This window comes from Eupeodes corollae, chromosome 1 (genome assembly GCF_945859685.1).
Source record: "Eupeodes corollae chromosome 1, idEupCoro1.1, whole genome shotgun sequence".
In the NCBI taxonomy this organism is placed as follows: Eukaryota; Metazoa; Arthropoda; class Insecta; order Diptera; family Syrphidae; genus Eupeodes; species Eupeodes corollae.
Genome location: NC_079147.1, coordinates 140,672,628 through 140,743,771, shown reverse-complemented (window position 1 = coordinate 140,743,771; position 71,144 = coordinate 140,672,628). Strand labels below are relative to the sequence as shown.

General features: G+C 31.8%; 1 protein-coding gene across 2 annotated transcripts; it reads left to right on the top strand.

Annotated features, from left to right (window-relative positions):
- The first annotated feature begins 26,380 nt into the window (after nucleotides 1–26,380).
- LOC129938871 (transcriptional regulator ovo-like) lies at nucleotides 26,381–50,490 on the top strand. 2 transcript variants are annotated; one of them, XM_056046687.1, is made up of 4 exons: nucleotides 26,381–26,806; nucleotides 37,365–38,162; nucleotides 45,154–45,276; nucleotides 45,757–50,490. In XM_056046687.1, the coding sequence occupies exons 2-4, from the start codon at nucleotides 37,397–37,399 to the stop codon at nucleotides 46,980–46,982; spliced, it is 2,115 nt and encodes a 704-aa protein (XP_055902662.1). In that variant the 5' UTR covers nucleotides 26,381–26,806; nucleotides 37,365–37,396; the 3' UTR covers nucleotides 46,983–50,490. The 2 variants fall into 2 exon arrangements, with proteins under 2 accessions (XP_055902662.1, XP_055902661.1); XM_056046686.1 differs by having other exon boundaries at nucleotides 45,154–50,490.
- Nucleotides 50,491–71,144: the final 20,654 nt, after the last annotated feature.

Genomic DNA, 71,144 nt, shown 5'->3' with positions numbered 1-71,144 from the left:
AAGCGAAGTAAATGAATTTATGATGATATTATCATCTATCAATTTAAATATTCACCGCTCCATGCTTTCCAAGAGGCATATGTAAGTTGCAGGAGCACCAGCCCAGAAATGGGAGTTATACTCAAGCTTTGGACGTATGTAAGTCTTGTGGATAACAGCCAGATCAGAAGGGGTATATTTCTTACATCGCCTAAGGAAACCGACATCGCGTATGTGATCATTAAACAAGAGGTGGTTGGTGACACACATACCGAGAATATCGAGGTGTTCAGTTTCATTGATGCAAGTGCCATCCATGGATAATGGCAAAAGGGGGTATATCTCGCTTTAACGATACAAGACAGCATTGGGTTTTCGAAACATTAAATTCTACGCGGTTTTTTAATCCCCATTTAACATTGCTGTTTAGGTCGGAATTTAATGAGGTTATAATATTTTCTCGTTGCAATTCCACATCCGAAGAAGAGGGATTTGAGTCTGAAAACGAATATGAAAAGCTAAGAGTACTATCGTCAGCGAAATAGTGTATTGGATTAGTTGTTGCAGACAGGAGATCATAAATAAAAATGAGAAAGAGTGTTGGAGGTAAAACAGAGCCCTGGGGCACATAAGTATTTATTTTATGGTTTCAGATTTCAATCCATCCAATACAACTTGTATTGAACGATTCGAAAGGTAATTACTAATATAATGAAGGAGGGATTCATGAAAACCGAAAGCACGCATTTTCGATAAGAGAGCCTGATGCCAAACCCTATCAAATGCTTTTGAAATATCAAGTGCAATAATCTTACTTTCTCCAAAACGATGTAAATATTTGATCCACTGTTCGGTGAGATGAACCATGAGATCACCAGTGGACCTATTGCTACGAAAGCCGTATTGGCGGTCATTAAGAAGCTTTCGATCTTCAAGATATTTCTTGATCTGATAATTAATCAGCGTTTCCATGACCTTGGAAAGAAGGGACGTAAGTGCAATCGGTCGGTAGTTAGAGGGTGAGGAAGATTCGCCTTTTTGGAAATAGGCTGGACAAATGCGGTTTTCCATCCGTTCGGAACGAGACCTGAGGAGTAGGACAGATGAAAAAGCTTACGCAGTGGTTTTGCCAGGGTTGAAGAACACCTCTTCAGAACAATAGCGGGGATACCATCCGCACCGGCGGATTTATGTGTGTTTAGATCTCTTAGGACTCTTGCCACAGCGAAAAAAGATTGGTCCCAGAGAATCACTAACTCGCTCGAGTACAGGCGGAGTCATAACACTCACTGGTAGCGTAGAATTGGCGGCAAACTGCCTAGCAAAGAGATTAGCTTTCTCTAAAGAGCTAAACAAATGGAGGGTCATTGACAATGAGTTTAGGAACCGAAGAAGAGGAAGGATTCTTCATGTTTTTACAAATGACCAAACATTTTTACTGCCGTTGGGACGTTGCAGCATTCTTTGTCGTAACTTTTGGCCATGTAAAAATTTGGTCCGTCGAATATTGGCGTTTGCAGGTCTTCCTAGCTTGTTTGAACTTTTTCCGGCTTTCCTCAGTACGGTTAGCTTTGTAGCAACTGAAATTTATCTCTTTGGGCCTAATAACCTCTTTACAGCTCGCATCAAACCAAGCGTTTTCTTTGGGTCTGATACTTTTAACCCTGTTCGGTATAAAAGTTCTCATTCCCAGGAGAATTAAACTTGTGATCATATCAGTGCTGGCGTCAACGTCATTATCGAGGAAGCATAGTGATCAGTTAAAGATCCTGAAGTAATTATTGAGACCGTCCCAGATGGTACAAATAAACATAAAAACTCAGGGCTTTGTTAATATGGCTTTTATGAGTATTAAGACGGAGGTGGTAAAATGGGTTTAGTGGTAAATAAGGTCAAAACAAAGTATATGATGTCATCAAGAACGGGCCTATATTACCGACGCACGTCTCGGTCAAAACATCACCATCGACAGAAGTAACATTAACCTATAGTCTAGATTAGCTCCGCTATGATGGTAATCAAGCTATAACCGATCTATATGCAGAAGTTTTTTGGGAAAGGCAATAATTCACACAGGACTGTACCGCCATCCTTAAATAAGAACGCTCTTGTCAACGTATCTTAAAAATGCCTCAGCTATTTTTTGGTATTTCTTTCTTGAAAATAAACCATCAAAATAAGATCGCTCACATAACTGCGTCTGATGTCTAAGCTGAACACTAAAATGTCATTTCAGCTGACATACTGAACTCCCACTATGGAAAAATATACCATCATAGAGGGGATCAACTTATATGAGGGAGTTACACTGGTATTTTAATGTTTTTTCCGTGTACCAAGCACATCACCCTGCCACACAATTTGCAATCACATCTTAATTATTCCAAGATTCACGCGCGACATACACCAAAAACAAATGCATACTCTATCAACCTGCCGCATGCTACAAGATGATTTCGGAGTGAAAACTCCCATAAATATATAGGTACACAGATATGGTACTCGTTACGTCCGCGTCCCGTCGTACCCGTTGCATAGCAGAAATAGGATCGTCAGCAGCTGCTGCTACACTGCCAAAGTGACACTCTTTTAAAATTCCATGTAGGTACTCTAAGTAAGGGGTTTCCTTGATCTGATGCTCTAAATACGTTTATATTTTTTAATAGCCGTGCATAGCTGATGTACGAGCATAGTTGAATATTGTGCAATTAAATGCCTGCGGGACAGCGCGGCGGGCGCGCGCTGCAAGTCCATCCCGACGTGAGCTTCTTGTTCGGACAGCGATGGTGCTGCGTTCATGTTTGTAGAAATCGCTTTTAATAACGCACAAGGCGAAACTTTAAGCGAAACCAATCTTAGGTGCAACCTAATAGCCTGGAACAAGCTTAGGTGATCACCTACTCCGCGTCCGAGCATACTTGAGGCCTAAACGAAGATGAGCTGGTGTAATCTTCGTGCAAAAACAAGTGCTCTTAACACGATGGACATAAGTCAACACGGTCGAACATCGTTTTGAGCGGGGGTATTGGTTCGGCTGCTGCTACTTTTCACAGCAGCTATATAACACCACCCGGCAGAGCCAAGCCTTGTCAAGCGGGCGGAAAGCGGCTGGTTTGAGATCCATAAAACTTGACTGCAAATAGTGTGATTCGCATGTGGACACTGTACACTGCCGGCATCAGCAGTTGATGACCCCACTGCGTGTGTGCTTCGATGGACAAGAGGGTTCGGTTTTCGGAGCTGGTGCTTTTCAGAGTAAATCTATTTCTCGTATATACTGACGGACGTCTAATGCTGCACAGACCAGTCCAACAAAATGGTACAGAGTGAATTTTGTGTCCTTTTGCTTGTGAAATGTGGTGTCGCATAAGGAGTCATAGCACAATCATCGCGTCTTTATGGGACTCGTTGTGGAGTGCTGCGATTCTATTATACCAAAGAGTTCCATCATGTTTTTGGGGTCTAGCTCTGGCTATAGCACCAGCATCTTAGCACCACCAGCTACATCACCATCTTTTGGCTTGGCTCAACTGTGTCCTATACCATGAGACCTCATGCGGCGAACGAAATGTTTTCATGACATCATAATTCGCCAGTTTATCATTTGTGAGGATGCGTATAAGCATGTGACGCCTACGTCCGCGTCGCTGTAGCCGTCGCCGTCACCGTCACCGTTGCCATCGCCGTCACTGCAATCAAATGATGGACTACCTAAACGGCATCACAGAAATGCTCCACTAAATCACTGCCAAACGAGACAACGGGCGACACCGGCGGACGGACGCAACGAATTTTCATGTTTTCCAACAGAAGAAAATTGTTCAGGAAAAGTTTTTAAACTTTTTTCTTACTTTTATTAATTTTATTTTTCATGTTTTTGTTGCTGTTTTTTTCTTTTCTTTTAATTCATTTTGGCCATCAACCGATCATCTGATCATGCAGAAGGACAGGGTAAGAGGATTTCACCAAGATTAATGCTAGTTTTTTTGTCATTTGTCATTAAGAAAGACATATACATAGTCGTAACGTACGACTATGCAACAATATGCCTATGAAAGACTGTCTTCATAGCTGCGTATAGACCCAGTGTAAGATGTAAGAACACTCACGATTAAGTGAGATTATGCGCGTGCAATTAGAAGTATCTGTTAGACGGTATTTGATGGGGGGATGATGTATATTTCTGTGTTTTGCAGTGTAATCCGCACTTTTATGAGGCATTGACATTAACATCGGAGGCGCCAGGGTTATTAATCAAGCTTAGGTATTTAAGAAAAGGAATATAGTACTACTTGCAATAGCGAACTGAGAAGAAAATCGCGGTAATAATAATTTTTAGTACTTGCAACTTTTGTACCATTGATTTTTCATTGGGTTTTATACACGACACGTTATGATGAGGGGAATTAAGAGTAATCAGTTTTTGAAATCAAATTATGTTTTAAAAACAAAGCAAATGCTTCGAAGGCTTTGTTCAGAAATGGATGAGCTCTTTGTCTGCAAACAAAATTAACATTCTTAACTTAAAACTTAATCAAATTTTGAACTATTCAAATAGACTTTAGATGGGATGCGAACCCCACTAATGCATAACTTCAAATCCGTGCCCGTCTCTCGATTTTTGTTAAACTTCAACAAAATATGTATAGATACATAATAATAATATTTTTTGTTCGATATAAAAATTTGAAGTCCATATATTTCTATATTCTTCTAATACTTGACTCAAAAACCATTTTTTATCAGTTTTTTAAATGTTTTTCTATAGGCAGTACCCGTGGGGTGATGGTTAGACCGTGGAACTGATGTATAGTGTTTTTTTTACAGTGACTGCCTCTTGCGAGGAATTGACAAATCCTCCAAGAGTAATTCTTGTGCTTTCTCAAATCAGCCGTTCGGATTCGGCTCAAAACTGTAGGTCTTCTCCATTTCTGACAACATTACTCACACAAAAAATGGTTGAGAGTTGTAAGTCCTGTAAGGCCCTTGTTTTCAACTGACTGTTGCTCTCATGTATAGGTTTTTCTGTTTTGTAAATTAAGTTGTTAGTTATTTTTTTAAGTCAAAATTTAGGAACAAAATTTTGCATAAAGGATCTGTAGGTATAGCTCTCCTCGTTCTTGAAATATGGACGGAGAAAAAAGCTCCAAAATCTTCGGACGGACGTACAAGTACATATGTACATTAAAAAAATCTTTGATTTAGATTTCGTGGCCCTTAAAACGTCGATAAATGTCAAAATTTTGAATTAGACTTATCTGCACTCACATCTGCACCAACATCTCTAAATGTAGAGAGTTCGCTTTAGGAGTTAATTCATTTATTGTTTTCTATCAGAATAATTAACTCAAAACTGGGCAACTCTTCTGGTAGACGATTCGTTAGTGGAGGGAGACCGCAAGGTGGTGTTCTATCCCCTCTCCTCTGGAACCTAGTGGTGAATGAAATCCTAACTAGTCTGGATGCGGAGGTCTTCAGAGTAATAGCCTATGCGGACGACGTTGCTATAGCAGTTTCAGAAAAGCATCTTAACATCCTAAAAGAAAAAAGAAAGTAAAGATTTGGTCTTATTTTCGAGGAGATACAAAATTCCATTTGTCAACCCTCCCTATATTAAGGGAATACAATTAAAATTTTCAACATGCCTATGCATAAGCGGATCGCTTCGCTCGACCCCATCTGCGGCACTGGACACCTTACTCTACCTAACACCTCTTGACATATTAAGCAAATAAATAGCTGCAAGCCTGCAAGCTCTGCAATTCGCCTCAATGCTTCGTCGCAGTGGACTAACAACAACATTGGCCACTCTGTAATTCTTAGGTATTTAGAATCAATTCAGCACACAGACTTTGTGGGAGGATAGGACTTTCTTGGAGGATCAGTCAATCCATTTTTACACAGATGGGTCAAAAACAAAAGAAGGGGTGGGTGGTGGTGTGTACTCTGAACGACTGAAATTAAGTATCTTATTCCGCCTTCCGAATCATTGTAGCGTGTTCCAGGCGGAACTTTTGGCGATAAAAGAAGTCTTGTCCTGGCTTTAAGAAAACGTGATATCAACATTTGATGTCCGTATTTTCTCATATAGCCAGGAGAAAAACTCTATAACAGTCCATAACTGACGATCATCTCTAATGGGTATGGCACAACAGTTTATTATTCACCTTTGCTGGGTGCCGGGCCATAGAGACATTCCAGGTAACTGTAAGGCAGATGAACTCGCCAAGAACGGTACAGTACAGCCCATCCTACCACGTTTGGCAAGTACTGGCATACCAATCGCTACTTGTAAACTGTTGCTAATGCAAGACGCTGCGAGGAGGGCAGGCACCATGTGGAACAACATCACCACGTGTCAAGCCACAAAAAACATCTGGCCAACACTGGATTTAAAACGTTCAAGGTGGGTGCTTGCTCTCCCTAAGCAGATCGCGTATAAGCTCGATAATAGGTGTCATCACCGGACACTGTCTAATAGTAAAGAACGCCACGAGACTAGGCGTATTCTCAAATGACTTTTGCAGCAGCTGTATGCACATGCCCTGCTCTGCCTCGAAAACGCCAGAATTACTTAGGAGAATTCTTCTTTAACGATCTAAACGATCTAAATCATATCGGTATAATCAGCCTCTTACGTTTCGTAAGGGATTCAAACTGGTTCCATTGAGCTTAGGAGGAAGCCTCAAGATTCATGTGGTATCACAATGGCCCATTAAACTGTCCTAAGTGTATCCGTTTCCATCTTGGACAGCCACTATAACCTAACCATAACCTAATCTATCGGACCAATTACGCGAAGTTGAAAAAGTAAACATTTTACCTTACCCCAAATATCACATTTACCAGTAGCGCTAAAGACTTCAATTAAATTTAATATAACATAAAATCACGTGATTCCAAATAAGTATGATTTTGAAACAAATATCTATTTAGTTTTTTATTTTTATAAATCAAATAAACTGGGCAAAAATATTTGTCACCATATTTTTCTAACAAGAAATGATATTGCTTCCAGAATTATTTAATATACCCAACAAAAAATAATGTTTTCAATGTGTGGTAACATTTTTAGAAAAGTTGAATTGTTTATTTTTATTTTCAAAATATAAACCCCTACGAAAATAGTATTAAAAATTGGTAAAAATTGATTTTCGAAAATAGACTTTCTACACCTTATACATACCTAATGTTGTTATAAATGTTTTGTAAAGCTTAATGTTATCAATTCAAAAAAAAATTAAACCCTGACAAAAAAATAGTAAAAAGTTAAAAAATTAAATCTTGAGAATAACAGAAGGTGCTGACTTTCAAATTGTTTCATGCTATACAAATATTGTTTTTAATGGTTTTTATTATTTAAAAATAATGTTCTGGAACAAATTTATATTTTTAACTCCTCTCTACATCACACAGAAAACAACTTAAACTTTAATTTTTGATTGTTTTTAATAATGAAATTTACTTGTTATGGAAAAACCCATTTTAAATGTGGAAAGATATCAATCTGGGTCGCATCCAAGCCTCTTTTTTTGCTCAAAACCTAAAAAATGGCAGATCCAGTATTCCTTTGTATGACATTATATTTATATTTGTTTAGACAAGTTCAAATCAGTATCACTTAGTAGCCATTCGTAATTGTTGATACTTCTAATTTTGTCAATTTTACCAGAATTTAATGTCTTTGAAAATAATTTAGAACTATTTTAATTTACAAGATGTTAAAAATATCAATCTTTGTAGGTAAAATTTATTTAGACAAAAATATCAATTTTGGCTGTTGAAAATTTGAGGCTAAGAAACAATATTTGTCAGTAGGTTAACACGCACAAAAAGACATTTCTCTAAATTTGTCCGTTCTTCCGTCCAACGTGAAGTTTAAAATGTCTGTATTATTTCTGTTATGATTATTCACAGTCAATAATTTGTTTAAATTTTGTTATTTTTAAACGCCTCTGCATCTTGATTGAGTATTTTTTCCAAAATATATCAATATATAAATTATACAATATAAACAAAAAGCCAACTTATAGAACAATCAATACAATACGTACCGTAATTTACATAACTTGACGATTGGTCTTAAATGAAGAGGAAGTTGCTCTAGAGTCTAGAGAATGTAAGAAAATTAAAGAAATTTTGTGTTAACAAAAGTCCAACTATTCAACACATTAAATAAAATATTTTATTTTATTATGTGTAGAAAAAGAAGATGTCATTTACATCTGACCACAATACTTATTCAAAAGCACATCCAAAACCCAAATTAGGTAAAATAGCAATTCATATTGCTTTTAAGAAGATTGTCACCAGTCAATAAAGTCTAGAAGCCTGAGCTGTTAAAGAATAACGTGTGCCTTTTAATTATAGGGAATGACGAAAGTTTTTCTGGTGTTTGTTAAGTTAGTTGTTTGTTTAAAGTTTAATTCGAAGTTTGTCAATGTGATATTAATAATTTGCATAAATGTCATATTATCAGCTATTTTTTGTGATGATATTAAAGAAAATAATGAAAATATTTAATGGAGAAAAAAACAAACTGTTATTTAATAATTTGAAACCTTAATTAATTGGTATTAAAATAATATTTAATATTTTCGTCTACCACTTTTTTTGTTCGAAATATGGCAGTTGAATGTTTGTTTTTGAATTTTCCCATAGAAATACAGATGTATAGGGTTATTCACATCGTGCTTTCAAATTGATGGCGCTGATAGTTGACACCAAATTGTCGTTTGAGGTGCATATTTGCATTTAAATTTTCTATTATAAAAAGCGATAATTACGTTCAATCAGAGATTGCCAAGAAAATACCATTAACAGAAGTTTGATTTCTAATGTTTAAAAGTAGATGAATTGAAAAATGTTAAAAATTAGTGAAATACGTACAAAATCCACGCGAAATTTTGTAAGATAATAACAAATCGTTGTATTTGTTTAATTTACATTAACTTTCAAATCGAAAAATGAACTACCTCATAACGAACTTTCCACAACTAAAGTCCCCGTCGTTGTTTTGGTCTACAAAAGTATTATTTTGTTCGATTGAATGACACAACCTGAAAATTTGAATTTGTAAAAATGTGTATTTTTGAAAAAATATAAAAAAGCTACGTGTTGGGTTAAAAAATTTCACTTTATAAAATTACTTCTAAAAGTGTACATCTATCCGAATCGATTCGAATCAATGGTCAAATTGTTTCTTGAAATTTTAAATTATTGAGAAAATTTTCAAGGAAATTTATTGTAATCGGTCCGATGTGACAAATTGAAATTTTTGAAATTTCTAGACGTTTCAAGGTCCCTAGAAGATTCTTAATCAAAGATTTTTAGAGAGATGTCTATGTGTACATTAGTATGTTTGAACTTTCATTAAGCTTTTTAGGTAGTCCAAATCTTCAGCGGAGATATCGACTTCATATAAATTTTGTTTTAGAGAATAAAACAGAAAGATGCAGAAAGGACGTTTAAAAAACTTGAGTGTGTTTTTTATTTTCACTGTAGCAATGATAATAAAAAAATTAAATCTAAGTTAACCCCAAATACTTCACGAACCAATATCGTTAGCTACTTGAATTAAATTTTCTATAGGGTGCATAATCTGACGTGATAAAAAATTATTGTAATTTTTAAAAAACCATTCAATGATTTAACGGTTTCTTTTAAATAATATTTTACGAACAAGAACGAATTTTACCTCCAAAATAATTGTATGAAACAAAAAATAACTTTTTCAACATTTGGTAAAATTTTGAGAAAAATGGAAAAGATAGTTTTTTCTTTTACAAACAAAAAATAAAAAAACTACACAAAAAGGTGGTTGTTAACTGATTTTCGATTGGAATATTTTGACAAAAATTAAAGTATTCGCTTCAAACTTATTTCGTTTTATGAAAGATATTAAATTCAAAATTCGATAAAGTTTTTAGACAAATCCACTTTCCATTTAACAGCGGTGTTTGCAATGTAACACTTATAGCGCCGCGCCCGTCCTGTGTGAACCACATGTCGTAAAGGTCCATATGGTTCAATTTGGACCATCAAATATTACTTATCATATAGTTTTGTAGTGCTCGCTGTTAACGGTAACCGCCTCCCTAACGAAGTTTTCAAAAAGTACGGACCAATTTCACCGCCTGCCCAAAACCGATACCAAACGGTAACTTTTTGAGGATGCATTATCCCCTGGTGAACTTCGCGTAAGTTGGTGTCGTCCAATATACGGAAATTTTGATTGTTAACACAGGAAGTTTGAGCTCCTGGTTCAGTTGGATCTTGTACGGGTGTAGGCCCAAGTCCTAACGCAATATTCGACAAGTTAAAGTCTGCGAAAGGTAGAGCTCTTGTGCACGGCGAGGAATAGAACGCCTCAGGTTCTGCTGTACACTTGAACGTTCGGGCGTTGGCTGATTGTTTACTGAACCGGTAGTTTCAAATTTTAACTCCAAACATTGAAGAGTCGAAATGTGAAGGGTCACCACATCTACCGTAAACTGGGCACAATCACACAACGCTTGATTTAACTAACACTCATATTAATAGTAAATTTGTATCATTTGAACGTGCTGTGCAATCGTATATCTTGCCATGATGATTTGGCATAAACAACTAAATAATAAACAAAAGATTTGACAGATGTCACCAACACACAATGGCCGCCACGAGCCACCACTTCCCGCACCAAAAGAAAAATGTTACTCAAATTATTAAAAACTGATGTTCGATACGAATATCCCGAGAATAGATGATGGTACTGACATTAAATTATTTAATTCTATACTAAATTTTGTTGTTAATGTTAACAAATTTTCTCAGAAAAATTAAACCGGTATTTTTTTTATAAGAAAAAAGAACTTTAAAGAAAAATGCTTCTAAAATTGTAAAAAATTGTTTTTTTTTTTTACTAAGAATGTCGTTATTAAAAACAAAAAATATTTAGTTAGCATTCATTTTTTTTTAAGTCCTCTCTGCATCTTTCGACGTTATCTGTAAAATAAAATGTATTTGAAGTCGATATCTTGACTGGCTCTTGAGGTATGAAAAACAAAATGGTGTCTCGAGAGTACGGGTTCACAGTCCCGCAAATACAAACATACATCTATCTAAATATCTTTGATTAAGATTATCTAAATCTCTAAACATCGAGAAATGTCAAAATTGTCAATTCGACAAATCGGAACGATCACAATTACTTGCTAAGAGTAGTTAATAAAATAGGTGGTGCGACCTCCTAATGAAAGCTCGGGCCTAGTAACTTACGAAACTCTCATCAGGAACTTAACCTTAAACTTCTAGTATGACAGTTCTTCGTACTAACCATCGGGCTACGGGTGCTACTAGAAAAATAGGAAAATTTAATGTCGAATTTATTATAAGTTTCAATGAATTCTACAAAATGGCTTTTAGTTTTTAGTGAACAACTTGTCAATAATTTACCTACAAATTAATTTCAACTAAATCAGCTTCAAGCTTATTAAAATATTTATATTATATTATTCTAATTAATCCCAGGATAGATGTATAATTAGTTTAACAACTCAACAACAATTATAAACACATATGTATTTATATGCAACTCTATTAAAAATTTAGTTAATTAACATAATATCTACAAGATAAATTTTTGTTTAAGTATTCCAATATTCGCAACTATTGTTTACTCTACTCGTACAACACACAGATACAAATCGCAATTTTATAGATAAACAAAAACATTTTACTCAAGTTTTATTTTCAATTCTCTGACTAACTCTTGATGCCTTGTTGATAGACTCAACCGACATTCAGGCAGGCAGATATTTATTCTTATGCATGAATTTGCAACACAATATATTTTACCCCTTTAACAAGCATCATCACATTCACATCATATTCAATCTTATATAGTTTTGAATTCATTTGTGGGTTCTAAAAATATCTACACCGATTTTCCAAGCTGATAATTTTGTAAACAAACTGGGGACGGGGAGGTTGGTTGGTTGGTTGGTGCTATAGTGCCTCCCAATCACCCTTGTTCTACCAACAAACCACTATAATATTGAAACTCGTCCAATTCACTGAAACGACCGTGACATTGGCATTTCATTTGTATTATAACATGAATTACCATTGGATAGGAACATATGTATAGAAGTACGAGTATGTACATAAGTCTATTTTCGTGTATACACGCGTCCTGACAATTTCCCAAATTAAATTTACGTGCAAAATTTATTTTTATATATTCTCTATATAATTTTCTTTTTTGAGTCAAAAACGGAACACAGCATCATCGTGTGTCGGTCGTCAGTTTTCCAAACCCACAAAAATTCAAATATAAATCTAATTTTGTACCAGCGCAAGCTTTAAATAGATCTTATGGCCATGCGATCTTGGTCCGATCAGTCTACCCCAAAAAAGGGTGGGTGGCTATAGGCTACGTGTTATTTTGTGTTGTGTTCGTTTTGTTTAGAAATAAAATCTCTCGGATCTTACTCCTGGCCTGGCCTGGGTTGGATGATGCCTCTTCTTAATTACGTCAATGTTGCTATTTTGGCCGGCTTCCGATTTGGTGGATATTTGAAAGCTTAATCAGCTGGACCATTTTGGGACTCCTATATATCGTTGAGGTAGTCGTCGTTTAATGTGGTCGATTGGATACACTTGTTTAGTGTACTCCTCCATTACGTCTCATTATTATTATGTAGTATTTTGTTATTGTTTTTGTTATTAATCTTACAATTACACTCAGCGTTAGCAGTTAATATGACGTCAAAATAAAAAGAGGATATTGACCGCATTATAGCCGTCATCATATGGCATAAACAATATTTGCCTCTATAAAGCGAGATGACGATGATGAGCTATAGAATTTTTAAACTATTTATTTTTGTTTTATAAGAAAATTCTGTTTGTTTTTGTATAAACAAAATATTTTGGTGAATTTTAATTTTAGGCGAGCAAATCATGCTCCCAGATTCAGAGATTCGAAAAGATTCAGATACATATCATGAGATAGAGATGAGAGTCTTTAGATTGTGTGTCGTCTTTTTTCTTTGTTAGTAGTGGGCGGTTTCTGTTTGTTGTTGTTTTCAGTTCAGAAATTAGCTTGTATATTTTTCGACAAACAAGCTAAAAATGGTCATGCAACTTGGAATGGATTTTGTAAATATATATATTACTTGAAATTAGTTTATTACGTTTTTCTGCACATATTTAAATTGTTTGTGATGATGATGAGTTTGATTTTTTGGATTATACACGAAGACGGAATAATGTTTTGAGACAATTAAGGCATTGTAGCAGTATTTATTTCTCATTATTTACTTTTACTCAACTTTTTTTAGGTATGGTTTCAGAAATTCATGAGTAATAAGATTTGAAACGTTAACATGCAGTTTAAATAGTGTTTTAATAGCTTTCACTCTACCCTTGGCATGGTGGTTAGTGTGTTGGGCTGTCACCCCAGAGGTCTTGGGTTCAATCCCTGCCTGTGCCACGTAAATACAAAAAAAAAAACTCACAAACCTCTGAGAGTAATTCTTGTCATGAAAAGTGGTTTCTCAAATTATCCCCTTTATCCCTGAAAACTTTACTCGCACACAGGAATGGTTGAAAGTTGTAAATCACTAGGCCCTAGTTCTCAACGGATTGTTGCACCACCTAATTTTTATTTATTTTTTAATAGCTTTCAGAGGTTCAATTTTGTTTTCGTACATATTTATCACCAAAAGAAGAGGCTAGGATGCGACCCATGTTAATAAATTCCACTCCGTTTGTTTTTGCGGTATTTTCTAAAACATCCACAATATATAATTAAAACAATTTGTGTGAGATACTAAACTTGAAGTACATTTATTTTGGTTTGGTCTACGAACATCATCCAACGTTAACAATTTAAAAAGTTTAAATAGAATGAAATAATTTTTAAGTCAATACCTTCAGCTATTCTCGAGGTATTTGAATCGAACATCAATTTTTATTAATTTTGCGTAGTATTCAATTAAAATTCTTATTTTTATAAATAAAAACTACTGTCAATTGGATTTTTCTAAAAATTCTAACAAATATTGAAAACAATATATTTCTTAAGACATAATTAATTTGAGTCGAAAATCAATTTCTACCAACTTTTACTAATGTTTATTTTAGTCGTTTATTTTTATACATATTTTTGACCTAATGTCAAAAGCGTTATTCGCTATCGTATATAATTATTTTGGAATAAATATCAGTTTTTATTCCTAAAATATTCGACGTGTAAAATATTTTTTGGAAGTCAACCAAAACTTTTTTATTTTAAATTGCTTCAATATAAAAACCGTAAATCGATTTTTTAAAATCCTTTTTTGCATCTTTCGATGTTTATTTAAGGATAAAACGTCGAGAAATGTCAAAATTTACAATTCGACAAATCGGACCGATTAGTATAACTTTCTATGGGAAATCAATAAATCATATCCTAGGTCTTACCTTTTGTGTTGTTTAACAGGTTGTTTTAGGAATTTAAGCTCTTTCAGTGACTTAAACAAAACAACTTCTATTTTTCATCATAATATCATCATTACTAGGTTTCAAGAAAATAGATGACAGAGCTTATAAATTATCTCCTAGCTATCATCTAACTAACTGTCATGAAGTTGATATGTTGGGTTTTATAAATTAGCGGGAAAGATATTCGACAACATTTTTGCTTGTTATATGCAGATTGCAAATTTAAGATTTATTGTTGCACTGACATCATGAATTCGATGTTGTTATAGAACTAGTCACCATGAGGTGACACATTTTCTAGAAGTGATAGTTTTAAGATTGGGTTGTACACAAAAAAAAGAAAGTATATATATTCCTGCTAAATTATAAATTAGCGCATGGGGCTTCAAGAAATCTTTAGGTCAATAAATTTAATCAATGCAAAAAATTAAATAACTAAAAATTATTTTAAGACTTTAGAAGTAATACACTTTATCAAACAAGTAATATCAATAGCTCTATTTAAATCTTGAAGCCTATCGTTTAATCTTAATCCAAAAATCGTAGGAAATATAAGGGACAGAGTTGAAAACGAATGCAATCTTTTTTAAATGCAATCATAAATGACTTCAATTAAATTTGATAATACAAAAGAATGAAAAAACTAAACAGTTATGCATGAATTCTTAAAGATTACATTCAATTTTTTGCTGTAAAAGGAATGATAGGAAAAAATGATTGCAATCTTTTTACTACAGCTAATGAATCGATTCAATGAACTAAATCTTCCAATAGAATTCAATATTTTTATTTTTAAAGCCTGAATTTAGAAAAGACTGCATTTTTCTGATGATGAATTTTTCACTTCCTTGGTTTCTACGCTCGTTGTTTATATGTTAGGGTTTTTAGGGAAAGTAGATGTTCGCTACGCAGTTTCCTACCAATTCTACGCTGCCAGAGAGAGTTATGACTCCACTTGCATTTGAAAGCGTGAATGATTTAAATCCACCATTCTTTTCCCGTATTCTTACTGTAGCTAAAGTCCTTACAGATGTCAACATCATTTGGCCCGGATGGCAAACCCACTATTGATCGTGTTCTTCAACGCTGTCAAAACCGTAGCGTAAGATTTTTCACCTATCTTACTCTTCTGGTCTCGTTCCTAGCGCATGAAAAACACCATTTGTCCAGATCATACACATAAAAGGTGAATCCTCCTCAGCGGCAGATTTCACTTGAGTTTCTTGTTTCCAAGGTCATGGAAACGTTGATTGTTTTCAGCTCACGAAATATCTCAGAGATTGAAAGCTACTTACGGACCGACAATACGGCTTTGGTAGCACTAGGAATGTTACAACAAATCTTTTCATCGAAGAAAGAAAGATTATTGCGCTTGATATTGATAAGGCAATTGATAGAGTCTGGCATCTACATAGCTCTATTGCCAAAAATGCGAGCTTTATCCTTTCTAAGTTGAATTAGAAATGTTCTTCCAATACAAGTAGTGGATATTTTCAAGTCTGAAACCCACAAAATAAATTCTGGTGTACCCCAAGGCTCCGTTTTGTCTCCGACATTCTTTCGTATTTTCGTTAGTGATCTTCTATCTGCAACTTCAACTTTAACTAATTTTTTTGCTGACGATTTTACTCCGAAATTTTCATATTCGTTTTGAAAGTTAAATTCATATTCTCCGGATGCAGAAAAGTGACGACAAAATATGCTATGCTTTAGATTTCAACATACCCATCATTGTACAATGGAGAATAACCGAATGTAATTTAATGCTTTGAAAACCCAATGCTGTCTTGAATCGTTAAATCAAGATACACCCCACATTCCATTATACAAGGGTGGCACTTGCATCAATGAAATTGAATAACTCGGTATTCTCGGTATATGCAACGATCACGTACGTAATGTTACTCCTCTTGATCTGACTTCAATCTATAAAACGTGTTGACACTCAAGCCCAGAATATATCTCCCATTTCTGATCTGATGCTCCAGTAACTTACCTTCGCCTCCTGGACAGTATTCAACAAAGAGTTGAATAACTCAACTACGTCACTCGAACTTCGTCGGATTGTTTTTTGCCTCACGCTATTTTAACGGGCTACGCTCTAGTAAACCCCTTGAAACAGTTCAACTATAATACTGACACTGCTATTAAAACCCATAAGTTTGCCCTTAAGTACAACTTTGGTCATACTGTGAAGTACAGATATTCGTTCCTAAGCCGCACTTCACGAATGTTAAATGCCTTACTACACCCTGTTATTGCATTGTTTAGGAATTAAACAGCAATACACATACAACAGCTCCTCTCCATCATCTTCTTCTTTTCCTTATGCTTTCACTGTTTTTCTGACACTCTAAAGATTCTCAAAACCTTTTGATATACGCTTATTATTAAAACATATCTTAAAATTGTAATCGAATTGAGTAATAACCTTGTTCGTGTTTAAACATTTTAATAGTTCCTAGAAAAATTAATTGACAAGGTCAAGGATTAATGTTATTTCATATTTTTATTTTAATTAAAACAAATTTATTTCTAATAAATCAAAACCTATTTGATTTGTAACCTATGCGTAGACTCATCTTTATCTAAAAAGCCATTTTATGCTTTTTTTTCTCTAAGCCAGTAAGTCAACAATTTATAAGCACCGCGAGCAAGCTACACAACCGATCAAGAGCAAATAATTTTTTTATTTAAATATACCCAGGTGTTGTTTTTTAGTTTTATACAACTAGAAGCCACCCACTATAAAATATATACCTCAATGTTCAGTACCTGCAATTAGACATTTGGCTAAAAATAACGGCACACGATATAGATGAAGAATTTTTCTTCAATCTAACCCGTGCTGGGTCGAGATTTTAATTACCCCTTGTGTACCTGCGGTGATCACGTAGTGCAATTTCTCATCTAAATTATTTTGCTACTCTATCTTTATAAATTCTAACAACAACAACAAACATATAAAATCCCTGCAGAGCTGAGGATAACAACTTATTTCCAAAGGAGCTGGTGGTAGATCAATGTTTTGATTGTATACAAAAAGAAATACAGATTTTTTACAATTTTATGAAAATTGTTCTAAATGTTTGAAACTGCATAGTTTTTATTTCTAAAATATTTTAATCGATGTCCTTGAAGTGATTCTTAGAATGTCGATAAATATTCTTGAAAGGATAACATTACGAAAATTATAGTCCAACAAATAATTATTTTAAAAACTACGTATACGCTACAGCGTCATTTGTCAACTTTTTGAAAACTATTAACAACAGTTTTGGTTCCTAATTTTACAGAACATAAACCAAAACTGCCACCAGCTACCTATAACTGCACATATTGAACATAACACAGGTGATGTGTGACGCCAAAACACGAAACTCGACCATCACAATGAATTTTGTTTACTAAGGCCGTGCGCCGTATAATGCAGGCATAATAGAATACTAATACAAAATGTTCCTTTTTTCTATAAAACCTTTATAGCCAAGTTGTTGGGAACATGAACGCTGCGATCGTATTGTTGTAGAAAATGTGTTCATTTTTAGATTGCTGGCCTAAATATAATTCTAGAATTATTGCGAAGAGTTTGTGTGTTTAATATCGCTACAACAAAAAAGGAAGAGAGAGGGGGGGATCTAGTTGATTTTTTAAAATAATTTCGAATAAAAATCAAGATTAATTGAGCTTAATTTGCAATCTGAATAGAACACAGATTGAGTATGTTAATGAATATGAAATAATGAATTAATGAACTTAAAAAATATATAAATAATTATTAATTGGGTGGATGATGTTATATTTATTAAACGTGATCACACTTTTTTTGCAAATGAATACGATAAATGAGATTGATGTCAAAATTAAGACATTTTTAACGATAACACAGTTTTTTGGAAGTATCAACCAATGCAAAATTAAATCCTTAATGTTTCTTTGAGTTCATTAATATTAAAAGAAAATCAGATGGATACCCATTTCCTCTTAAATAAAGCCATTATCCTTCTTCAAGCCCTGTTGTGATCGCACAATATTACCATTAGTTAAAAAACTCGGCCCTTAATTCATTCTCTGACTCCCTTATTCCGAGTGATTGATTTTGAAGACATATTTTAGAAATCGTGGAAAGTATTGTATAATAATCCAATCCATAAAAAATGGTCCTAAAAACATTATCGGAAAATATCTTTCCATAGAAAAACTACAATGCTTACCAAAAATGGTCGAACGCATTATCTGCGAAGCGTTTTTTTTAAAGTAAATTCATTCTGTAGGTCAACTGTCACCAAAATATTAGAATTTGTCACTGATATCCTATACACAATGGATGATTGAGATGAAGTCGACGATTGCTACCAATTTTAGCAAAGTTTCACAAAATAATTATTTTTATAATGAGAAGCTTAATTTTCCATTATCTCTTAGTTATTTGGCATTCTTTACATTTTCATGCACTCCTTGATGTACCCCAAGGTAGCCATCTAGGGCCACTGTTAATTATTTTAGATATCAATAATGTTAGTCATTTGCTCGATTATGGTTCATCTATTTACTCGAACGATATGTAAATTATTATTATGTTACAATGCAACAAAAACGTCTTTTTTCATGGTGCAGAAAAAAACAGCTTGAACTCAATTTCGTCACGACTTGACATTCTCGATCAACTAAGTGAAGTTGATTTTATCTGTAATTAAGGTGTCATTTATATGATAAGTAACTCAACTCTCGCTGCCACATTGACAAAATGGTCAATAAAGCTAAACTTACATCTATGAATATGTAACCAAATATCTTTTGTCTTAGTTGTTCAACCTATACTTGAATAACCGTATCAAGCTTGGTCCTCATATCAAACTACTCAAATAAAAATGATCGAAGCCGTTCAACTTAGGTTTTAAGATTTGCGCTGTGTAATTTACCGTGGAATGAACAATATCGACTAAACCATATTTATATGTGATTGGCAATCTCTGCGTATACCTAATCTCGGAGTTTACCTGTTAATATTAACTCCCCTACTTCTTTTAATCAAGTCTTTTTGAACACTAATCACCATTATCTTAGATCCGTACCTCTTTTCCGCTTCTCTTTCCATTGAACAAAATATAGCAACTATAAATCAGTGTGTTAACTCTGATAACATTTCATCAAATATTTTTGATCTTAATATATCCGAAATGTTCGTACTCTCTTAAATACTGGGGGAACAATTCTCCGTAAACTTTTCCCTCAAAACTCCAAGGAGGTCGGAATACTTTTAAGTAAGCACCCAGGTCTCGGATTCATACAAGTGTTTTCCAATAGCGACGGTTGATGTTCATGGCTTGTGGCGGCCAAATTTGTTTGTTTAACTTTTTGTAAAAATATCTTTCTTTAATCAGTTACTAAAGACAAGTCAGCCTAATAAGTTTAAGCAGCAACACTTGCAAACGATAAGACTTTGTTATTAAAATAGGTGTTATCCAGTATCAACGATGGGCACGTTTTGCCCTTGTTATGGAGTACCTATGGTCGTCTTTGCAATTAGACTATTCAACGATTGGGAGCCAAATTCGAGCCCACCACTTAAGTGAAGAATCAGCCTACAACTGCACGTTAACGAAATGCTAGATCTGCTGAAAACATTAACACTGTTCGTATACACAGCAGAATCCGAAGCAGTAAATTCTGCGTCGGTCACAAGAACTCGTGATTTGGTCATATACCCACACAACATCAAACTGACCCAGAAGCTGAAAAGATACGACCAAACCAGCGCGTAGTGTTTTCGGTAATTGAATTTTGGAGAAGTTGAATGTTGATTTTGGTCGGAAAACCATCTTTACAACTGAGGTCGGATTTTGGATGAATGGGTGCGTGAATAAGCAAAATTTTCGGACTTAGGACGACACAAATCCACGCGAGGTTCACTGGGTACTAATTACCAATGCATTCACATGAAGTTACAGTTTGGTATGGATTTTGAGCAGGAATCGTCGTCGGTACGTTCTTCTTCGAAAAAACGACCGTCAACGGCGAATGCTATGCGTCGATGATCGATATGTGGTTTCTACAGAATAACGCTGCATGCCACACAGCTCAAGACTCAATAGATATATTTTCGCGGATATATTTTCTGATAAATTCGTCCTATTTCAGACGATTTTTTCAAGAACTACAACAAATCAGGTGTTAAAAAGTTGAGCCAAATATAAGATTCGTTTTATAAAATTAACAAAATTCATAGAAACGTTGTTGTAACTTGACATGATTAGGTTTTTTCTTGCCGCTGATATATTTTCTGATGAGTTCGTCCTATTGCAAACGATTTTTTCAACTACAGAAAATCAGGTGCTAAAAAGGTGGGCAAAATATAAGAATTAACAAAATTCAATGAAACGTTGTAAAAAGCCTTATTTCTAAAGAAAATGGTCAAATGATGACACTACTCCACAATCCACACTCAACTGTAACTCTACGTCGATGTATTTCTTTCTCAAGCCCTATAAATAAGCCAAGTGTGGTTGTTAACATAGTGCCTCAAAAGAAAAAAAAATCGTTTTCCTTTTAATACTTCAAGGCTATAATAAAGTGGTAAATTTAATTTTTCAAGCGAGTAATAGGAAATCTTCATGTAGAATTTTCTTCGGCGTTAAATGAGTTCGTGAATTGCGTCTTACACTTTCTACTTGCAACAGCCCTCATTCTGGACGACCATAGCCCATGTGTGTTTGTCAACCTGTGGCCTAGGTCTTAAATTTTACTTACTGCATTTAATCATGTAACTTTTCTCGTTATTGACTTATAAATTTATAAATTTTATCAATAATTCAATGTTTGTCTTGAAATTAGGGTACCTTTTGAATGACTATGTGCCTTCTATGTAGAATTATTGCAAAACAATTAATATTTTCTTTTTGAATGTTAATCTAGTAGTAAAATGATTAAATATATATAAAACGACCTTGATAATGCCAGGAAAATAAAAACAATCTCATAATTAGCACAAAATTGTATTACTACAATTAGCGTCGGAGAAAAAGAAATTATTTTAACAATCAGAAAAACAAATCTTGTGATCTTAAAAACAAAAAAGAAGTTCAATTTGTTTGCTATATAAATGGCGGTCCTGATTTTCTATACATTAACGGAAGCGTAACAGAAAATGTTCATAGACATCCCTTTAAATAAAAGTTGAATTGTTAACAGAATGTTGTCGAAATGAAACTTTTAGATCTTGAAAGTCGCGGTGTTTAGTATAATGAGGTTCCTCTTCAATCACGTAGGGGTTTTCCTAATACCAGTAACGATACTATTTTGTTTGAGTACGATAATAATTTGTCCTAGTACTGAAAGTATTGTGCATTTTTCTTTTTTCCAAAGCCTCAGAATTTGCCTCAGAATGAAAAGCAAATGGCGCTGTGATTTTGTCTAATTCTTTCTATTTCCCTACCGCCACCTGTACTAAGCAAAATATGCTGCAATTGCACCTCATTTTCAAAAAGAACGATGGTCATAATGAAGGACCGAAACTAAGACAAAGCTTATTGGTTTTTTTTTCAAAAAACAATCACAAACAATCGCATATGAGCCATAAAGCTTATACAGTTAAGTTTTATATAGTAAAAGATTTGTTAATAATTTAACGAAATTTACCAAAAAATTGTTTGCTGTCAAAAACAACTAAAATTGTTCTTTTCACGCAATTTAGAATTTAGAAAAACCTTAGTATTGCTTTAAATTATTTTCATAAAATTTATATCTAAGAAAAAGAGCAAATATTTAAGTTCTTCAGAAGAAACCTTGAGTAAGAGATCGTCAATTAGATTTTAAGTTGACTTTAAATTCCTGAAACTCAACTTTAATTACGTCTTCCGTTTTTATGACGCACATAAATAGTTAATATTGAAGTGATTTTTACGCGAATTATAAGAACTATATGGCAAGCATTGCATTCGTAAAAAAATCGAACTCGAGCTTTAAATAAAACAGGAAATTACGATGACAGAAAAGTCGAAAAAAGTTGGTCCTCCGATTCCATCCGTCTGTCTGTACGGACACCCAACATCCCAAATTATTCTGTCGATTAAGTTCAAACTGGGTAATGAAGGCCTTAAGCCAATTAGTGTAAAGCATTCCATTTTCTTAATACCAAAGATAACAGCTGTTCCAATACAAAGTTTTTGGATAAAAATCGAAAATTCAATTTTTTTCAAAAATTAACCGATACATTTTTTTTAAATTTTCTAAATTTTGTTCTTAATTTGACTGCTTTCTACAAGAAAAATTTATTTCAATATTGATGAAGAAGAGTACTCTTCATTCTTCATGTAAAATGTATATACCAAGCAACTGTATGTCAAAAATATTTTTAATACAAAATTTAAAAATTTCTATCGATATTCCAAAACAAATATTATGGCATTTACATTTTTGAGCAAAACTTATTTTAAAGATACATTTTGAATCTTAAAATATAATAAATATTTTTAAACAGACTTTTGGAAAGACATTAGCAAGTGCTAGAGACCCAGGTGTTTATTTTATTTCTTTCAAAATTGGGTTTCTGTCGAACACAAACACTTTTATGATCTTTAAAAATTAAGTAAGATTACTTTTTTAAGGGAAATTGCTTTGGATACTCTAGAACTGAGATTTAAACTCGAATTTCAATAATATAAATGTCCTAAAAATAGCAAAAATGACACGTTTGTTACACTAATGATCTATTGATATAAAAGCTTTGAATCTCTTGAGGTTTGGATTATATTATTTGTGATTGTCACACAAAAGCTTCTACCAATTTAGTTGCTTACCTTCGTTTCTATTTATTTTTAAAGAAATTTTGTACTTAAATGCACCTATTTCCTTAAATTCAAAAAGAAAACAATTTTATCTCTATAATTTTTAAGTTTTCTTGACTTCTTTAAAATAAAAATATTTTCTAGCGTCTACGAGTAAGCAGACTGATAGTGATATTAAAAATAGACTCTAGAAAATTGAGTTAGTAAAAACTTCGTAAAAAAAAGCTGGAATATTCTTGATATCAGATTTTCTCTCATTTTCTGGGCTTTGGAATTTTTGTAGCGTTCTTCGCATTTTCTTTTTTAAACAATTTCTTACAATTCTGCCTGAAATGCCGTCTAAACTATTGTGTTTTGGAATTATGGAATGCTTTCATATGTAGGGAGTCGCTCAAAAATTGTTAGACCATACCTTGCTGGGCAACAGAACAAAGAACATTTTTAAGCAGTGAGTAAAAACTCGTCTACATGTTAAGTGTGTCACAAGACCCCCCCTCCGCTTAGAAGTCTTGATCCGTCTTATAAGCTCCAAATTATATGGTTTAAAATGATTTATTTCAATTTTCAATGAACAGAAGTAACTTTTATATAGATATTTGAAAACATTAGGTATAAATTTCATACAAAAAGCTCGCTACTTTTTATTGCTCTATTTAAAATATTCTGAATACGAGCCCTGTATTACAAAATGTATCAAATAAAAATTAACGCCTTCGTATAAAGAAGTTATAAAATACAATTTACTTCTCTACATGTATCAACTTAAATATTTTTAGCTTAGCTCTAAAAGACTGAATTAGACTGATAAATTTAATGAGAAAGTGCACTTCAAAATAAAAATCAAAAAAAAGTAAAAACACACACCTGAATTTAAACCTACACGAATTTGACAAATAAACACAGATTTATTTCCAATCCCGTTTGTGATTGGAGCAATTTTAGTCTCATTATAAAAATAATTTATATTTTTTTGTTGTTGTACTGTATAAATACATTATTCCAAGCTTTTTAATTCACTTTAAAAGTAGGCTTAAGTCTGGATGGAGGTAGTGTAGAAAAGATGTATGAAAGTAAAAATGGGAGGGAACTTATAAGCCTTAAAATAATGGGGTACCAACATGTTGTTTGTCAGAGTCTAGTTAAATAAGTGAATACGTTTTTCGTTACAAGTGTTTTTTTGTTTGTATAAACACAAAGTACTGAGATACTTCCATAGATATATAAGTACCTACCTATATCTTATATCTCAAGATCGAACAGCAGAAATCGAACACACTAAAACCAAACAAATACCCACCATGATACGACAAGAAAACAGCGCAATCTATATAAATGTATCTTTTTCTATAAGTGAAAAATTAAAAAAAAAATGTATCTAAAGTAGAAAAAAGTGTAGGAAGAGGTAGATATAGCTGGGCTATAAGCAAAACCACATAAAACCAAGGCGCGTGCCGTCTGTCACACTATATAGTAATCTCACGGCGTCCTACGTAGAAAACGTCTATAAGAAAAAACACGACAGAAAAAAAGGTCAAAACTCCCCACACTTTGGGGTTTATAGTTAGGTATAGGAGTATCTAGGTAGGTATAGAATGGATATCGAAGAAGGCCGAGCACGGCGACGACGACGACGATCGACGACCGTGTTTTCATCATCATCATCACCATCATCATCATCATCGTCGCGTTGTCGACGAACGACAACGACTTGACTTGAATGAATCCACGTTAGAGAAACAAGAGACTTAGGCTTAGTATGGATAAAATACTCTGGTTGAGGAACTAAACAGGCTTTAAGAAAAATTAAACAAAAAAAAAAAACAACTTATAAATACACACACAAATAAAAGCCGGCAACAAAAACAAACAAAAACCTTTACCACTACACAAACAACATAAAAAAGATACAAAAGTATCTGCGAGTATGCATGTATATGGATTTTCGAAGATCCCTACGTCACAACTACAATTTCGAAAATCATTCCCCCTTTTCATATATTAAGAGGGGAAAACAACAATTTGATTGGTTTAAATGCGCTTGCGCCAGCCCCTACATCCATCAGATACTCGAAAATGGCTGCAAGCCTAGGAGGTTTCGGGCAGTCTAATTGGTGAAGCCATCATTTTCATACCCATATCGATTCCCCGCTGGCTGTGTGGCTTAGTAGTCTTGCTCCTACTACCTGTGATGTGCTCAGCTCATTCCAAGTAATATGGGTTTTCATGCTCTCTCTTCTCTGAATGTATTTTACCTCACTTTGTAGGTACCTAACCTAACCTATCTATGGTTTGGTGGCACAAGTGGTTTTCATTCATTTTTATGCCGAAACGAAAACCTAACAGCACAACAGTGAGCAACTATCTACTATATGCATGACACTCATGTACCATAGATACAAATGTATATATTATTCCCTTGTGTATCTTTTTTCTGACGCACCTATTGATCGGTGTGTTAGTGAGGCTCTCTATGTATTCATTATACGTATAAGAATGTATCTGAATAAAAATAACACCCAGCTTTTCATTCATAAAAACCAATTGTATGCTCATCTCGTGCTTCAGTTGTATTCGAATAATCGCGCCGGTTGGTTCTCTTCTAAATAGCAAAAGAAAAAAACAAAAAACACACAAAATATAGATACAAATTTTTCCCATAAGAAAATCAACCTATCTATCTATAACCGAGCTTTTATGTCATTTAACGAAAAACAACAACAACATAAAAAAAATTTACAAAAATTGTGTCAAACAGAAACTGAGTGAGATTAAATTCGACAACAAATTAAACAAAAAAAAAGAATATTTTAGTGACAGAGGATAAAAATAGTATCTTACGGATACTCTTGTGTGTTGTGAAAAAAATTAATATTACCTACTATAACTACCTACATATATCTGTTGCAAACTCATAAACACGCTACCTATAAAGTTTCAAAAATCCACCCGAATAAAAAAAGAAAGGATTTTGTATCTAAAAACAAAACAGATTTATCTTTAAAAAGTGCATTGCCAAATAATAGAAATTAGAATCTTTAAAAATTCTTAACTTTTGTGCTTTTTGTGCGAGTGTAAGACATATGTATATTTAAAGACATACACAATCGGTATACCACTATAATTAATTTAATTTAATTAAGTTTAAATGGTTCATTCATCAAAAGAAAGTCGTTATACCCTCCTTGCACACGCGTCCATCCAGGAATCCATTCAAGGATTTCTTACAAGAATTTTGTTTTGGAAAAATACATAAAAAAGATACAATCGATATCTACAACACCCATAACTCAAATTTAAAGTTTAAATATAAAATTTTGTGAACAAAAAAAATAAAAGATTTTAATGTAAAACTTCTCAAAAATAATTTAACAAAAATAAACCTAAATTCTTCCAAAGTGCCATATTGAGTGTTTTTCAATCGAGAAGAAGGAGTTTTTTGAAAAAACAAAAGTGAATTTATTTTGCAAAACAACACAAAGTTTTTAGTAATTGTGAAAAACCGCCGCAAGGTGGTTTTCTATGTTCATTTGTTGAATTCTTCCGTATCTCAACGTGCCATTTATATCCAGGTAGGTTTTATTTTTGTAAACAAATTTAATTTTATTTTCCATACAATAAAAGATACATTTATATCTACGCCATGGATGCGGGTGGAAATAAAACTATACCTACGATATGTGTGCGATGGTGGTTAATGGAGTTATTTTTAGATAAGATTTTCATTTTTGTAGGTATTGTGTCTACATAGTGTTTTCATATTATTTTTTTATTTTATCGTGTTGTGGAAATACCTCGATATATTTTTGTTGTTTTTTTTTTTTCTTCTCGTTGATGACGTTTGAGGAAAACTTTACGAGCTTTGATATCTTATGGAAAATCTTAATGTGGGTTTTATCTTATGCACTTTCTATAAAAGTGGTTTGTTACTTTCATTAAATATTGTTTAGGTATACTTTATACCGACGACAAACATTTTTGTTGTGAAAAATCTGAAATTTCAATTGACAGGTTTTCTGAGAATTATATCTTTTTCTATGTAGGATTTAGATATACTTTATTTGCAGCAACAAGTCGATAAAAAGATAGAAAATTGCGTTTTTAATAGGTACATATGTGTAAGATTGTGTGATGAAAATTGTCAGATAACTTTTTAGAAATAACTGTCAGTTGAATACAATTTTAATTTGAAGTGCTTTCTTTTGAACTCTTTCTAAAGTCCTAAAATGTTGTTACAATTTTAGAAAAATACGTACCCATGTCTTACATATTTTGATTGCAATTTTTTTTTTTACTTGAATGCTAACCATTCGATAGTTTTTCTCTTTTAAAGTTTATTACTTCTTAAACTAGGATATCTTTGTTATCTTTAGAGTAACAAATTTTACAAGCGACAGTGATGTTGTTTTTATTTAAATTGGTTCTTTGAATACAAACAAATTAAAAAGATTTATTTAAAAAAAAAAAAAACATTATTTGATTTTTCCAATTGACTTTTCATCTGTACTAATATTTAAAAGCTGTATAGTTTGTTTTGTTGTTTGTTTGTTTGTTTGAACGCACTTATCTCAGAAACTAATAGTTCGATTTGAAAAATTGTTTCAATATTAGATAGTCCATTGATTTAAGAAAGCTATAGGCTTACTTACTTTTGTCTGGTCTGGTCTATATTAGTTTAATAAATTTTTAACTTTATTCATTTTACATTTAAGCTCCAACATCTAGCTTGTTAGAGTTATTGATACTTAACTAATTGTATGTCGCAAAAATAATTTGTACGTTAGGTAAAAAGTTCCCGAGTCAACAAATTTCATATTCGATTTAGTTTAACAATTCCATTCGTGTTTGAAGCTTTTTACTCAAGACTTTAATATATCACAATTGCCTTCTACAGGTTACTAATTTAGTCTTTAGGCAACAAGTCAGAGAAATCATGTTTGGTTTGATATCAACTTATTTATTTATATAAGTCTTTTTCATCAATTTCTGACTTAAGACCTTTATGCCTAACGTCAAAGTTAGTCCTTAAATTCAACATAGGATGTTTCAGTAGCTCGCTTTTTGGGCAGCTGTCATCATTTTGACTCCATAATTAAAAAACTTAATTATAAACCCTTTTAAACTGTTGAAATGACAACACAAATGGTGAACATTTTACAGCACAATTCCCAAAACTTAAGAAAAAAGAAACTTTCCTGAGTCTGCTTCGTCTCGAAGAAGTGAGCAAAATTAGGTCTTCTGATTTAGCACCTTTAAATTTGTTATCTTAATGTAATAACAGTTAATTCAAGATCATAACGACTTGTGCGTAAAGTTTTCATTGGTAATGGAATCTTTTTTGAATAATATGTTGATGCAGCCGCATGATGCCTAAGCTGTCCAAGTGTACTGTTTCTATTTTATAATTTTTTGCTTTTGATTTTTAAATTTTATTTTCACGTTTTTTGACAGAAAATAAATTTAATGATAATTATTTGCAACGTCTTTTTTTATAATAACCCATAAAAATATACAAGTATTTTCAAGATTGATTCGTTTATATAAATGCCCCAAAGTGAAGATTTGAAGTTTGACTTGCTTTGTCCTGTTGTATTAAATATACATATGTGTACAGACACAGCCACACATACCTTTAATCAAATATATTGTGGGTGGTTTATAATAGCTTTAAGCAATTTATGAATTGATTTTGTTAAATGTATCAAAAAGGTAAATAAAAAATAGATATAATAAGTATACACGAGTATATAAACATAATTTGAATAATAAGTTTTTAAGTAGGTAAGGTATGTTATGTATATATGTCTGGACTGTTCTGCAAAAATAAGGTGTGGTTAAAAAATGTTTGCCAAAAAATGTCACATTCTTTCTTAAAATTTTGAAGAAAGTCAAACTAAAGTATTATAAATTTACATTTTAGAAATATTAAAAAAAAATTTAAATAAATTTAAGTTCAAATATTTTTTTGGACAAATATTAAAGTACAAATAATAAAATGTTTAATTTATGGCATAGTTGCAGATTAGAGATTTTTTACTAACTTAGATGCGATCGCCACTCAATTTTGATTAGGTTTTGTGATCTCTACATTTTATCTTATGTATAAATATTGACTTAAAATGAATAAAGAACAATGAATATTTATAGCTTATAAGTTACTATTAGTAAGAAGGACCAAGAAAAATATCTTTATTTCACAGAAAGCATATTTGATAAGTTGAAAAATATATAAATATTTGTTTCAAATAAGTGATCTTGTTATTGTAAAGCGGAATTTCTTACATTCACTTCACTTAATTCATCGAAGTTTTGAAACATTTTTGAACACTGACCTTGCAGATCAGTTAACAAAAGAAAAGGTTTACATTTTTTTCGTAAATAATATCATAAAATTGAAACCGTTTGGCCACGTAATGAACCTTTAAGTGGCTTTAAGTTTTATTTTGGATGTCGTGGAAAATAAGTGATCTTGTCATAAGCAATCAAAATGTATCAGATTTATTTGATATAATTTATCGAAATCTTAAAACATTTTTGGTCAGAGATTTTACAAATCAATGTTCAAAGAAAGTTCTAATACAAAAATTCCAAACAAAACAACAACTAAATAAATTCAGTATTTCTTTGTTTTTTGTAACAAATTTGTCAACTCGCCACTAAAAAAATGAATCAGATTAATTTGATATAATTCATTGACTTTGCAGATCAGTGTGAAAAAATGAATTCTACTTTAAATTAAAAGAAATATAGTTTTCCAAGCAAAATAAAAATAAATGAAGTATTTATGTGTCTGAGGCCTCAAATTATTGATCTTGTCGTTGATTAATTTCATATAATTTAACAAATTTGAAACATTTTTAACCACTGACATTGCGAATCAATGTTCAAAAAAAAGTTTAAATTTCTTTCTTAAATTTTAAGAAACAATTTTCCAAAAACAGAAGCAATTCAAATAAATTAAATGTTTCTCTGTCTGTAGTCGCAAACTAGTGATCTTGTCATTGGAAATCAAAACTTTTGAACTTAATTTAATATAATTTAACGAAGTTTTAAATCATTTCTGGTCACTGACTTTGCAGATCATTGGATGAGAAAAAGATTTTCATTTTATTCTTAAGTAATACAGTTAAACTGACTAATAGATTGCATGACCCAAATTAATGATCTTGCCATTGTAAATCAAAACTTTTTAGGTTTATTTGATATAATTCATCAAGATTTTGAAACAATTTTGACCACGGGCTTTGCAGACCAGTGGACAAAAAAAACCTTCTTAGTTTATGGAAGTTAGTTCTTATGAGCTTAAAGTGCCAAACTGAATACATCATTTTATGGTTGCTAATCAACAGTAAGAAGAAATAGAAAGTTAATTTTAAGTCTAATTACAATCGTTGAAACAGTTTTCCAGAATACTCAATGTATGTATTGTTCAAATAAAAACAAAAGTAATTTAAATTTTTTAAGGATAGATACATAGTTTGTTTCTTATAAAACTGCTTTCATATGCAGGTTTTTTTTTGTAGATAGCTTCCTAATGTGTACCTTCTTATTTCTACTAATTACTTAAGCAGATAATAATACGAGAACATGTTCCTCTCAAAATGAGTGTCACTACCTATTGTTTAGATAGGTAAATATCTATTGACTTCTGCAGAAAGTTTTTCAAAAGTATCTTTTTTCTCATACGACCTATAAGTCAACAAAAAACAAGAAATAATAGATATACAAAACAATACTATAACCAACACCGCATTACCTACTTTAAAATTTAAATCTTTTATTTCTGACCGCTTATTGTTTACAAGAGTTAATTGAAAACGTCTATAAGAAGAAGGTACCTACCAACTTCTGTTGTGTCTCCCAGTGCAAAGCCACCCGCACCGATCATGTTAAGATACACAACTGCATCTGTATCTATATCTATTCTGTTCCTATGTACATTTTTGTATATCAGTGAGATTTTTTCAAAATTTTATTAATAGAGATATAAGTGCTGTTTGGATTAATTTCGTATTCATGTTAATGATACAATTTACAAAACTAATTCTACATGATTTATGCATAATTGCATATCATCTGTAACAGACAGTGACAAAGTATCTACATAAACGCATCATACACACCACATCTCTGCACTTTGTGTGATCATAATATACTATAAATTGCATGTATAGAAAGTTGTATTAAGATATTTTTATTTTTATTTTATTCATGGTGAAGAAATTTTTATTATGCGCCAAATTAATTTATGAATTTCATGCACTAGTGCAAATAATTTTATCTTTCTATTTTATAATACTGCTTTTGAAACAAAAATTTACTGCAACAGGTGTGTCCATTTTATGATCATCATCTGATCACTTTATAGATTTTCTTTGCCTAGCTCTGTGATGCGATGATGTTGATGGTGTCTTGTGTTATAACAGAGTGAAACACACCTTTGATCATCATTTTCACTATCAAATTTTAATCTTTACTCGAAAATCATATTCTCCTCACTTTTTAGATACAATGAAAAAAAAATATATATAAAATTGGATTTTTATTTGATTTTCTTTTTCTATAGAAGGTTTGTATCTTCAATCGAAAATATAAAACCTAAACACAGTAGCTGATGCTAGAAATTTGAGGACATCACAAATTATAAATTTCAAATATTAAAGATAATCTTTTGGGTTTTTTTGATTTGATTGGTTATATAGTTTTTTTTATTATAGTAACTAATCTGTCACTTTCTATATTTTTTTGGATAATAATTAACTAATTGATCATAAAATTTGTCTTTTTTATGCTACAATGACCGTTTCAATGCGACCTTTAGGGTTTTTGATGATCATCTGTAACTTATTTGTAGCCATTACATATCTACACACTACATATAAAGGGTATTATTGATTTGAATTAATTTTGTCTAGTTTTTCTTTCATTCGAAAAGCTCTAGTTGATTATGGATTATATGGCGTTGGCGTGAGGTGAAAAGTCTATAAGAGCTCCCACATTAGAACAACCATTTCTTTTTTTAAATCTTGCAATAGTTGTCTACAACGGTGATGTCTCATCTTCTTTGGAGTTCATTTCATTAGCATTTCATTCATTCATTCATTTTAAAGGGTGTGATGGTTGAATGGAACTTATTTCTAATCGTTATCATCAATTTCCCTGAGATGAAGGCAAATGTATCTTATAATTACATCATTATCATCCAAAACCAGTCAGTTAGTGTCTCCAATACAAAATAGATCTCATAAACAAGTATCACATGACTCAGAACTAAAATATTAAAATTGATACTAAATATAAATTTAGATCTTATAAGAAATTACCATAAATTTATAATCGAGAATCCATCTGCATATATTTTGAACACACATATACTTTCCATTTTTTAGATCAATTTTTTTTTTTTTGATATCTCTGATACTGATATATTTATTTTTGCTTATAAGATTTCTTAGCAAATTTTATCTTTTAATTCTAATAAATGATTTTCAAATAAAAAATAAAAATTAAAACAACAACTATGTTCATATATTGGCAATAGGTGTCATGGTAATAAAAGAATTTCCAGATAAACCAGTCACATTCCATCAAATAAATATATATAAAAAATATAATAAAAGATCGATATATCTTTATATGTTAAGTGCATTTTGTTTTAATTTCTTCTTCTTTTTTTATTTTTATTTTAATTTGTTTTTGTGGGAGTGTCACATAATATAATAGTTCCTACTCAAATGCATTTTAAATGCATATTTTATCTTTCACGTATAAGACCAAGCTAGCATCCTTTCTGATCTGAAACACTCTATGTCAGTTGATAGATGTTGATATTTGACAACCAAGTTTTTAAAATATTGTCAGCTGTCAATGCATTGTAGAAAAAAAGAACATTTTACCAAAATATAAAGGGTTTACTATTAAAGACGGGATGATTTCAAAATCGAATAAAACAAGTTCTATGTGAGATATCAATCTAGTTTTATTTTAATTATTTGTGTATATCATCTTATTCAGGCCACAAAAAGATAATGACCGTCGATCTATAGTGATCGCCGTAGACGGTGATTTTTAAAAAGAAAATGACGCTTTCAGCCCAAAATGCTCACTTTATTCACGCTCCCATTCATTAAAAAATAGGCCTCACCGCTAAAGATGACTTCTCGACCAAAATTGGGATCAACTTATAACTGCTCACTTTCACGAACAGAACCGATCTTTTCGGCGGATCTTGCGTTTTGTTGACGCACGAGCGAGTGTTGGCTGATTTTGAATTTGCATGACAAACGTTGAATAGTCGACTTGGAAGTACGACCATTTAATTCATACGAAGGGCGCAACGCTCACATTATTGCTACTTGAGGACACCTGTATATTTTGATAATAAAGTTTTATCAATTGGACATGTTCGTCGATGCTGTAACTTTCCAGGAGGATTGGTCGTTATAGTAACTGATATTTTAATATTTTAAGTAAAATAAACAAAATGGCCACTACGAGCTGTCAAAATCAACCTGTCTCTATTGAAAAATCCTTAAAATCACTTGACAGCTGACAAATTCACTGTAGCTAAGAAAGAATGTTACCAACTTAAAACAATATCTATAAACTAAGAACGATATGACGATTATCTAGTGTCACATAGTGTTAAAAGTTACCACCTTAGTTTTTTATTACTTTTAACGTGAAATGTTGGAAAATATCACATGACACAATATAAGTATAAAGAATTGCATTTGATTAGATTATATACTGAGGGAACCAGTATCTGGCCTCATCTTTTTAATTCAATTGTATTTTATTTTATTTCATTTTTTTTCCGTTGCGTTGACTATAAGCGAGTTACGTCACGTGTCACACACTTCACTTTGTCAACTTCTAAGTTGAACAACGAAATGACATGTGTTTGATCATTTTGTGCAACATTGTTGTGTCTAAGCCATCTGTCAAGCTATATACACGAGTATGGTGGTCACTTTTTTAATTCATTATTATTTATCAATCAATTATAGAGAACATTTTACAATGACACAATCGCTTTTTAATTAATTTTTATTTTTCCAGAGGGTTGGTTAAGAATTTTTGCCCAGCATAAATAAAAATCAATTAAAAATTAAAGAAAACATTTACAAACAACTTGTGATAGTTCAATTGACACAACGTTAAGTTTATTTTTTATTTTTTAATTGAATAAGAAAATTAAATAATAATGATCAATAAAATTGTATGTGAAGAACAAAACATACACACAAAAATTAAATTATATTCCACTAACCCATATTTCACACATAAGCGACATAAGCTTTGTCTGTGAGCATCTCGAGCTCCAACGTTCGTTGTCGATTTTTATTTTTCTTAAATAAATACAAACAAGATCACTTTTTATCAAATTAAATGTCATAAAAATGACAATTAACCAATGTCAAGTTGGGTTAGTAGAGTGGATGATGGCATGAGGCTATAAGTATAATTTCGTATATGCACAAGTTTATAGCGAGAGAAGAACAAAAGTTAAGTATCTGGAGAATTTATGAGTTTTTTTTTAAATTTATTTTAATGGAAGGCGGTTTAAAAAAATTAGCAATCGTGCTTAAGAACTTTAAAATTTTATTGAAATGTGTGATTTTTATTGAGTGTGGCACACGCTGGTTTTGTTTTTATAAAAATCATATAATCGAGGTGTATGGATGATGTTGAAATGAGTTAACTTAAGACTCAATCAATTCAAGTTTCCTCTAGAACTTTACTATAATATTTTATATTATTTGCAATTTCTGTATACAAAAAGTATTCGTTAACATTTTTTGTGATTTCTTATGTTATTTAAAGATTTGAATTTGACAATAAAACGATACGCAAAGATCCCTTCCAACATTTTAGAAATTAAATCATTAAATGTCACCAAAAATTCAATGACAGCTGCTGTCATTTTGTACAAAAGAAATTACTCAAAGACAGCCTTAAGCCTCAATTCCAACAATGAGTTGGTTTTTACTATTGAATTAAAAATTTAACTAGCTTACTTAAGGAACGAACGGATTCAGACATTCAAATAATACTGCCAGAAATTAGTTGGCGTAATTCGAAGGTTCTCCTTCGTTGAATATTGGGCAAACTATATTCAGTTTCCACTCATGCTTTCTGTCGACTTTATTTAGCAGATGAGTTGTCGTAATTAACTTATCGCCTGATGTTTTGAAAAATTGAAGAGCAATGCCGTCAACTCCTGCAGCTTTGTTAAAATAAATTATTCAATTCAACATTTTGACTCTTTGAAAAAATTAACTAATAATTTGCATTATTCAGGAATCTTTTATTCATAAATTCAACCATATCCTCACGTCGAAAGTAAGAATCTACAGTTCCATTTTTGAAACATTAGTAAATTTTTGAATTATTAGGTAACAACTCGGTTCTTTATGTTTCATTGTAAAAATATTTACCTAATAGTTTAGACAAAATGTGAAAATTGAAAAGAACATGTATTAAATCCTTCCAAATTTCTGCTATAGACTTTGATTAATGATTTTAATATTTTAAAGTCAGATGGCTTTTTCAAAAATTATGACAAATAGCAGCTGCATAGGTTTAAGTATTCGACGATAGGTATTTAAACAGAACTACATAAGTCAGGTATATGAAAACAAATTCATTTTTATTGGATAACTATTTGAGTTCGTATTTATGAGTTTATATAAGTCTTGAGTTTTCAAAATGGTCGTTTATATAAAAAAAAAAAACAAATTGAAAAACTTCATAACGGAAACAATATATAAAATAAAAAGAAACTAACACTGCATCCAGTTTTCATAAATTTTGTATCTGCTCAGGGTTTATTTTCCCCAAAATAATTTTGATTAATGACTTTTGAGTCATATTCATATTATATATATTTTTTTAAAGAAAATTATGATAGGTACCCATATTTGTGTGTACGACCTAAACAGCTGCTTGCAAAATATTAAAAATGGTTTTCTGAATGTACCATAATAATGATTAATATTAATGGTACATAGGCATGGATTCTTTTCAAGCCCCAGTCAAGACTTGCGTTGAGAGGTTTTCGCAGCATGAAAACTACATTAAATACATTTTCACATTACACCTGGATTTTTAGCTATTTTTCCTTTCAGATACTTTTGTATGTTTTTTGTGAACTGAACAATTCTGTGCTAAGTGAAATACCAATTCTAATCATTTAAAACATTTTCATTTAAATTTTAGAACAATATTTGTGTACATAATGAAATTACATATATTAATCTTTGTTAAGAAAATCAAAACATAAAGCCTCATAACCCCCGAATGCCATTCCTTCAACCTCACTCATTTTATTACTATTTCAATGATCTTCAGTTAGATTGTTCAGCTAAAGCTGACATCAATTTTATTGTTCTCAATAACCACAACTCCCGCGCTACCCGTTTGTTAAGTATCTTAATTGAATTTCACTTAAACATATACTCATAGATACTTTATACATTCAGTTTAGATACAAATTTGATGGAGGCATATTGAAAGAAGACTGCGGGAGGAAGTGATGGTGTTTTTTGTTTTTTTTTTAAGTTGGGTGATGCCAAGAAGTCTCACCTCTGACAGATGTGTTAAAATAGGTATTTTGAGATCAATCGCAAGTCGAAATAACACATCATCAAACTTATGTACTTTAGGTATCTATCGATATATAAAAAAACTTTATTAATATCTACTTTATCTCAATTGCGTTTGGTACGACGAGTGTGTAGTGTGCGTAAGTTTATGTGGATTTGTCATTCTTCTAACATCATTAAATATTTTTTGTATTGCGTTTTAAAATTTAAGACTAGATGTTGTAGAGTAGGTTAAGCTTAAGATACAATCGATCATGTCAATTGTTTGAGAGAAAGCTTGGCTTAGTAATAAGACACAAAAAAGAAGATAATACAAACTATTAACAAGTCTATATATATTTGGAAATACTTTAGTTATAAGCAATGTCTATTTCTGTTCCAACCTAAATTGACATTGGTAAGGCGAAAGTATAATTAATCTAGGTCAGATATTATATTTACTTAGTAGTATTTTTTTTACTAGCTCTATTTTTCAAGAACATATTTTAAAATAACTAATTTTCATTTTTTTATATATTTCAAGGCGGCGTAGCCCCTGGAACCCCATCAGCGGCCATGATCATGGAAGGGCTTGAAACCCTTGTGGCGCCATCGCATCACGCATTCCTGCTTACTGAGTCCGCAGCGGCAGCTCATTTTAATGTTTTAAGCTTTGATACATGCTTATTTAAGACTACTGCCCAGACCAGTCCATCAACAGCACCCGTTTCGGTATCTTCAGCTGCTTCTTATCTCTCGAATCCGTCGGGTTTTGGCAGTGGCTTGGGTGCTCAAACATTGCTCCATTATAGTTTATCATCGTCGTCATCATCATCGTCACAGCAACAACAAGAAAACCAAACTAATAGCAGTAGTAGTTCTCATCACCATAGCCATCATCATCACCATCATCAACAACAACATCACCAATCATCATCTCAAAGTAGTGGTAGTGTGCAAAACGTCAGCAGTCAAAATACACGCATCACCGATAGTTCAACACCGTTGTCATCGGGCATTATTAGCAGTACTGGTGCTGCATCAGCACAGACAACAACCATCAGTACATCATCTAGTGGCCCAAACAGCAGTGGTTCGGGTAGAAGCTCAGCTTCACATTTGAGTTTATTGAACACCAGTTCTGGTTCTGAAGCTAATAAACATCACCATCATCAGCATACGCACACTCAACAGCAGCAAACGCACTCTCATCAGCAGCTTCATCCCGGTCCGGATTGTGACGACGCACAGACTGGGGATTTGAATACGCCCGTAACGACATCTAGTGATATCCCGTCGTTCTTTGGGCCATCGACTGTTGTTGAACCACCTCCAATTACAGGTGAGTTAATTTTTGTTGTTAATATTTTTCATAAGTTTTTTTAAACCATTGAATTGAATTTTGAACATATTATTCCGTCAAGGATAAATAGGATGCATTTTCCTTTTGAGTAATTTTAAAGATTTTTTTTTTGATCTTTTGAACGATTCTCAAACCTATTATAAATAAATTTCAAGTTTCTTAATATATTGGGTGGCGCAACAGTCCGTTGTGAATCAGGACCTAGTGACTTACAACTCTCAACCATTCCTGTGTGCGAGTACTGTTGTTAAGGGACATACAATTTTTTAGAGAAAGCACTTTTTCATGACGAGAATTACTCTTGAACGATTTATCAATTCCTCGCAAGAGGCAGTACCAGAGAAAATTAATTTTTTATATTAAGGTGGCACAGGCAGGGATTGAACCCAAGACCTAAAACAGACATCATGCCACGGGTTCTACTTCGCAAAATAAAAACAATCCGAGAATCGCACTAAACCATTAGTAAAGCATAAGAAACCGAGTTGAATTTATTTCTTCGAAAACCCAATGCTGTGTTGTACCGATAAAGCGAGATATACCTATACTCCCTTTGCCAATATCTATGAGTAGCACTTGCTTCAATGAAACTGCAAATCTGGGAATGTTCATCACCAACATCACTCGCCAAAAATTCTGCACGATATTTGAGTTTTCTAATCCGTTGCAAGAAATGTACACCGACATCTCCTCTCCAACCCCTCCTTCTTTTCTGAATGCCCACACTATGTCTCAGTCATAATAAGGGCAATTTCGTTCACTCAAAGTTGAACTTAACTTGAAGATTTGTATTTTTAACTTGCAATTTTGATTTCATTCACTTTTGATTTTAAACTGTTAACGTTAATCAACATTAGATTTTCTCAGCGGCTCAAATAGTAGACGTTAAGTAGAGCAAACTTGGGTTTTTCAATCTAGTTGTTGCCTTTTGAAATATTTCGAGTTGAAACCAAATCCAGAAGTGTTTAAATTTAAATTTTCCAGCAAGTTAATCGTCCTAAAGGTATTTAAAGCCCTTTAAAAAATATATTTCAAAGTGCGTTTTATCTACAAACAATTCCTAAACAATTGTGATATTTTCAATGCCCTCCATACCTACCTATAATAAAGTGAAACCACTTTAGGGAAATGCAATAACAAGACATAATAATATTTGTTCTAGGAAAGATCCATTCAAAATAACATCGACGACAATTTGTCGTGTCGTATAACTTAATTCACGCTTATAGCCTCTAGAATTCTTAATTGCCATTTCTTTTATTTTTGTTTTCAATTTTCCAATTGAGAAATAACGTACCATCATACAAAATAAATTCACAGCGTGCTCCGGAAAAAAAAGTTAATTAAATTAAAGCTCTTGCACTAACAATCTTTTCATTTAGTATTTATATGTGTTGTCTTATAAACAAGATTTGATCTTTATCGCATCTAGAACGGAAAAAGGAAAATGAACAAAACTGAAACAAAAAAATTCAACATATTCTTTGATATACATATGGTATTTAGTTAGATTGAGATACGCATTGTTATATTGTAGATATTGTTGCTCTGCTGATATACCCAGAAGCGAGGATCATCTCATCAATTGAATTATAAATGTCATGTGTATCTTTATCCACATTAAAAATACATATTTAAACTTACCAAATACATTGTATGTGAACCTCAATATATCACTATAATTAAATGCAATTAAAAGATCAAATTCTCAACATATTTATTTCATTTAATTAGTCATTAATCACAGAAATCCAAGCTAAACACATATAAGCTTTGCATAGATACATATACCAAAACAACGCACGTTTTCGATCGCTCGTATATTTTTATCATTTTAATGAAATATTTTTTTTAAGATTCTCAGATTTTATCTAAATGATAAGAAATCGTTAAAATTGATCTTATTGATGAAGCAGATACAAATATATTATTAAATCATTTTTTTTTCCGAAAAGATACTCTCTGAATTTCTTCTATTATACGGTCGATATAAAAGTATAGATAGCTAATTAAGATTTCAAAAACAATATACTTCTTCAAAATCTCCACGTGATTAAGATGTTAAAATTCTATCTAAACAATCATATAAGACATGCCTTTGTTTAAAATAGGTATACCACATTATAATTTAAATATGCGTCGTCTTTGATTCCCAAAATCCACAACTTTACCTCTTTTTGTTTCTTTCTATTCAGGGAGTTTTGTGTTTATTGAAGGTAATCGCCCATAAAATACTCCAATTATACACAATCAAAACATTGCAATCAAATCCCTATAACGTTGTTGTCATGTTTAGATGTTTTCTTTTTTTATTAAAAAACTTTGTCATTACACATTGTAGTAACATGATGTTAGGAAACTGATTTCAAATGCAGATCTTTTTAACTCTTCCTCTAATCCCTATATATGTGTGAATTCATATTTTACACTAGAAAACAGAATTGAGAAGTTTTTGTTAATTATTTATATCTCTGACAGTTTTTGTTTGTCTAACCTACCTACTAAATTTTTAGAGCGCATGATCATTAAAAGATACAATATGATCTTATTTGGGATTTTTATTGTACTAAAAAACATGACACGGGACAAATTTATAGACCCACCGGGAATATGTAGACTTTTATAAGATACATTATGGTAGAAAGTTGAATTTGCATTTTACTTTATAGTCTTGGAAAAATGATCATGGTATAAAACAAAAAAAGCTGTTGTTTTGGTTTAAAATTATTGCCTGATGTTTTTTTTTTTAACATCCATTTGAAAAAATAAATATTAAATACATAAATTATCTGCAGAAAAGAAACTGCTTTATAAAATTTAATGGTTTACACATTGAAACATTAAAATCTTTAATTTTTTTAACCAATTTATTTTTTATTTTATAAATCAAAGCATTTTACTATACAAACTTGTCATTTAGTTGATTAGCACATAATTTGTGAATAGATACGCACAATCAGCAGTGCGGACAGACAGTTGTGACGGCTACATCTTCAAAATTGTAATAAGACCCATATTTTTTCATTTTCATTTTTGTTCACATTTCTATAAGAAAGCGTAATAAAGAAACCAAATGGTTCTCGTCCTTTTATCTAAAGCACAAGGTGGATCATTAAAAGGTTTGAATGAAAACTCGAAAATTATAAATCTCAAATTATATGATAACATTTTGAATATCTTTTCTTTCGTGACAGCTTCTTTTTTATTAACTAAAATTTTACCAACAAAAATCTCTATTCATGTTCAGCTAAACTAATATCTTATTCATACCTCTTAACTTAATTAAGAAAACAGAAAAGCAATAAAATTGTCAAAACATGATTTTCGTTATCTTATACATGATCTAAATTTTTTGCAACTATTTTAAATACAATTAAATATCAAAAAAAAGGTCATAGTCCAAACACATACATATTTTGTTTTTAATTTAAATTTTTTGAAATCTTTTAAAAGCTTTAACACATCCAGTTCCTTTAACAAATTTATGAATGAAATAGAAATTTAAATAACATATGATAATTGTATGCATAAAGAAGCACAATTTAAAATCTTATTTAGTAAATTAAGTATTTTAACATACAACAACAAATTATTTTCTTTTACAAAATTATAATCTGTATCTTAAATGTCCCATACAAATAAATCACTCGCAAAACAGTCTCTTTCAAAACTACAAAAAGAAAAGAAATCATTTTGCATTTGAAGTAAGAAAAATCAAGTTTCCTTTCTTCCGACAAACATTTGTGACGGTCGCGGTGATTGAACACAAGAAATGTCAAATAAACAAACCTATAACCACTTTAAAAAAAAAATAGTATTCAAATTAATTTTTACCACCAAGTTAATAAAATATACACCTATTTATATGCTATAGTCATTTGCACAACAGGAGTCGAACCTATCACAGGTGTAGTAAATTGTCCCAAAAACAAAACCAACAACAAAAAAATCCAGAAAGCATCTGACACCTAACAAGAGAACAGCGGGCTCTCCATAAAATATACCAAAAGACACAATAAATCTTTAAACCTCTTAACAGAATGAATATCGAACTTCTAATCGTCTCTTGGAATATATTATATAGGTACGAATGTTAGTGTAGAGGGCTATGTCCAAATATTGTTGCCTATATTATTCGAAAGCAATAAAAAAAAGTTCTAACCTCAAAATGTATTGTGAATGTTATAGTATTCGAAATGGAGTACAATATTATTTTTGAATTCAAAACAAAAGAAATCAAATTCAAGCTAATCAAACAGATTCTACAACCAACAAGCAACAACCCTCAAAACAAAGCAACACACTATCAAATGGTGAACACAAAAGTAGCAATAAATTCCAATATTCACCTCGATAACCATCTGAAATATAAATTCAGTTTTTGATGAAATAAAAAGTGAGATTCATATGATTTTTTCTTTGACAAAAAAAAACAATCTTTTATGTAGAATTAGAAGCTATCTTGTGGCACAGTGGGCTTATTTTTTCTTTGCTTGTTATTTTTTGAAAAGACGTTGATTTTATTGGTTATTGGACATAATATATGCATGCGAAGTCAAATTTAAAAAATATGTAATTTTATATGTTTTATAATATGACAATTTGCAGGCCTATCAACGCATCAAGACACTTAATTGCCTGTTTGCGTTTCTCTCGATTCGATTGTCTTGGATTTGGTTATTTATGACTTTTGTCTGGACTCTTAAGAGTCCTTGTAAACATTCCATTCCATTATATTGTTTATTGCAAGGAAAAACTTATTTTCATTTGTTTTATTAGTTCTTCTTGGCGACTTGGTTATAGATACATATTTAAAGTTGCACAAAACGTAACATATATAGTCATTTGAGTTATTGTGGCATTTTGATTGCCAAATATGGTCATTAAATGATAGTTTATCATGTCAATTGTAAAGTACATTTATAATTTGACTAGTTGACTCTTTTGTATTTTTTTGAATTTTAATAGCATAACTTACATCATACATATATCATTTGCATTTGACTTTATTCTATTGTATGCATTGTGATTGTAAAAGGGGATATTTTATTGGCTTAAATAGGGAGAAAAGATCATTCATCATAGCCGTATATATAGTATATGAGTTCTTTTTGTCTTAGTGTTGTGTTATTTAATTTCTTGGCTGAGCGGTAAAATGCGTAGGATTTTTTTTTCAAATTTTGAGAATATTATTTCAAGGATTTATTACTTTAGTTGAAAATATTTTCAAAGCAGGATTTTAGGATAGCAAAACTTCTTCAGACAAAAAAACGGATTCTAGAGCCATCAGGAAGTGGTAATTTGCTCTTGTTTAAAATTACTTTAAATCTATTAAATGCTTAAATGCACTTTTACAATCAAAAGCACGTGAGTATAAGATTTCTAATCCTGTCGTCATTGATATATGTATGCATATCGACTGCACAAAACATACATATATTTTTATTATTAATTTAATAATTTTGTTTAATTAGGTTAAACGAACTTAACTTTCAAATCTGTTTTCTCAATAGAATCAGATAGTGAATTTAGTGTTTGTTCTTGTTGATTCTCATTCATTAAAATCCCAAATCGATATGTAGAACAGAATCGTGATTCAAGGACGCTACTGATCATTATTAAACACTAATTAAACTTATAATGTTAGCTTCAGATATAATATCTAAAAAAAATATACTTTAAAACTTAACTAAATACCTAAGCAGAGCCCATTCTGTGCTCGCAAATTCTTATCAATGTCATAGCTCGTTTCTCCAAATTGTACAAAATAAACATTATTATCTTTGAGCTTAAACAACATTATAGTGTGGAATAGAATCGTGCAAATCTATTTATTCATTTTTATTTCTTTCAAAATGATATATATTTTGTTCGGTAATGTTAAATACAAAATGAAACACCGTTATTTTATCTATCAAAACAACTTCAAGCAGTTCGCCATTGGTTGAATGTTTACAAAAACTAATATTATTTTGTAGCTTCTTTATGAAAGACAAGATCTGCAGCTTATTTGTACGAAATGTTTAACAATTAAATAAATTGAAATCTTCTTTTAAAATAAATTTTGCTACCTATGCATCTCGCCTTGAAATAATTCTTGAGAATGATAACAAAACTTGAGATAAAAATGCCCGCAATAAGAAAAACAAAACAAAACAAAAAATCTGAATTTTACTTATGATGCTTTGTTTTTTTTTTGAAACGTTTTATGTAGAAGCATTCTACAATTAATTTGTTTGCCACTGTTTTTGTGAGCCTTCGTATTGATGATGCTATACGGTATATACGCTCGCGCGATACCCTTCAAAGATTGCAAGTTTTGATTTAACGCCAATGTGTTTTGAATACAAATATATACAGTGTCGCATCGTATTGCTTCGTTTTTGGAGAAGAATGTCTTTCTTGAGGCCCGAGACTGCTAAAAAGAAGCAATATTTACCGTCAACCAGCAGCGCAGCGCAGCGTCACTTCACATGCAGTGTCTGGTAATGTTAAGTAATTAGTCTTGGCTTGCAATTTTTTTGTTCGCCACAGCTGAGACTGGAATCCTCAGGCTGTGTTGTGATTTGATGGTGGACTCCCCAGGGGTTTTCTGAATAACTTGCCACTACTATAATATATCGAAGCTATCCGGTAGGTAGCATCATGATGACTTCTGTTGTGATTCTTTAGAAAAATCATGCCAGTGAAGACTCTTTATATATTTTTTTTTTCAATTTGGTCTTTTCATGTGTTATTGCGAATGACTGTTGTTATGACAATAATTCGATATGGCACAGTGTCATATTGATAAGGAATTTGCATTTGTTTATCCTTGACATTTTAATATGACGGTTAATGCCATTCATTAGTCATAGTTTTTTGTATTGGATGTGAAGTGCATTTATAGAGCATTTTATAACAATAGATATTTTATATGCATTTAAAATTTTGTTTTATTTATTAATTTTATTTGTTTGTATATTTTTAGGTTCAATTGCATCTGAGGATCTCTCACTTGAGCCCCAGACCGCCGTACCCAGTCCGGTGTTGTGTAGTCCACTGAAGGAGGAACGCAGCACCCCACCCACACTGATAGTTAAGGAAGAAACAAGTAATAATAGTTGTACAATGTATCCAACACATCTTACAAATAGTCAAACCACAACATCAACAACAACATTAGGCAATAATAGCAATACACACAATAATAATTCAATAAGTGCCAGTAATAGCAATAATAACACAAACCCCCATTCTCACCATCGGCATGGCCAACATGGCAATAGTTCACCACACCATCGTCATAACATACAACAACACAATAACAGTCAACATATGAATCAACACCAACAACAACAACAACAAAACCAAATACACCACCAGAGTCAGTTACATCAACAACATCTACAACAACAACAACAACAACATCACAACACACAACACCACCAACAACAACAACAACATCAACACCATCAACAACAACACCACTCACACCTTCAACAACAACAACAACATTCTCACCACCAACAGCAACAACAACAACACCAAAGTAGTGGTAAAATATCATATCGTGGCATTTTCACCACTACAGGTAACCCATCAATGGGTGGACTATCAGCTGCAGCAGCAGCATCAGCATCGCAGTTGAACTCACCACAGCTGAGTGTATTACCTAGCCAGATGTCACCACCATCGGCTGGCCTAGGCAGCAGCTGGGGTCTCCCAAGTCCCGACAAGACGCTCTTTCAACCGCCGATGTTCGGTCTCCTTGGCCCCGGTCCCCAAAATACCAATGCCCAAGCTCACTACGCTCCACAAACATCTGCCAGCAGTCCATCACCATCAGCACATCACATGCACTCCGCATACAGCGATGAACGTAATCCTCAACATGTCGAACTGCTTGGTTTGAACATGGACTGCTCCAGTATAATTTTGAAACAACCGCCTCCCAGCTACAGCAGTGGATGTGTGTCGAGCATAGATCTGCAACCTAGCCAGTCAAGTCAAGATCTCAACCAGTATGCCCGTCAGCAGTTGACAACTTCCAAATATCAGTGGTTGGACTCTTCTACTGAGTACGGTAGCCCGCAGCAGTCGCTAGTGGTTCCCGGGCCTTCATCGTCCGCGTCTTCCACCTCAGGACTGATACCAAAACAAGAGGCTTACAGCGACCACCATATGCAAACTCCGACGGGCTCGCAATCAGGCTATTCGGTTGTTCAGTTAGCCGAATACAGTCCATCTACCAGCAAAGGTCATGAAATCCTCTCCCAGGTCTACCAACAGAGTACATTGCCACTCAAACTCGTGCCAGTAAAGCCCCGAAAATACCCAAACCGCCCAAGCAAAACCCCAGTTCATGAACGCCCCTACGCATGCCCCGTCGAGAACTGCGATCGTCGATTTTCACGCTCCGACGAACTCACCCGCCATATTCGCATCCACACTGGCCAAAAACCGTTCCAGTGTCGCATCTGTATGCGATCCTTCAGCCGCTCAGATCACCTTACAACACATATTCGAACGCACACCGGCGAGAAGCCCTTCTCCTGCGACATTTGTGGACGGAAATTCGCTCGTTCCGATGAAAAGAAACGTCACGCTAAAGTCCACCTCAAGCAACGCATAAAAAAAGAGAGCAAACTCAGCCAACAGCAACAACAACACCAACAAGCCGCAGCAGCAGCAGCAGCGGCGGCAGCACAACACCACCACCAACAGCAGCAGCAGCAGCAGCAACAACAACAACACGCCCACCACATGTTGCATTCCGGTGATCTTTCTATTGTGACAACAAGTGCAACAAGTTTGTAGGTCGAGGAAAGTCTATCGTCGATTGATTCTTTTGTAAATTTTCCCATCGAAGCTACGTGGAAAGATTTCGATAATGCAGATATTGACATTGACGACGACGGCGTAAACAACAATAACAACAACAACGACAATGATAATAATAACTCTGATAAGGCCGACGACGATAACGTTATGGCCAACAAAAGTCAAGCGATCGCAGCAGATGACATAAGTTGCAAAGATGCATCCACAGGAACTGCACCAAAAGCACCTGTATCAACAGTTTCTGTTGGAACTTCAACATCAGATGTTGACAGTTTATCTGGTATAACAAGCATACCATTTACAATTATAGCTCGAAATAACAATTATAATAATAGCAACAATAGTAACAATAATCGGGATTTGCTTATATTACTTTTAACACAATAAGTTTGAAATATTCAACAAACAAAAGAAAGTAAAATGTGAGAGAATTTTTGAAATAAGATACAATGTTCAAGATCGAAAATGAAGACGTATAATTTTCGAACACAGTCTCAGAAGAGTTGCTACTAAAAGATTTAATATAATTTGGTAGATCCCTTGTTCTTGAATCATTTCCAAAACCATGTTTTTAGTATCCGTGATTTTCACACTCAGTTTCAAAAGCATATATTATAATTTTTACGATGATTTGAGAAAGTTATACAAGCTTAGCTTGTTAAGGATGTGCTCCTCAAATAATTTTCTTCTACAATCTTCAATATATTCAAAGACCGTTCGCAAAAAAAGTAAAAACTTTATAAGTACTCGAGATGAAAAAACATTATACAACTTCCTTTGAAATGGTTTTGCAATCGTAAATTCATAAAGATATGTCTACAACAATTTTTAATGATCACTTTAAGTAGAAGACCTTCAATGAACTCTCAAAAACCCATTACGCATAAAGTAATTTATATTTTATATATCTCTATTTTTTATTTCTTGATCGCAGACATTGATTAGTTTTTCAAAAGTGTCACCAGGTACCTATAAAAATAGTAAAAAAAAAATAGAAGAAAAAAAGTGACCAGCGCCAGCCAGCCAGCGTGGGTCTTTGTTTAAGAAGTTGTAAGAACAACTTTTAGCCTCAAGCTGATAAATGATTGAGCGTTTGAATTTCTTGTCTTGCTATTAGTTTTTGTTTTTAATTTTACTTGCTGATGGGCGATTGGTCATAAAACCAACAAATTGCAATGAGCTCATATATTTATTAAAATTGATCTTGAACAAAAAAACTTAAGAAATTCTCACACATTTAAGGTATGGTAAAAATACGAAATAATGCCAAACGACAAAAAGAAACTAAATCAATTGCCATAAAATAAAAAATAAATAAAATTTAATGAAGAAATTATTCCATCAGGTTCATAATTCTAATATATTTAATGTTATATTCCCTCAATATCCAACAATCATTGTTAGTCAATCAAATTACAAAAATTTAAGCCCTTAAAAATAATAACAAATATTCAACAAAATCTAAAAGTTAAACAATACAAAATACAATACCTATGTACATCTTATAAGCTTTGCTCCTGCAATCGCAAAATAAAAATCATGCAAAATGAAATGAATAATCGATGTAGCAAATATGAATCAATCGATAAATAACAACTAAAAACAAAAATACAAAACAAAAATATGGTTGTAAGAAATTAAAAAATTCTTTAAGTAAGTTAAAAAAAGAATACAAAAATATTTAAGACATTTTTACCTAGATATCAAAACATACAATAAAAAAACATTTTAAAATTTAAACGTATACTTTACTAATCAAAATAAAAAAATATGTCAAATAGAAAATTAAATCAAGAAAAATGTGCTTATACCTATACATGTCGACTATAAACAAAAATAAAACTAAAAATTACTAAGTAAACAACCTAATTAACAAAAACAAGCAAAATTAAGCTTTGTAAATTATGAAATAATTGTATTTCTTAAAGAAATAAATTTATATTAATTTTTTTTCTTTTCTTTTTATTCAATTTAATATTTAAAAAAAAAAACATAACAAAACAAAATAAATTCAAATTTAAACAAAAAACAAAATGAAACTTATATCTCTAATACTGTGATCTCATGTGTAATTATTTTGTAAATAAAATAACTTTAAATTTTTTATAATTATAATTAATAAATTAATAATTTAAAAAAATAATAAATTATGTATTTTATCTGTTTATTTTTTGTATGTAATATTATTGAATCAGCTTTCATAATTTTTTTTGTTTACTAATTTTCATTAAATTAAATTAATAACGATTTTTTTACATTATGTTAAGCTATTAATATTATTTAACTTTATTATCGTATACTAGGATAGGGTTTTTTTGATATGATTCAATCATATTTATTAACTTAAACAAAATTAAAAATATAAAACAAAATAAAATATTAAAAACAAATTAACACTAGACAAGTAATTTTTTTTAAATGACAAGCATAAAAAAAAAATAGAACAAAATAATAAATGCAAGCAAAACTTCCTTATTTGATTTATAAAATCATTGTTGAAATTATAAGTATAAAACAAACAAACAAAATAAACTTAATGAAAAATGTTACATTTTTGTTTCAATAAATTATTTATAAAAAAAAACAAAAAAAAATAAGAAAAATTTAATTTAACATTAATATTTTGAATTTAAATTGCAGACCTACAAATTATACAGCTATTAATAAACTACACTTCAACTGATACTTAGAGAATAGAAAGACAAGACATAGAAGAAAAGAAAAAATAAATAATAAAATAAAAAAAAACACAAAATAAAACAAACAATGAAAATAAATATTTATTTTTAATAATAACTCTAAAATGATTTTGTTTTATTTTCGTATTTGCATCCATGGTTTTTTCCTCAGTTTCTCTTTTGTTGGGTTCGTTTTATTTTAGTTTTATTTTGTAAGAAATGATTTTCGAATTTACTTTAAACATGAAACACAATATTTTGGATTTAGACACAGAAGCATATTAAACAAAAACACACGTCTTTTTGGCAAAATTTTAGAGTTTAAAACAGGTATACCAACATTGCAACCAACATTATTTAAAAAGTGATTTCTTTCTATAACAAGTCATGGGATTTCAAATCCATGCAATAAGACTAAAACATACCATTTAATCTTTACTTCACAAAGAACAACCGTCTTATTGCAAGAGTCAATTGTCAATAATTGATAGGTAACAAATATCAAATTTTTGTATTTTAACACACCAAATGATCAAAGTTTTCTGTATTGCGAATGATTCATACAATTAAAAATTAAAAGGCTATTAAAATAATGTTTTTTTTTTATGAATGCAATCATTTGAACTCATTTCTTGAATTGAGATTGCATTAATTTATTTTACCTTAAGATTGTAACTTAAAATTTAGCAATCACTAATCATTTGACCTTAAAAAAAACTGCAATCATTTTATCTCCAATTATTTGAATGCAATAAATTGATTGCAATCTTTTGATACTTATGCATTCCTCGAATTCACTTAAACTCTTTGCATTCTTTTCCATTCCTTCACTTTGCATTCTTTTAACCTTTTCGCATTCTTTTAAAGTTTTTGTATTCCCTTGAAATCTTTACATTCTTTAGTGAAAATTTCACTACACAAAATATTTGCAAGTGGCATTTACACCTCATATACAAAATTCGGTGTTAGACACTGTCGATGTTTGACACCAGGAGATTTAAGTTTCAAAACTGTAGTGAAATTTCCCTTAAGAATGAAAATAGTTAAAGTGAACATTTACCTTCAAAGAATATGCAAAGACTTTGATAGAATGTAAATAATTCAAAAGAATGCAAAGTCTTTTTCAAAAGAATGACTTCAAGTGAATGCAAAGACTTCAATTGAATGCAAAGCATGCATGGAGTTTCAAATGATTTCAATTGCAGTCAAATAATTTAAGAACACATTATTTGCAGTCTTTTTAAGGTCAAATGACAGCTGATTGCAATCTTTCGGTAAATTCAATGATTCAAATTGATTATTGACACTTGAAATAAGGCTCCAAGCCTCGACAGCAGCTATACGTATACTGTTGAAATAAAGAACAAAAAGCACTTATTTTAATTAATGCCCCTGAATAAAGTAAAGCTGTGTATAATTTTTTGAACTTTCAATTGATCAAGAAATATATGAAAGACAGCTTCCCAATTTTCAATAAAGTCTATTTGTCAATTTCAAAGTTATCTCGGATAAAATAAAATAGGTTTTTAACATTTAACTAAATCTTAGAACGAATAGCTTTGAAATTTTAAGTAAAGAGGTGAGAAAGAAAGACTTTCGTTTTTTTAAGCTTAAATCAAAAGCCACAACTATATAGAGAGTATATAGGTGGCGCTGTAAAATGATATAGAAACAATGGTTGCGTTATTGCTATTAAGCGAAGGAGTCAATACTTCCAAATACATCTGCTTCATAAGGGATTTTCTGATTCCTAATATACATACATAGACGAATCAAATATTGAACATCGAATGTGCAACTGTCCTGAGTATGGTATTCTTTGAAAAGTTTCATCAATAGGAGGTTTTAGATCTCAGATCTGCTAAATATAATTTTGATAGTCTATATGATATTTTCACTTGATTGCAAGGATCAGGATCAGGTATAATTGTCTTTTGAAAAAGCTGATTATTATAGACGCTCAATAACAAATTTATATTTTTCTGTTGCTTGATTATTAATACAAGGGGTCTTCAAAGCAAGTTTTAAAGTTATTGGAGTATAGGGAATCAGTTGAGTGTGAACATTTAAAATTAACACACAAAACAAAACACCTTAAGTATACATTTATTGAATCCAAAGTACCTTAATACCACATTATTCCTAAAGTTCTTTTTTTTTAATTCAAAAGCTATCAATAAAGTTTAACTTACAATTACTTAATTTTTTTTTGTATTGAGAAAAAAAAGTGACTATTTATTCTAATTAACATATCATTTGTTTAAAAACTAATATTTATAAATATTAAAATTTAAATATTTCCAAAAAGCTCTAAAATTTGGATAAGGATTGATTTTGTTTAAGATAACACACATTTCTTGAGCTATAAAGAACTATAAAAACACTTCAATTGATTTACACAAGAAAAATGTAGAACATAGATTTATATGAGTTCAAATATATAACATGACGAACAATAAATGTTTGTTAATTCGGTATTGAAGAAAAACGTTTCAAACGACATTCATCAACATGATGACTTGAATTTAAAAAAAAAAAGAGAGGGCCTTACAAACTCATATTAAAAACATGAAAAACTTTATATAGGAAAAATATATTAAAAATAAATTATCTTCTTTCTGTTAAACAAAATACAAACATTTGAAAATACATCATACAAAAATTATATATATTATTATTATATCGTAACGAAAGTGATCTTCGAATAAAATTCAACGAAATAAGAATGAATGAATGTAGATTAAATTCAGCAACAAGAAATTAAAAAAAATATTATATTTATGTATGGAGTCATAAAATCATATAAAATTAATTTCAATAATTTAAATAACACAGGAAAATTATTTATACTAGATTGCATAATTTTTCTAAAAAACAAAAACAAAAATTTTAACCTTTTTCGAATAAAAAAAGAATTTAAATTAAAACAAAAATATATAACTATAAATATAGTACAATTTTTAAAATTTAATTTATGTCTTTAGACATAAATTAAAATAAATTGAAGAAAAATTTAAAAATAAAACTATATTTAATAGCCGCACATAAAACCACAAATTAGTATTAAATCAAAAGTATAAAAATTTTAGATATGTATTGTGAAAATATTTAATGTTCGTATCTTATGATCGATCTTGGTAGACAAAAATAAAAACTAAAAAAATATTTTTAAAATGTATTTTTTCATTAAAAATAAAATGTTTATTCAAATTTCATTCATTACACACACACAGGTTTTTAAACGGCCTTGGATATATATACATATATATTTATATAATGTTGAAGGGATATTATTGTATATTTATCATATAGATTGTTATATTCTCATTAATGCATACATTACATACATATATAAAACTGTATTTTATAAAAAATTATTTAAATAAAGTAAGTAATGAAATATTACATAATTTTAAGAAGGGTTTGTATTTTTTAATTATATTAAATTTGCTTTAAACTTTTTTTTAAATAATATTTAATATTTCTTTTCTTCGTATAAAATGATTTTCATTCAAAATTTCAATATTTATTTTTTTTTTAATAAAGGTCGTTTTTTCAATAAAAAGTCTAGTTTTCAAAAAAAATGTTTGAACACCCATGTTCATTGTAAAGCTATTACGGGTAATTTTTTTAAATTTTATTAATATTTTTAAAAAATTTGTTTAAAAGAAAAAAAAATGCAAACAATTTGTGAAGAATGTGCCCAAACCTACGTTATCGTCCGTTTCCTCACTCGTTTCCAATAACACTCCTTATGTAAGATCGATTGATAAAGGCATTTTGCTTGCAGCGCAGTTTGCTATTAATTCGATGCTGATTATGAGTTACACAGCTACTCCTGTACGTGACAGCGTAAGCGATCCTATGTGATTCACAACTATGCTGGCCCAGTATTTCACTATTGCTCAGAAAAGGTGTTCTTCAAAACTGTCGAAACCACTGCATTAGCTATTCTACCTGTCTTTTCGACAGGCCCCTTTCTGAGTGAAAAACAGCTTTTGTTCAGCCTGCCTCTTAAAAAATCTAATCCTCCCCCCTTTACTTATCGTCGAATTGCACTTTCGTCCCTTCCTTCCAAGATCATGGAAATGCTGATAATTTTTCAGCTCAAGAAATATCTTGAAGAGCGCAAGCTTCTTAATGACCGGCAGTATGGCTTTCGTTGAAATAGATGCACTGGAAATCTCATGGTTTATCTCACCAAACAGTGGTGGAAAACATCGTCTTGAAGAAAGTAAGATTATTGCAAAGGCATTTGATAGAGTTTGGCACCAAGCTCTCTTATCGAAAATGCGTGCATTGAGTTTCGATGAATCCTTTCGTCGTTGCGTTAGAAATTACCTTTCGGACTGTTCAATTCAAGTAGTTTTTGACGGGTTCAAATCTGATATCCACAAACTAATCACTGTTTATTTTTATAAATGATCTTTTGTCTGAAAATTTAAGCCGAATTAATTGTTTTGCTGGTGACAGTACTTTTAGCTTTCTATTGGTTTTTAGATTCTCATCTATCTTCTTCGGATGTGAACTACCAACGGCACTGAGATTGAATACTCGCTCAATGATTATCTTGACAGCTTTGTCCAATGGGGAGTCAAAAACCGTGTTGAAATAAATACTTTGAAAAATTAATGTTGTCTACTATCACAAGAACTTTACCCCCCTCCCCCCTAAAAGTCACTATTTATGATTGGTACTTGCATAGAGGAGACTCATTTCTGGGTATGCACATTACAGACCACTTGTTGTGGTTTGACATCGCCAAAAATAGTTGTAATTTAAAGACCTTTAATCTATCCAAAACTCGAGTATATTTCTCATACTTAGGCCGCAATAACGTAGTTTTTTTTATTTTTGATTAAAAGAAGAGCTATGAAAATTAAAGGCAATCGTTCTATAACTGAAACATTCACTGCAATGCAATAGTGAAATAGCTTCTATAAATGCTCATCAGTTTACTCTTCACCTCAATTTCGAACGTCTGTTAAGTATAGGAATTCCTTCTTTAACCGCACCACACGAATGTTGAACTCTCTACCAGGCTCAATGCTTTCGACTCATTATAATGTGTCAGTCAAAACTAATGTGCATCCCTTTCTACTTTCTTATCCTATACACCATTCCTAATTGCTTACAATCTGTTTAACCATCCATAACCAAAAACCAAAAAAAAACCCAAGCCCTTCGTCATACATATTTTTTAATAATTATTTTGTTTCCGTTTTTTTTTTATAACTTGACACTTAATATTCTTTTTAAAAATAAAGCTAAAGAGTGAGAAAAAAATACAAAATTGCAAAAACGCAATAAAATAAAAAAATATATAAAAACTACAAAAGTTTACATACAAAAATTTAAAACAAAACATAAATATGCTGAATAATTTTTAGATAGGTCAAAAATACATATTGTAAATGTTTAATGTTAAATTATTATATAATAAAAAAGATATTTCCTTCGAACAAAACAATAGAAAACAAAAGAAAATGTTGTCTTCGGGATTTTTGGTTTTAATAAAAAGAAATAACTTATTTTCTTTACGTAATTTTAATCAATTTTTTTCGTACAAATCAAAATATATAGTTAAATTCTTACTTATTTTTGTATCTAAAAAAAACATAATCATATGGAAATGAAATTATTAGAAAAACAAGACTTGAATGTTCAAATATAAGGGTGTGTCATTTTTACTCGTAAATATTATTAATGGTATTTAAGTTATATTAATTCGACTTTACTACCACACTTCTTTTGCGTTCCTAAAACAAAAAATACAATTTTTAAATATTTTTAAAATATACGTAGGAATGAAATTTTACGAATTTTTGTATAAGATTGTGAAGTAAGCTACTGTTCTTTATATACATAACCTTTTGACTGTCTTTTATTAAAAAAGAAAACAAAAAGAAAATTTATAAATAAAAGTATTCTCTTGTTTTTCATTTAAGAAAAAGCATGAATCATTATTCTTAATTATTGTTGTTGATCTAAAACAATTGACATTAAATCTTTATTTTGTTACTTAAAATTAGATTTAAAAAAAATAAAATAAAAAACAATTCTTTAGGTATGTAGAAATAATTAAAAAATGTTTTTGTGTAATGTAGTAAATAAGATGGTGTTTATTGAATGAAATATTTTGATGAAAAGATTATAAACAAAATTTTGAATTTTTGTCTTTAATAAAAACTGTCAAAAAATTAATAATTGTTTCATTTTCTCAAACTTTTTACTTTTGATTGAGTGACTTTTCAAAGTAAAAATAAAAAATAAAAAAAGCTTTGATTAAAATATAGTTTTTATTTAAAACAAAATAAATATTTGTATACTTAAAAAAATTAATTTTTCAAAGTAAAAAAATTCAGGTTTTTATTATTTGAGTTTTTGGATAGTAAAAATAGTAACTTCTTCTTCAAACACATATGGTTGGAATAGTGCTGACATTTATGGTAAAGATTCTTTATAGAAGATAAAAGATGTTATAAAAACGTTATGAAGTCGATACTCAACAATTTTTTCTTAAACTGTGTTAATGGAAACATTCTTAAACTAATCTATACTTAACGCTTTAAATTGTCCACCGGAATATACTCTATACCGATTCGATAGAAATCCAAAAAAAAAAGGTGATGTTTTAATTGCTGATAAATGCTGTCCTAACTTTAAAGTTATATTACCAAATCTAGTAGTATTATAAATCTGAACAGTGTGTTTGTTTGTTTGTTTGAAAATGCTTATCTCTAGAACTACTGGTCCAATTTGAAAAATTCTTTCAATATTAGATAACACAGTTATTGAGAAAGGCAGAACTATTAATTTCATACATTTATAACTTATACCAATAAATCTAACACATTTTAACATTTTGTTTGTAATTTCTGGTGTATAAATACCAACCACTAGGATCAGGCAACACATTTTAGAAACGATTTTTGATTTTTTTTGTGTGCCTGTTGGAAGTTTGATACCGTATTCCCCCATTACAAATTCATTAAATTAAAAGGCAAATAAGAAATGAGTGTTCGAATTTCTTAAGATCAAATAACGAACTACTAAGGAAGTGTATTAGAAGATGCTTCACTATAGGATGAGGCCATTTCGAATATTTCTGAGAAGGAACTTACATTGTATAGAATATCTAAGAGAGTAATGAAAACGACTGTTTTGATTTATGCACTTTGAAACCAAAATCGATTCCGGAAAGACTTTGACACCTACAGAAAGACCAAAAGTAGATTTTTTAGAGATTTGAAACTCTGAGGACTTGAAAAATCAAGAAGAGTTAACAGAAGCAAGACCGAAATATGGAACAAATTTAAAAGGCCACACGACAGAAGTAACAACATCAAGAGACAAATGATTTTCTATCTATCTACGGTTTGCCTCATATTCCACTCTAGCCGTGACTTAAATATAGGTCAAAAGAGGAATATCATCCAGTATAAAAATGATTCGAAAGATAATACAAAGAAATTATACTATCCACAGAAAAACACTTCAAAAAGACCAGAAAATACCAGTATGATTTTGCAAGCATGTAGCTTGAACCAGTGAATTTCCATGATGTGAAAAGGGATAAGCTTATTTTAACAAGACATCATTGAAATACATTAGGTATAATAATGTGCGGGGAGCTATAGTAACTGTGGCACAATCGACTTCAAGATTTTGTCCGCAACATGAACGGGAACTAATACACATTTTTGATGGAACGGTAATTTTCAAAAAAGGAAAAACATTTTCGAACCTCTGCCTTGGATTTTTCAACAAGACAATGATAGCATCCTCTTTTCTAGGATTGGTAGAAGTTGGATTCAATCAGAAGGCGTGGAACTTTTGCCAAGACCTCTTTTCTAGAGCTGTTAGAAGTGGGATTCAATCAGAAGACGTGGAACGTATGGTAATGGCTTTTTCGTTGAGTTTATTAAGGTGGCAGATTATTTGAAGACACGACCAGCTCGGCCCAGATTTCCTATGATTATTTAAAAAAAAACTATGATTCTACTTCAAACCGTCTTATAGTGGTTATATCCAAAATGGCGGAAGCACTCATAATTAATGTAAAAGACATAATAATTAAAAGTTGTAAAACCATAAAATTCAAAAATCTTATTAATTTTTTAGTTTTTACTAAAATTAAGCATGTAGCCTCACTTTTTTATACCCTTAATTTTTTGATCTTGCGGAATTCCAGTACTCATTTCGAATTTACATCTAATTTTGTAGATTTGTTGTGTTGAAATTCGTATCCATTCACAGGTAGTTTGTGGCTTCATCCTAATGGCTTAAAGTGCTTATATCGTCTTCTGTGTATTAAATGTAATCTTCAGCTATATATCATATGCCTGAAAACTCATTTGTTCTCCTTTTTGCAAATTTTAACCTTACTTATTTGAGCTGGAAAATGGACGAAGATAAAAAAGGTATAAAGCTAGTGTAGTACCCATGGCATGATGGTTAGTTCGTTTCTGATATCCAATGGAATAAATCAAAACAACAATGCACAGGTGCTCTTCTGGTTGATTTGGAAAAGTCCTTTGACACCGTACGGTTAGAAGGTCTTTACCTAAAACTGAGCAGGCTTTGCATAAGTAAGCTATTGTTATATATACTTTATGATTAGGTTAACGGTAGAAAGTTTGTTGTTAAAAGTGGCAATGTAACTTCTACCACAACATTCTCCAACAGGGAGCGGTGAATTCGCCGATTCTCTTCAGCATTTACGCCAGCGATCTGATAGGTAGTTTTACAAAGGCAATAGCGTACGCCGACGATCTAATTGCGTACAGAACGGTCTAAAAGGTTGAGGTTATTAGAATTCTTTTGCAGCGTGATTTCGACAAGATTCAGCGAAATTGCGACGACTGGAAACTGAAAATAAGTTCAGATGTCAAAGACAATTCTGTTCCGTTGGATAGGGTCACGAGGGATATGTGGAAGAATTGGCACAAGATGGTCATAGTTGATCTTCACGGGCAGCCATTAGCGATCAAAAGTGTAGTGAAGTACCTCGGTATCTGATATTTGATAAAATATCCAATAACATAATTTATCTCAAACTAAGAGCTCTAGGCTTTCCATCTATATTTATAAACTGGATAAGCTCCTATCTTGCGAATAGAACTTATAGAGTCCTTTTCCGTAACTCAGTCTCCAGTCCTATACATGCAACTTCTGGAGTCCCATAAGGTAGTCACCTTGGCCCCCTTCTCTTCGTCTTATCTGTAAACGATGTCCGTCTTAAATTAAAAAAATCAGATATCCTAATGTGGATGATAAGAAATTTTTTAAGATTATCTCTTCTCCATCTGATTCTTTACTTTTACAAAATGATCTTAATATCTTTTATGTTTGGTGCATGCATAACTTCCTAGAGTTAAATGTAGGTAAATGTAAACAAATGACCTTTTCGCGCAAACAAATCCCATCTCATAGAGTATACTACTTCCTTAATGACGCCGTCAACGTAGTCGATTCTATTAGAGATCTTGGTATTATGTGTGACAAATACCTGAATTTCCATTCCCATTTTGACCAAATTATTAATAAAGCTAATAGATCTCTCGGTTTTATTAAAAGATGGTCAAAAGAATTTTCCAACCCCTATGTAACTAAAGCGCTTTACATTTCCCTAGTCCGTCCTCATCTTGAATATGCATGCCAAGTATGGTCTCCCTTTTATGAAAACCATTCACTCAGAATTGAAAATGTTCAAAGACGTTTCGTTCGATTTGCCTTACGTGGCCTCCCCTGGGATGATACATCCAACATGCCTCCTTATGCCGATCGACTAAAAATGATAGGTTTGCAAGCCCTTATATATTAGACGCAAAAACGCTGATATATTATTTGCTCACCAATTGTTAATGGGTAATATAGATTCCCCGGCACTCCTGAGTGATATTTATCTTAACACTAACCCTCGAAATCTGCGATCTGTTTCCCTTTTCTATATCCCTCATCACCGCAATAATTACGGGCACTTTGAACCAATGTCCAGAATTCTTCGTCACTGCAACGCTGCTATGGTAGTTTTCGATTTCAACATTTCCAAATCCCATCTGAAAGATACCCTTTACTTTTTCCCTTTTTGAGTCCGAATTCCCCGTCCCCTGTAATTTTAAGTTAAATAAAATCAAAATTGTTAGTTCTTGTACATTAAACAGCTTTTATGTGGGCCTTAGGGCCCACATGAATTAATGTTGAAAACTGATAACAAGAACTGCAAAAAAAAAAAAAAAAAAATGTTAAGCTAGTGTTAAGTTAAGTTATGATAGCTTGTATTAAGCTAAATAAATAAAAAATAAAAAAAAAAATCTGGTTAGATCAGTATTTATATTTCGACAGACGTATATCTAAATGCTACTCTGACTAGGGCCAGAGGAGCTTTCGCTCTGACGAAACGGCTGTTTTACAGCAGTCGGCTTGACCCCAGCGTGAAGGTAATTTGCTACATGGCCTTCATACGGTCAATGATCGTTTATGGTTGTCCTGTGTGGTTCAACGTTGCTCCTTATTAGATGCACAAGTTTCGGGTGTTTACAATGCTGTACCGGCTTATATCGAACAGCTGAATCTTCTTACGTGCATTACTTTTCCAACGAGGTCCTATACAACGGAACTCGAATCGACAGAATTGACAATTTCGTGATAAGACTCGTTCGAGGTCACATTGCAAGAGCTATGTCTTCCACCAACAATTTAATTTTCGGGGCGTACTCCTGTACAATCAGGACGACGAACGGGACCGAACTGATAGGGTGAAGCAGGAGAACCATTTTTGGTGGATTCAATCGGCACTTGATAGTGGGTAGTCGGGATGGTGTTTTAAGCCTTTAAGGCATGGTGGCACAAAAAAATAAAAAAAAAAATAAAAAAAAAATTAAAAAAAGATAACAAAATATGAAGAACAAAAACGCTAGATAGTTAGTATTGCTGCTGTGGTTGTTCTAGTTTTAACTAATTTATAGGTAGAATAGGTAGTAAAAGTTAATTTTAAGTTTTAAATTAAGGACCTTATGTTAAGCAGTTTTTAAGTAAAAATAAAAAAGGATATTGATATTAGTTTTTTTTCAAATTTTCTAATGAATACAAATATAAATAAAATGGAATTGAAGTTAAATAGATCTTGGGGCCGAAAGGCATTAGCATTAAGTATTATTGTTTAACTAAGAGTGTCCGCATGGGACCAGTAAGTTAGTTGTGAGTTATGAATTTACAAAAAAAAAAATTCGTTGGACTGCAATGCCAGATGTTTGGGTCGATTCCTGCTAATGCCATCTAAAAATGCACGGGTACTGCCTCTTGCAAGGAATTGACAAATTCTTCTTATGAAAAGCGCTTTCTCAAATTAGCCGTGCGGATACGGCTTAATCCCTGACAATAGTACTCACACACTGGAATAGTATAAAGTTGTAAATCACAAGGCCTTAGTTTTCAACTGACTGTTCTGATCTTGTCTTAATGTTTCTGTTTCCTATGAAGTCTTAGATGTCGTTTTATTGGCTTTTCCCAAAAGCTGCAGACCATAATGCATTTCATTATGCAATGGAAAGCTTGAAACAATATTTTTCTTACGTGAACAGGTCAAGTGTAATGGATTGTTAGAAAATTTATTTTTCTAAACTTCATTGATATTTTGAATAACTGTCTTTATCATTGTGCTTCTATCAAAGAGTAATTTTCTGTTTAATCATCAGTGGTTTACAAAAAATTTAAGACCTTTAAAAAACTTCATAAAAAGATTTTTTTTAAGATGGATTCTATAAACTATTTTAATCATGTTTCTTATTTCGAAGAATATTTAAAAGTTCTATGATAACAACTTACAAGAATTATCTATTCGTTTGTTATATAAGATACAATATAAATAAACTTCAACGTTGTGTTGAAAGTTTATAAACTTAATTTTTCGATATAAAAATAAGTTCTCCTTCCGTATTACTAAAATAATGAATTTAATTTCTGTTTTGTTTTCAATACCTCACTGTTTTACTCACCGTAAAATATAGGTTCTTATTTCTCAAAATTGAGCTGTGCGAATGCTCTATAATCATTCTGCCTTTTAAAGTTTGTCCCTCTAGATCCCGTCATATGCGGCCTTGAAGTCGATTGATGTTCTTCGGTTTTTTTTCAGAATCTGTTATGTGGATACATGCTCTGCTGTAGACTTTCTTGTGAAAGACAATGGGTTTAGTGTAAGAAAATTGGTTTAGTATAGTTCTCATTTTTTCCTCTTGCATGCTTTCTTTTGACCATATTTTACAGATAAGTTGGTGCATACTCCGAACTAAATTATCTATAGCCGCTTTAAAAACCTCGGCATTTTAGCCATCTGTTTTATCGGCTCTAGTTTTGATAATCTTAACTTCCTTTAGGTCAGATTATTTATCTTTATTCGTCTATATTGAATGAAAACATCCTGCCTGACAGTGAAATTTGCTTCCACGTCGGTATACATTCAACAAAATTGGTCTTTCCGCATCCTTTGACTTTAGTTCGACTGTGATGTTTTCACTTTCGTTCTTCCAGCCTTCGGTTCGAGGTTCTTCTTCAAATGTCATTATAGTATTAATTTTGTAATTTTATAGATTTTAATTTGTCAAAGAATAATTCTAAACCAAAATTGTTACCTTCCTTAGAATTTTTATAAATCTTCTTAAATTGTTTGTTATTTACATAATATCATTCAAATCAAATCAATTTAGACATAAGTGGAAATAAAATATCTATTAAACCTGAATTTAATGTAACATTTTCTTACTACTAAAAATCACTAGGCATTAGTTCTGTACGTCTTATTTATTTTATTTATTTATCTGGTTATAGATAAGTTTCGTTGAAAGACCAATCAGATACAAAATTAGTTGCTTTTGGCAGAGCCAATGATTCGTAGTTCAAAATTCTAGCAGTCACGTATTGATTTACAAACATTTCGTATACTAAAGTTGTCTTATAAACCAATTTTCTGCAATTTCCTACCTAATATTCTTAATTTGGAAAAAGTTTTATGATTAATTGTGTAAGTCTAACTGCCCGTTATTATTTTTACATCTTTAAAACTTCCATATAGACTACTACCATTATTTAAAATCACTTAAGATAGCTTCCGGCAAATTCTGTTTTTTTAAATAGGATGATTTTTATTAGCGGTAGCATAAGATGTGTACATTTAAACTTCTTTATAAAACAAACATAGAGAACTCTTCCATCTTCATCACTATCCAGTATCCACCAATATATGTTATGAACCCACCACTCTGTATATGTTTGTTATTTTAAAGGCCTTAAATAAACCTCACATACTCGTATTTTTCAAAGCAATGAAATATCAATCACTATAAAGTTCAATCGTGTTTACAAAAGCCGCCTTATATTTGCTGTTCAATTGTCATAAATTACTTAAGGTCCCGTCTTAAACATACAGACATTTGCATATTTTGACATAGAAAAGTACCAATTAACCGCACATTCTCAAAGACTCTGCACTAGTCTCACGTGATATAACCATGGTCAAGTAGTCCTTTTGAATACATATACATATATATATGTTCACGAGTAGAGTATAAGTATGTATATGCTTTAGGTATACTGGAATGGAACCCAAACCTAAAACCCAACAGCTACTTCAGAGTTTTCCTGGCCAACTTCCGACATGAAATGCTCTCCAAACCTTCATATTTCATTTATCGTCTGCCGGCCGCCTCGAATACCATACGAAGACGCCAGTCAAAAATAAAAGCAACTACTTCTATACAACTACTGGTGGCTATCGATGGTCATAAAAGTAGGTTGGAATAGGCCAGTAAATAATTTGTAACGAACTACAGTTCTCGTTATGGTCTATGCAAATTCAGCACCGCACGCGCCGCCACCGTACCTACCGCCGCCGCGCCGCCGCCGCTGCGCTGTAGCACCAGCAGCTTCAATATTTTTTTCATCTCTGTTGTTTTTGAGACTTTCGAGAGCACTTTCGAACCGAAATCCGGAACGCTACCGCCATAGATGAAAATAGAGAAGAAAAAAAAAACAGTCTATAGGTATCCACATCTGTAATAATAATAATAATAATAATAATAAATGGAAAATTATGGAACAAGAAATTCAGGAAATTTTCCGCATCAGTAAATGGTGGTAGTGGTGCAATCCAGATGAAGGAGCTGTGCGAGGAGGATATAGCAAGACCGACTGCTTTGCTGGAGTCATAACCGTTTGCTGCTGATGGCGCTGTGCTGCTGCTTGATGCTGCAAATGTTATGACAGGCGAAAACGAAGTGATTTTATTCGCCCTGGATAACGCGTTTTCTTGGTGTTACAAACAACACAACGCGGATGAATCAGGACCTGGACTTTGAAAATAACAACTTGTTTTTGTTACACCTCTAAGAAGGGAAAACACTTAACTTTTCCAATTGAAGAGAGTGAGATGACACAAGAAGGAACTGACAAAAAGTTAAACTAGAAAACGGACAAAACATAAAGATTATACCAGCAACCTAACCTATCCTAATCTAAAACTAAACCACAACCAAAAAGAAGATCTCCTTTCCCGGCTTATTATAAAGATTATAAGCGGGTATTAGCTGGATTATTGATGTCATAATGATATGGCTAAATGGGCTGAAGATGGGACACTTTAACAGTGAACCCTATCACAAATTGGTTTCCATTAAATCTTATTTTATCGATTTTGATTTGCCAGAGAGACAAGCACTTAATGCATGTTTGTGTCCATCTATGCGCGAAGGAGAAAGTAGAGTTGCCATCTACGATATATGCACACAGAACAAAATATAATGACTTTTTTAAACTGCACTTAACTGTAAACAATTTTTCGATGAGAGTTTTGATTATGAATAGCCCTCTATTTTGACAGCTGTCACTTGCGAAACTATCACTTGGAAAGATGTCATATTTTGACATTTGTCAATTGTAAATACTACGCCCTTACTAAAAATGGAACACATTTTTTAGCAACGCTTTGAATATAATTTACAAAAATCACTAGTGAATATGTTTAAATCAAGTTAAGGGCTTTGTAAAGCATCTTCTCAGATAGTACAAAATGTGAGCTGTTAGGAGTACAAGTTAGTGATGTGAAAAATCTAAACCATGTGGATCGCTCCTTAATAAATAAGAATATTGCTACTTAAGCCCGTAATGCTAACGAAAAAGCAGGTTTGTTGGCCTTTAGAATTTCAGTTAGCAAACAAACTCAAGCCTGTCGATTCGTATTTTTGCTGGTTGGGCCCTTTTAAATGCTGATTGGATCATTAAAATTGCTGCTTGTTTTCACTTTTCTATTCCTCTTCCGCCAAATGGATTCCACTGCCGAGCTATGATTAGAGACTTCTTATGGATATAATGGAAAGATATTGATGGAGACGATCGAAGTATTTTCAACAAGACAGGTCCAAATTTACCCCCACAAATTTACAATAAAATAAACACCCATTAATTTCACTTCCTTTTTCTTAATATCAAAATAAAAAACCTCGTTGGACAAAAATTACCAAATGTCAGAAGATGACAGCTTAAAAAGTTATTGATCCTTGATGAGTGATTTTTTAGGAGTTGTCGGCTGTTAAAATGAAAAACAATATTTCAGAAAAATGTAATGTTTGAAGATTATTTCATGCAAATATTTGGGTTGGATTTTTCAGGACTCACTTTTGACTTTCCTTATAAGTTTGTATTCGGTGAGGCAAGCGCTATTACAAGTTGACTCGTGCCCATGCCTCAAATTTGACAATTATTGTTTGCTTTGTTTTGAATGCTCCTTCTCGTTGGCTTTAATTTTTCGATAGTTTTTGAAGTTGAGTAAAATTTATAAAACAAAATAAATAGGATTTTGTAAATGAATTCCGAAAATTTATTAAATCTGTTGAACTGTGCATCGATTGCCATTTTAAACAAAATCGATGTTGTTCATCCCTGCAACAAGAAAATCGAATGAAAAAGAACACCATAAAACGAATACGAGAACAAAGAAACGTCAAAGTGAGTCTACTAAAAATTTGCCCGAGACTCACCGGAAATTTTTGTTTTCATCTTATTTTCTCACATCTGCTTTCTTTTTCGCACTCATGTGAGTCATGAGGCATCGTGTCTAGACCTTGACATAGCTCAACAAAAAAGTCTAGATGTCATGCCGCAGACATGAAATTATCTATTAACCGAGCTCGGTTCATTACATAACTATGCGTGATTACGCCCAATGATTTCGCCAGCCCATAATCAGCACCAAACAGTGACTGTTTCTAAATACATTAGTAGCTTTTGTAATGCTTTTGGCTGTTGTTAACTCCAATCACGGCAGTTTTGCCGTCGATGAACAACAATTTTTCAGATCTTGGGAATTCTTCAAGAACACATTTGATGGTTTAATTTGGTGCGAAATTTAGTCACAATAGCTGACTCCGTAAGTGTACAAATTGGAAGAAAAGCGCTGTAAACTTTCTTTACAGAGCACGCATTCTGATAAAGAAGTTCAATAATTTACAAACTTTATTATTTTGAAATTTATTTCGTTCGTTGATAAGACGATTCATAGTCAAACTATAGACCAAACTAAAGATATTTGACAGTGACACAACATGCAGCTTACATGAGCTGTCAAAACCAGTATTCCAAATAGAAAATAGTAAAAATATCAAATCTTTAAGCTGTCCCTTAAATATAAAGAAAAATAAATATTTAAAACAAAAATAAAAGCAAATTTTAAAAGTTGAAGAAGTAGAAGTGACAGTAAAAGTTGTACGAATTCAAGCCAGTGACGTTACTATTAACAAAGACTTCTCCCTATCAGTGCTACTAGGTCCCACTTTTATTAAAAGAACACAAGACGGTTTTAAAGCTGTTGATAAGCCGGATGAAAGTCGTTGAAAATCCGGTTGATAAGCCGGTGAATAACCGTTTATAAGCCGGTTGAAAGCTGTTGATAAGTCGGTTAAAAGCCGTGGATTAACATTTCCAGCCGAGAACAGACAACCCAGTCCAACTAGCAGTCGAACGATATCTACCAAAGCGTTACAAATACAGATCGAGTAATAGGTTCATGATATCCGTAATTTGTGTTATGTGTGCACATAAAATAATTCTGCACGATTTTTCAAATATCCTTCGGGAACATAAATTAACATAAGAAAAAGTTAGTTCAGTTGAATTTAGTTAAAAATCCAAAATTTATTTTATATTATTTTATTTTATATTTATAATAAATACTTAATGCTTAAATGTATACGAAATTTAAGTGTTTTTAAATCAATAAGGCACATCTAAAAGGATAGTCATGCTAATCTCCCGACCAGTTAAGTTTTCTTAAAGCAAATAGCGTTAACGTTTTTTGTATTGTTTCAATTCTCAAGATATTGTTTTTTTATATGAAGGCTACCAACCTACACTACAATAATCTAAAAAGCTCAAAATCAAAAACATAAATAGTGTCTTTAGAGTATGCATCTTTAAATGCATTAAAATTTTACTTTAAAAAACCAACATTGAACTAACCGAAGATATTTGGTAGTTTCAACTCTAAGAAGTAATTCATCAAAAAATGTTGTATTAAAATATTATTTGTGTGTATGACTTTGAAGCAGCGAATATTTAAATTTAACTGGAGATGATTATATATTTGCACCAATTCAAAAAAAACTTTGAAAATCCTGTTGCAGAAGGGAATAATTTGAAACTGAGGATATATACGAGATTAATTGAACATTATCTGAGTACATTAAACATTGGCAATGTTTAAATATGGAGGGGATTTCATTAATAAAAATAATGAACAAAAGTGGGCATAAGTGACTACCTTGTGGAACCCATCAATGTGAACCACTTGTTTTCTACCAGACAAATAGCCTTTTAATTAAATGGTGATTGAAGCCTTACATTCACAACTTTCTCAAAAGTTATCCATAGTGAACTCAACAGAAGCCATTTGGATGCAGAAGACTAGGAAACAGGTCTTCAACTCCTCTGTACATGTCATGCTCTAGCTCAAAAACGCAAGAATTTCCTATTAAATTCTACTATGACAAATAAAATGGGGCAATAAACAAACCTAAGTGTGTCGTACTCTATCACGGACAGTCACTTTAACCTAACCTAACGGTATAGCCTTTTTAGAGCCATCTAATTCATTTATAATTAGAAAATTGAGTGAGATAAAAATCAGGCAGAACTAATGTAACATCTTTACAGGAAACTACTGAGAAATTAAATTTTTTTTCTTACCTGAAGGAAATATTCGCCATCTTTAAAGCTTTAGTTAATTTGCTATGCTGAAATGCCCTATGTTTCGCGTTCTCTAAGTTCTTGAGTCCAAACAACGGCAAATGAGACTACTTTTTCTTATTAAAAGTACGAATAAAAAGTTCTATACCTTTAAAAAGGAATATTTAATTGAATTGTAGATAGTTTCCAGTGAACTGCATTGAAATATCTCTTTTTACTTAATATTATTGACAAAAATTATTCAACACAGCGAGATCAGCTTTAGAAAAATTTAAAGTTTTTATTTGAAATCGGAGTCGATGCAAAACTATAAAATTCAAAAGAAAAAGACTTGCAACGAATAGAATTTAACCATTCTAGTTAACACTGATAAGTCTGTTCTTTAGGCAAAAAAAGAATTGTCAACAAATTGACTTGACGAAATAATTGACTTGAACCAAGTTTCAACTTTATAACTATGTTGTCATATTCATGTTAAGAAGAAGAAAAAAAATCATTTGTTTTTGTTCAACAACATTTTTAAAATAAACTTTTAACGTTGACAACTTAGTCACGGTCAAACTGTGAGTGTTTTCTACATTTGTTTGAAAATTTAAGAACTTTTTTTTTGAATACCAACAGATCACAGAGATGGCCTAAGAGCATCATCGAAAGATCTACTGGAAATTCGCAACTTGACAAACTAGCAGACTTTCAATGACGAATTCAAGAGATTAATATACGTTAACATATACCAAAGTTACCTTCGGTAGATCTGGATCCTGGATCTGAAGAGCATACCTCAGTTTTGAAACTAAGTTACATCATGAATTGGCTACTAAGTTTTCCTATCTAAAACAAGTAAAAACATAAAAGACACATTCTAAGTTATCAAAATCGCATTAAAGATCCAGCTTTTAGGGGATTATCTGGCTATTTTATGTGAATAAAGTTAAGAGATCGAAAAAAACATTTGGACAAAAAATTATTAACGGCAATGAATACAGCGTCATAGTTCCCGTTTTTTGTATTTTTCTTTTCATTCCAACTTAATTTTACAAAAATGAAATAACACTTTAAAAAAAAATCAATTTTGTACAGTAAAAAAGTATGCATGGCAACCTTGTTTTGAATTTTATTTGGTTTATAGTGCACCACAATATTTTGGATAAGGTTTCCTCATCCAATGTTTTCATTACAACTCGATTAAACTGGCAATAAAAAACAACAAATTTTCTGTATTTCAATCCGAAATAACGTTCAGCTTTGATACCATGCCTATACCTATATTCATACAGTAAATATGTACATACATAAAAGGTGATGGTGATGTTGATGTCTATAAAATTGCGACATATCAAACGAAACCAGGCTCTGAAGAGGAAGACCCCACCCTCATCTTTCTATTTTTCAATCAGATTATATCATTTCATATTCCCGGAAAACCCAAGCTAATTTTCACCCATACTTATCGGCCATTGCCAGAAACATTATGATACCAACATCCAACACCAAAAGTGGTTCCTCTTCCATTCCAGGTCCAAGATGAACCTGTCCTTTCGGCTAAAGAATAACAGCAACACAAAAAAAAAAAACAGCCACACGTCATCATCAGCGCATCTATGTGGTGCTTGCTTTCGATTTTTCATCATCCAAGTTGTATTTTGCCCAGAAAGGACAGAGTTGGAGACTGGAGGAAGAGTTTTGAACTCCAGCTGGGAGAGAATCTGCATGGATGCGTATTTCAGAAAATCGAGAACATAAATCAAAATTAACGAGCACACGCGGACCTGTTGCATAGTGGAACAGGCAAAAGGCAACAGGCTACAGGCAAACAAAAAAGAACAAAGATCCAACAAAGAAAAAGAACCATGCACGCGCGTACAACAAGTTTATAGCCCCGCGAAAAACAACCTAGGGATCGTACGTGATTGATATGGGAAATGAGAGCAGTTCACTGATTTTGCTTCAATGTCGGACGATGGGTCTTAGAGCTTAAATAATTCCGCCAGTCATATGGTGGTTTACTTCATATATGCATTTTTTAAGAGTGTAATGCGCGCTTAAATGGTAGCATAAGCTTTAGCTTAAGATCACAGCGCATTATCAAAAGGGGTTGTTTGTTTTATTAATCGCAGATGACGAGAAACTTCCGAAAATGAAAAGTGTGACTAAGTCGCAAGTTCTTGCTTTTTCAACACAAAAAGTTAGTGCTTAAAATATGACCTTAATAAAGTAAAAATAAAGAACAAATCCAAAAATCCAAGACAATAATTTACAACTCTTTAGTCGGTAAGCTTTGATAACTCGAAGATCTTTACAAACAGCTGCTTTGACTTTTGTTTTTTAAATATATTTTAAAATTTGGTTCGAACTTCGTAAGGTATGGAAAATTTGAGAGTGTCAAAATACTGTTTTTCAGATTTCGAAATTATCAACATTTTATATGATACCGTTTGGTCATGATTTCTGTATTTCAAAACACTGTGAACTTGGAATACTTTATAGTTTATATCACAATTGTGTATATGAACAAAATAGTGTAAGTCATAAAAATGCATCTCCGAAGTTCCTATCGAAAATGACTGTATTCTTACAAAGTCTGTTTTTGACAATTCTGTTTTCAGAATTTACATACAAATTAAGAACTTTATAGTAACAACATTTTTACATTCATGTTTATTCACAAAAATTGATATGGTCTTAAAATATTTTCAAGGTAGAATCACTGAAAATTTGTAATGATACTTTATTCTCAAAAATTTTAGACTATTTATAAAATTGAAATACGGAATTATAACCAACCACAATTTTGGAATACAGAATTTTGAACATAAGGAATTTAGCTCATGCCGAATTTTGTAGTAACGAATTTTGACAAAAAAATGAAAACTGTTTTTTTTTTGTGAATATAAACTTATACCCTAAACTACCAACCTTAACAGCATTTTGGTATCTCTCTTTAAATTATGGCCTTTTTATGGCAAAGGATTCGCCGACTTCACACGTTGATGCGGTAGTATGAAGGTTTTTTTTTATTTTAAATTTTTGGTAGTACATATAACAAAAATGATTTATTAATCTGGGGACAGAAATGGTTTAAAGTATTCGATGATGAATGATTATGTTATAAAAACGAAACCAACATTACTTTAGAAACAATCACTTGAAGACACAAATTAAGAAATAGAATCAAAAAATAATGCGGGATACGAGACAATTCGGAGTTCAAATCATTGGGTCTTAT

Bases quoted from the DNA above. Each gene is read 5' to 3' on its own strand.
- LOC129938871 (XM_056046686.1), top strand. From the start codon at position 37,397: ATGATCATGGAAGGGCTTGAAACCCTTGTGGCGCCATCGCATCACGCA. The intron at 38,163-45,153 runs GTGAGTTAATTT...GTATATTTTTAG, and splicing joins TGAACCACCTCCAATTACAG to GTTCAATTGCATCTGAGGAT.